The 69,596-nt window shown below is 51.4% G+C and overlaps 3 protein-coding genes across 10 annotated transcripts in view; all 3 read right to left on the bottom strand.

Moving 5' to 3' along the window:
• Positions 1 to 6,702, bottom strand: part of CBX6 (chromobox 6) — a 25,279-nt gene extending 18,577 nt beyond the window's left edge. Inside the window, exon 1 of the mRNA XM_074578689.1 lies at positions 6,571 to 6,702. The gene's annotated coding sequence lies outside the window, so the exon portion shown is untranslated. The remainder of the gene's footprint in view (positions 1 to 6,570) is intronic.
• Positions 1 to 16,735, bottom strand: part of CBX7 (chromobox 7) — a 21,215-nt gene extending 4,480 nt beyond the window's left edge. For 2 of the 5 annotated variants that reach the window (XM_074578774.1, XM_074578766.1), the window contains exons 1-5: positions 16,467 to 16,726; positions 15,030 to 15,073; positions 10,899 to 10,964; positions 10,300 to 10,366; positions 9,365 to 9,704 (exon numbers count right to left, since the gene is read on the bottom strand). In XM_074578774.1, the coding sequence (XP_074434875.1) occupies positions 9,365 to 9,704; positions 10,300 to 10,366; positions 10,899 to 10,964; positions 15,030 to 15,073; positions 16,467 to 16,535 (586 nt within the window). In that variant the 5' untranslated portion in view covers positions 16,536 to 16,726. Of the gene's footprint in view, positions 1 to 157; positions 7,293 to 9,364; positions 9,705 to 10,299; positions 10,367 to 10,898; positions 10,965 to 15,029; positions 15,074 to 16,466 lie in introns of those variants that run through there. The other 3 variants (XM_074578753.1, XM_074578745.1, XR_012585959.1) reach the window with 3 other exon arrangements.
• A 24,401-nt stretch (positions 16,736 to 41,136) lies between these two features.
• PDGFB (platelet derived growth factor subunit B) lies at positions 41,137 to 62,609 on the bottom strand. Of its 4 annotated transcripts, XM_074578666.1 has the most exons (9): positions 62,526 to 62,609; positions 60,434 to 60,630; positions 56,183 to 57,067; positions 49,529 to 49,625; positions 46,203 to 46,286; positions 45,503 to 45,708; positions 43,606 to 43,747; positions 43,032 to 43,197; positions 41,607 to 41,793 (listed from the first exon to the last, which is right to left on the bottom strand). In XM_074578666.1, the coding sequence occupies exons 3-8, from the start codon at positions 56,270 to 56,272 to the stop codon at positions 43,061 to 43,063; spliced, it is 756 nt and encodes a 251-aa protein (XP_074434767.1). In that variant the 5' UTR covers positions 56,273 to 57,067; positions 60,434 to 60,630; positions 62,526 to 62,609; the 3' UTR covers positions 41,607 to 41,793; positions 43,032 to 43,060. The 4 variants fall into 4 exon arrangements, with proteins under 4 accessions (XP_074434748.1, XP_074434767.1, XP_074434776.1 ...); XM_074578675.1 differs by lacking the exon at positions 60,434 to 60,630 and having other exon boundaries at positions 62,526 to 62,604; XM_074578647.1 differs by lacking the exons at positions 60,434 to 60,630; positions 62,526 to 62,609 and having other exon boundaries at positions 41,137 to 41,793; positions 43,028 to 43,197; positions 56,183 to 57,190.
• Between the last annotated feature and the right edge of the window lie 6,987 nt (positions 62,610 to 69,596).

Raw genomic sequence — 69,596 nt, 5'->3', positions numbered from 1 at the left:
CCTTCTTTACTGGCCTTTCTCGCGCAAGCACACACATCTTCCATTCTTTTTCTAGCCACGCCACATGTTTATACCAACAGAAGTGACTGGCAGAAAATAACTCTGCTGTAGAATTAAAGCAAGAGGAGGTAAATGACCACACAAACAGACCATTAGGTAAATGTCAGTTCTCATATTTAATATTTTAATAATTTTGTTTGCAACATTTACCACATAAATCATCTAAATAAATAGATGCTGTACAGTCTCTTATCCATATCAGTACAAAAATAAAACCACACTTTGTGTCAAATTATACTTGAGCCTGCCCTCCCTTTGCTATTACAGTCTCCTTTTCACAGCACATACTCGCTCAGAAAAGGCATTATACTCCGATTGGTTTGTTTGGAATTGGTTTACTCCCTGTTCACCACCACCCCACCCCACCCCCCCCCAGATACATTCAATTAGTCTGTACAAAAGCTAGAAGCTCATTCTGTGCAAAAGGAAGCTTTCTGTGTGCAAAGACTCAGATACTCTAGCGTGCTGACAGGAACAACAGCAACAACTGAAGAGACAAGGACAAAAATAGTCGGGGACCCTCCCCTCTAACTGACCCCATCCCCCATCTTCCCCCCCCCCTCAGCAGAAGGGAAGTGTATCAAATTAGATGAGTCAGTGTGCAAGAGAATCCAAATGATGTGCGTACGCTGAGAGAAAAGGTTGGTGCTGAAAACCCAGCGAGAGAACTGGGGTTCCCCCAGCTGTAGAGCTGGCTAGGTGAGGGAAGAAAGATTCTCTCATCTTGACCTGCTCAAACGGCTGTTGAGATACGCAGAACAAAAGCTTCATCTAAATGATTTTAGTTTTTTTGTTGCTGTTGTGTTGGAGATGAGGTGAGGAAACAGCCTCTGGAAAAATCCAGCAGCTATTGAAGACAGCTCCTGGTTCGCCCTCCCTTCCTCTCCCCACTCCCTGCAGAAGGACAGATATCTCCCCGTTCCTCAGCTAAGCTAATAAGGTGCAATTTTTTCAGACAGGAAACTCTATAAAGATGTCTCCAGAGCTGGAAGAAGTGGTCGTAGTTCCAGACTAGGACCACTCAAACTGAAACACAACTTCATTTTTCCCTTTCCTCAGACAAAAGGAGGTGGGGAGGGAAGAAACCAACCTGCACCCTGAAGGCAAGCGAGGGACTCCGCAGGTCTCCTCTCCTCTCTTAGGGAGCCCTCCTTTGGAACATGCTCCCCCTGCAGCCCTGGGAGGGAGGCAAAGGGCCGGGTGGCAGCTCTGGAAAAATGATAAGGAGCAGCCAGCGGCCTGAAACAGATACATCTTTTGCTTTTCAAATGCCACTTTTAGACAGACGATAAGGAGTAGTTAGCACTCCTAGTGCTTTGCATTTCCAAAGTGCTTCAAAACATACTTCAGATTTAAAAGCAAAAAAAAGCTGCTTAACATTTTGACAGATTTGCAAAAAGCTTCTTTGTGCTGACACTACATTTTCTGGTTAAAAAATAATAATAATAAAAAAAGGCTTTCCATCTCCTCCTCCAAAATCCCCCTCCCAGTCAAAACTCTGCTACCCCAGTAACGAGATAAGCTGTGATAAGAGGTTCTGCACAGTCTTATGAGCTATCCCTTTCCACATCCGACTGGCGCTCTCAGACGTCATCCACACTGCGCTTCAGACAAGAACCCCCAGCATCCTTGCAGAGCAGCCCACACCAGATGGAAACAATCTCGGCAGCAAAGCTTCTGCCCCATCCCAACTTGGTAGCAATCCATCTCTCCCCATCAGCCATTACGTGATCCCGCTGAGCTCTGCTCCTCTCTACAACTCCCAATTAAATAGGGATCATCTCCCACCTGCTCCCTGCTAAGCCACTGTGCTTTAAGAAATTAAGGGTGCAAGGGAAAGAGAGCTGGAAGAGAAAAAGGGGTCATCACTCCATGAAGTGCTTGTTACAGGGAAGGATTTGAAGGGTTTGAATTCAATTTTAAGTGATTGCTTCTCTCTCCTTCCAACTGTCCTGGGGCTGTTTTGTAGGCCTTCCCATCTTGACCAGCTGCTTGGGTGGAATCCATGTGGTTCGACACCCAGAAGGTTCATGCTTTCTCTGCAAGCACAGTAAGTTCAGCAGGCAGAGGACAACATGGTCTCTTGATCATAAGCTGCTGTCTCAAAACAAGTTTACCATGCCCTTGGAGAGAACTGTTTTACACAAGCACGGCAAAAGCACGTTCCCTTTATCGTATGTGCCAATGCTATACATTCCCATGTAGAAGTTACCTTATGCGAGCTGTTAACGTACACATCTCCCTTGCTTTCCCAAGTGGTAAAAGACAGGTACATAAATGCAGCACTGACCATCTCTTCTCTGCGGGGCCCATTCAGAACTCTGAGGGACATCCACCTACTGATGCAAGGGATCAGCTCCATTACAAGTTCTTTGCATTTTTAACATGCTTTTTCTCTCAACTCTCTGCCAGCTCACCCAGAGGCCTGTCCTCAACCGCCTAGCAAGAGCAAGTCTGAGGCAACTCCTTCCCTCCCTTCTCTTCCCGGACAAGCAGCTGTCGCTACTATTTTCCTAGAAAGGCCCACTGCCCTCTTCTTCCGAGGCTGCAGGTAAGCAAGGGAGGAACAGAAGATGGGTAGATACCAATTAGCTTTAGAAAAGGAGGTTTTTGAACTTTCTCTGCTTCAGAAAGCACGTACTTAAAGCTTGAGAGGAGAGGAAGGGGTGGAGAGGCGATAGTAGATTTAGCTTCGCTCAAGTACATGGATGTGGCTGACAGCCCTCGCTGCTGTCTTCCGCACCCCAGCCTCTGTTGTGGCTACCACCAAGGGTCTTGCATGAGCTACCCTGCCTATTTTTTGACCTGTGCAAGGCCTCCCTTCTCTATTCCAGTGAAACCATCAAACAGCACTAGCTGGTGTACAGCAGGAAACAGTACTGGGGCCAAGGGCCCCCTGTGAGGTGAACAAACAATTTTATACATTCAGTCACAAAACACCAGAAGAACAATTCTGGACAGTTTCACAACACTAACAACAAAAAAGAGCCATTCATTTCTCAATAAGCTTCTTTCTGTCTGAGGCTCCAACATAAGCAAGGGTCAATTCACTAACAAATTTGGGCTTATTTTGGCAAATGAAACTGCTTTTGGGTGTTCTCACAATAATATCCTGGCCTTGCTTGAAAAAGAAAAAAAAACAAAACAAAACCCCACCTTGGTCTGACTTCACAAGCAGAAGGGACCCCAAGCAAATGCAAGACAATAAGGAGCATGCAGGAGCTACCAGGCTACTTAATGCCACTATTTATGAGTTAAAACTTTCTGTTCCAAGGTGTCACTTATATAACAGAGCAATAGCATCTAGTTTAGAACCATCCAGGAACAGAGGCAGTCTTTTCCCCCCCTTTTTTTTTTTTTAAACCACAGTGTTAACAATAAAGGTTTTCCAATCTCATGAAGCCCCTCAGCCCTGTCATACATACAACCAGTTCACTGTGAGAAGATCTATGGAATAAGAACTTCTGTCCTCCAAATGTGGCTGGGAAGTTCTCACATCAAAACAGTTCTAAGAATGACTGTTAGAACTGTTCTTCTTCGAGAAGTTTGTTTCTTGCATACAGTTCAGTAATTTCAACTGGCTGAAGTTTGTTTTTCTTGTTTACAGCCATGGAGCCAAAGGAGGTATGAGAGAGTTAGCCCATTTCTATTCTCGGCTTGTGCTTCAAATAGAATTATTAAACTCAGCTTCAGCTGGATGCTATTCTGGCTCTTCTAATCAAACAGAATGCTTAACGAAGCTCCGAGCACAGCATCTGATTTTCATGATTTGTTAGCCCAAGAGGTCCCAATGCAATTTTCAGATTTTGGGTTGAACTGGCAGATGGACAGTATTGGGAAGAAGAGACAAGTAAACCCAGACAACCTCTCTTGCCATCACAAGTAAAACCCCCATACATCTCTACACCTGTGGAAGTGGAATAAAGCTAATTTTAAAGTCCCTGAAGGCCAGCTCTACCAAGGAAGTTTACAATGATATGACACCAGACAATATGGAACAGAGCAACATTTTAAAAAGACCAAGAGAAAAATCTTCTCAAAAAGATCTTTAAGATAAGCAAGAATACATGAATGTCAAAAAAAAAAAAAGTCCACACTAACAGAGTAACTGCTTGGTTTCCTACCACAAACTCCTCCTCACACACACAAACCAAACCCATGCATATGCAACTTGTTGCATCTTAACCTGATAAGGGTTAACTCTTCACTGGACTCTACACAAAGCAGCATGGTTGCCAGGTACTTTGTTCAACCCTAAGTGTAGTGAGATGATTAGTCACCAGCAGAAAACAAGCTAGCCTGACCCAAAAAATTATTAAGATACGAAGCTGTGGGTAGATCCTCTCAGAAAGACCACCACAGGTCTTTGAAAACTCCATTGCAAGAGGAAGAAAAGATGCTTAAAGAGAAATGCCAAAACAAAACATTGAGAAGTCTCAGCTGGTGAGTGGACAGAAAAGCAGAAATACAGTTTATTAGGACAAGCTCTTTCCTGCTGCAGGATTGGTATTGCTTCCAATGTCAGCCAAAGACAGGAACCTTAGTAAATAGGAAGCTTTTTTGGTGTGTTTGTACACTGATATGAAGACAGGACAAAGGTGGCAGGAGCTGCATTTAGAATAAAGAAGCCAGATCCTATAAATGCCATGAAGATTTAGCAGGATGAGCTAGAATTCAGGACTTTTAAGAAAATAAACTAAAATATTAAGCTTCTGCAACCATAACCTGCTACAACCCTCAAGAATGGACTCAGCCATGTGGCATGTCCATGGGTCACAAGAAAAGAGAGATGCAGGTATTCAGCACATTTGGCAGGTGTCAGGAAGAGGGTGTGTGTGGGGGTGACGATGGCAACGCCATCTGACCCCACATCCTGCAAAAGAGGGCGATCCTGTTTATACGGTACACCTCCAGATTCAGAAGCCTCGCTCTGGACACCTACGTTCAAAAAACATCCTGAGCCTGTACGCTTACCTCATCAATTTGCCCTTGCTAGCTATTGCAAGCTTCTTTCCCACTCACTCTTCCTCCCACCACATAATTTCCTCCCCCTAGTTTCCACTTCTCACCCTCTCAGATTTCTCCATAATAAAGACTCCCATGTCACTTCTTTTGAAAGACAAAAGGTTAGTCCAGAAATTCAAGATCTTCCCAGTGATCCTGAAACTGCTATGATGCAGTGGAAGACAGGCCTGCTCAAACAGCTCTGAGATGGAAGGGGAAATCCTAAGTCTACATGGAGCTGCCATATCCTGTCTTAGGTAAAATCTGCTTTTAATAAAAACCATAGGGGCAGTCCAAGTACTTTGCAAAAAGTAGATGTTTGGAGGACCAGAAGCCCCAGAGCTCCCAAATTCCACAGGTCAGCAGCCAAGCCTTTCAAAGGAACATATTTAGGATTTCCACAGGTGTCTTTACCTCATAGCTTAGAAGGCTTGTAGCTTCATTGAGAATAAGTACAGCAGGTAGGAGATGCATCAGGTGGGGTAGGGAGAGGAAACAAAGGATTTAAGGATAGTAATCATGACAGTAGCCAAAGTTACCCTGCAGCACTCTGTCCTGCAGTTCCGACCTTAGACTCTAGCTTACCTTTCTTGCTTTCCATAGGAAAAGGTCTATATTTAAAGTTTTACATTATTTAAATAAAATTTGCTTTTAAAAAATGGAAGAGAACATGCATGTGCAAGAACAGATACTATGCTAAACTACCAACTCAAAATACAGCAATTCTTCAAAAACCTCAAAGTGTCACAGGCAGTCCAGCACAAGGCATTTTTAAGTGCAAGATCAGACAGGGTCTATTGAAATGCAGACCACTTTCCTTGGCAAAGATTTTTAAGCCTTCCAAGGGGAAGTTCCCATCAGTAAAGTAGTACAGGATCACAGATACTGTGAGGAGACTGGCATCACGGAAGAATATTACTCAGGCAGTACAATCCAAGAATTCTCATTGCTAAGAATTAAGAATTTTTTTCCCCTCCTCAAATCTAATGCATGCCTTCCCCACATGTTGTTTACCTTGGATCTCTCGATGGGATCCAAGAACAGAATTTGCTGCTAATCAAGGTCCATTCCTAGCTCAGTTCTGTCCAATTCCTGTGTCCTGGGCCTGTGCCAGCATCTTGGATATCTTTGCAGTGACAGGCAATGCTTCAGTTGTTCTATCAGCCCCTCCTCCCAGGGGAGAGGAGTCAGTTTTCAACCAACTTATTACCACAGATTCAGGGCAGCATTTGTTATTAATACTGAATTTGGCAAAGGGTAAGAACACCCCACTTTCCGTAGTGCATTCCTCACACAGCCGAGCCGAGCCTAGCCTGGAAATCCCGTTTAGCATATACAGAATGGTATGTCTCAACTGCTCTGGGTTTGAGCTTTTAATGAGGGCAAATTGAATTTACGTCATCAATGTAGATTTCAGAGATGCATTTCAGTCTTTCTGCATGATCAACAATCAAAGGGAGAAACCTCTGCTGTCTATACGGACCCGTGCTGCAAAGACTGACTTACCACAGGCAGGCAAAAACGGTTCTGAAGTCCTGACAGCAGGCCACAGGGAAAACAGCACTGGAGAGAAAGTCTTAACAGGCTGGAGTTATCTACACAGGTAGGCTCAATCACCTCTCACTGCTGCAGGAAGAGAGGGAGGAGGAAGGTGGGAAGAGCAATGCACAGAGAAGTATCTTTATCCAAGGGATATCAATTGCAGAACAAGGCAGCAGGCTAGAGATACAGCTCTCTCTCCACCTCCACATGCCCTCTCCCCACAAATGCAGCTGCTGCCACTTAACAGGATAAAAGGGGAATTGTTCAGCTTGCTGCTTTCACATCTAGGAGGGGAGTCTTTGCCAGGGAAAGGGCTGTCAGTTTTTCAGATGGACAAAGCAATGACAAACACACGCCCCCTACACTGCCCTTTTTTGCGTATCTGAAAGGGGAAAACAGCAGAGAAGAAAAAAAAAAAGGTGTCTGTAAACATTTTAAGAGGAGACATTTTGGATTTTTTTTTCTCAAGGGATAAAATAACCCTTCCCTAGCCCCACCCTAAAAGCACTAGTTTTGGGGAGCACTGAAAACAGAGATTCAGAACTGCGCACTCCGGTCTCGGAAGAAGCCCTCAGCCACTTGTGCTTCTCTGAAAGTGACGGTAATGGAGTTTGCCGTGATGTCCGTCACTGTCACTTCACTGGGGGGCACAGTGGGAATCCAAGGGAGGCTGCCATCCACATCTGCTGCAGAAGGAGAGGCAGATAAAAGCATGTTAGTGAGAGAGAGAGGTTGAAGGAGAAGAAAGGAGGAAGAAGCAAGGGAAGGGAAGTATGGAAAAGGGTCCTGCTTTCTGACAAACAGTGGGTGAAATCAGCCGGTACTGAGTCTGCACATACAAGGCAAGAAAGACCATGGGCAAGTCCTCCCCTCAAGAGGCTAAGGAAAAATGGAGGATCACTGCAGAATATAATGGGAAAAGGAAAAAGTAGCAAAGGTGTCCAGACACACACTGGCATTGGAGCAGGCTACACAGTGGTCAAAGGACCCTGTAACAACACCCGGCTCATCTAATTATCCACAATTCCCTGATACCTCTTACCCCATCTCAGCGCCTAATTTGGTTCTGTATCAGCAAAGCACACTCATCCAGCTGTGAACTCAGCTGCTTGTAAATGCTCTACCCTGCTGAAAAGTCAAAAATCAAACTCTTACACACGCTTTTCAGACACTCCTACGGGAGTCAAAGGGATCCAAAATGGAGAGTCTTCCTTGTACTGCACCTGCGACACAGCCTGGGTGCAATTCTCTCAAAAATCCATCAATAATGCTTCATTGAGAGGCTGCTCTCCCTTTCTCATATCCTTTCTTTGCTCACCAATGGCTCCATACAAGAAAAATCAAGGGTCCCTGCACTTTCTCACTGTAAGAATAATTATCAGTCCCTCTGCCACCCAAAGCCTCACTTCCCCCCCAATCCCCAGAGACAGCCACAAAAATACACAGAGAAAGGAAAACATACCCTCTCACTGTCACTATACCTGTATTATATATCTTGTCCCAACCTGGGCAAGGAACAATACACCCTTAAGAGTGTATTTCCTGTCCTCTTTCTCAAATACCTGGGGTGCCTACTTTCACCTCAGAAGGAGTCCAATCCCCTCTAACAATAACTGCAATTCCATGCAGGCAGCATGTCAAGGGGAGAACAAAAACATTTTCACATTTCTGTAGTGCCATTCACTCTTCTGATCCTCAAGCACTTTAGAGCCTAATGTTTTTAGGGGGAGGACAGCCCCATACGTGCCCATTACCAGGATGCAACACTGGGTTCCTTCGCTATCCCCATTGCTGCCTCCCTGGATTTTGGCTGCTATTCAAGTCCCTCTCAAAAAGGAGGGGATAGCGTTGACTCCCAGAACACAGCCCTCTCCCCCAAATCTTGCCTAATCCAGCCTGGCTAACAGCTTACTCCTAGCAAGGAGTAATAGGATTCCCTTAGCTACTACAATCAGCACAAGCCCTGGTTTTCCACTCCTCAGGAAAGCTACGCCTTCAGAAGCTCTAATAATGCAGGGATAGAGTTTCCCTGGTAACTCAGAGCAACACGCACATCCCACAGCCCTCCTGCACAAGATGCTGGTATCCTTCCCCAAAATACCAAATGTGCTTGGACATCTCCCATGCCTACACTCATCCTGCCTACTCAGTGCAATCAGGCAGGAGTTACCATCCTCACTTCGTGTCTCTCATCCCCCTCTCACATAGCTCTGTAGCACGAGACTTTAGAGGATGTGGGGTGTGGAGAGAAAAGGGAAGGAGGGGGCAGAAGAATGCACTATGGTTTCCTAGCGGCATTCTTGTATGGTCCTCAGAGCAGCACTATGAGAGAAGTGCTGGTGTCCAAGCTTGTCCACTGCCAGCCAAGCTCCTTTTAGCAGAGCAGCAGGCTGAACACGTGTGGATATGCGGACAGAGGCAGAGTTCACCACTATCAGACCTGCATGTCACCTCTGCTGGGAGGAAACGGTAAGAAGGGAGTAACTCGCAATATCTTCCACATGTTTTCTAACACTGGAAGGGACATCACTTATATAAGACTACGAGAGGCAACAGCACCAAAAAAGCAGATTAATCTGTGCTATTCATCCAAACAAGAAAGGAACTTGCAGACAAGACAGCCACGATGTGAGCCAGGAGGGCGGCTCTGAGGACCTGATCTAAATCACAATGCTAGAATGAGGCAAGCAATGAGGAAGCATGCAGTGCATCCTTCGCATGCTCCACAACTTCACAGCCAAGAGGTGTCTGACCTTACCTTCTTTGCTGGTGTGCTGCACGGCCTCCCAGTCCTCGTGGTCCTGCCTGGCCTCCAGACCCACTGCATCATTCAGGAAGAATTCATGCCTGCAGTTTCGGCTTTCCAGGCTTGTCATGCGGGGGAACTTCTTCCTCGACAGTCGCAGGTACTTCTGGTTTTTGCGTTGCTTCCGGAGAGAGAATGGCAGGACTGCTCCCCCAGTCTTCTCCGAGAACTCTGCCTGCCCTGGCTTGGCCCCTGGCAGGCTACTGTCTCCTCCTCCAAACCTCCGCGCAAGAGAGAAACAGAGCTTCTCCTTTCCCTTGTGGGCACTCCTCAAGTCCATGCCATACAGCCGCTGCCAAGACACCAATGCAGTAAGGGTCAGCGCATAAATCTGATAATACAGTCAAGGCTCCCACCTGGAAGCCAGGAAGCTGTTCTTTGTTCAGTCCCTGAATATCTAGATGAGCTAGGATGAGATGTTCTGCTTCTACAACACTGTTTCCCTCACCTCTTCAACTGCCATCTAAGCTCTTCCTAATACGTGCTTCCTAGGATTGGCAACTTTGCTCGGCCACAGTCAGAGCGCTGGAACTCCACTTCCAACCAGTGGCTGCCTTTTACATGATGGAAAGTCCAAGCCCAACATGAAATTAAAACAGCAGGCAAACCAGCTAACCTGCAACCACCCAAACCCAAAGTTCAGAGAGCAAGAGCTGTTGTTGGTTTGGGTTTTTTTGTTTTGTTTTGCTTTTTTAAAGACAAGTTAGCTGGCTCTTCAGGTAACAGGTTAAAACTATCTGCCTACCCGCTGTTTTCATGTTGATGTGTTAGCTTGTTGCTTCCGATTTTGTCCATGCAACAGCAACGGACAGTTTCCACCTCCCTGTGAGCAGAGGAGCAGCACAGCAGCTAATGAGTTAGAAATACACAGAAGAGCAAGAGGCTACCTGCAGTAGGAGGCGCTTTGGTTTGGGGCCTCTTTTCCTGTACCCTGATGCACGGTCTCTCTCTTCCCTGTGAAAGAGGAACACAAATCAAACTGAGTACTAAATACCATGGCACAAAACCTAGTGGGGACTTCTATCTTTCGCAGCACGGCTCCCTCATTTCCTTCATTAAAACCCAATGGCAATCAGTGTGGGCTTGGAAAACATCCCAGAATTGCTTCTTGTAAGAGTGAAAGCCTTGCAATAAGGGAATATGGGAATTTCTCTGACTCAGCTGATCAAGGATGGGTTAGAGAAACTTATCACCTTGCATCACTCCAGTCCAGCCCTGGACCTGACTAAAACCTGAGACTGATTGCTCTTTGGCTCAATGCTGCTTCTTCTTGGCCTCATTTCCTGAACAGTGCCAACCAAAGCTGCTTTAACCCTCTCTTGTCTTCCTCAGCCAACACCAGGGTACAGAGATCAAGCAGGATTCATTGCTACACATCTCATCTTTGATTGAAGTAGGGACAACAGGACAACTTTATGCACACTATGAAATAAAGACACTAGTTCCTTTTCCTGTGTCCAAGGAGAGAAAGAACATGCGCCCTTACTTTTCTTCATAAGCTACTACCAGGCGAGGGTCCAAGATGTGATCCTCTGGCTCCCATGTGCTGTATCTGAAGAAAAACATAAGGAATATAAAGTAAACAATACTTTAATGAAACATTCTCTCTGCAGGCCCGCTACCAGTAAGCTGAGGCCCTGGATACTGTCTTCACAAGGGTCAGTGGGGCCTGCCACAACGTTGCGAGAGCTCTGAGGAATCCCAGCCATTCCCTCCCCAACTTCCTGCAGACACCATCTCCCCTTCCCAAAACAGGCAGGGCCAAGCGTCAAGCAGCTCTTTACAGGAAAACAGGGAAGGCTTTTCTCCCCAGGGCCCCCTCCATGCTGTTTGCAAAGCCTGTGCAGACACTTACAAACTGATTTTAAGTCAATGCCTAAACAGGTCTCATCTGCAGCACTCCCTCAAACCCAACAAACCCCATGCAACAATGAGACGTGATCTGATACAGCTTTCAGAAAAATAGGTCTCTCTTAATTTAGAGTGCTCAAAGAGTAAGTATGCTTTCTCACCTGCATTATTAATTACCTCTAATCACTGGAGCTGAAAGTACTCATTTAAGAAGAGTTTAATTTTTCTCCACTGATGCCATTCAACTAAACATGTTTAGACCTGGGCCCTGAGGCAAGTTAATGGCAACTTTCCAACTATTCCTCCTTTTGCTCGACTCCCCCTGCAGGTTATTTCTATCTAGCAGAGGTCATCAGTATTTCTGTACCAGTGCAGGAGGAACCCATCTGCATTGTGGTCAGGGCTACCTCAACAACTCAAAATAAGCCTGATGCTCTGAAGGTAGCCTATGAACAGTGTCACTCACTGCCCCATCTCCCTCCTCGATTGCCAGACAGCTATGATAGGAGTCAGATGGATGCTCAGGAATGGGCTGAACCCACTCAGCAAACAATGCCAAATCCGGTTCCCAAAGTGCACAGCAGCACTTAATACCAGGGAGAAAACTTCCACTGTGGAAGGTGAAATATTCACAAGGTAGTCCTTTTGGCATGTTTGCTTCTAAGAGGTCATGTCTGCCCAGAAAAGGTGGGTGGCATGTCTCTACCATACAAACTCAAAGGCAAGAGAGCAAGTCTGAAAACCCTGATGCCTCAGAACATTAATTTTCCTGGAATGCAAGGTCCAGGGCCTGGAGGCAGAGCTGCTCCCAGACCCTGGGGAGAAGGACCAGAGAGAAGCCACGTGCTGGTGGCAAAGCTGCATTTTTATCGGTGCCTTTAAGCAGTGGGAAAGCATTTTAGGCTGTTTACATTTCTGGATGAAGCAAGGGCTGCACATGAGGGCACGTGATACATGCATATATGTACACAGGGGAGGTGGTTTGGGAACGCTTTTCCCTTTCATCTCTCCATTAGACAGAAGAAAGGTATTGAAATACATGAGCATTCCTGGAGAATGGTTCTAGAAATGAAAGTACAATTCTTTTACAAAAGGGAGAAACAAAAATATAAAATTCAGATATCCCAAGGTGCACTGTACATCAGAGAGTTAAGAACAGACATGTCTTCGTAACCAGCTGATCCCTCCCACCCTCCCTCCTTTGCTTAAGCCTCCTGCAGCAACCTGACTGTGAGCTGTCAAAGCCAAGATGCTGTTTGAAGAGAGGAAGGTTTCCTCCCAGCTGCAGGGATTCTGGCACTCGTTCTACAAATTTAAGAAAAATAATAACACAAGGTGAGGGAAAAGAGACATTTGATTGCTTTTCATGGGCAGGAGAATAAAGGGGATTTGCTTTTAAAAAATCCTGGTGGGTGTTGCCTTTTTCTCTGCAGCTTAGTTTCTGGCTTCGCTGCAGTGGCAAAACACTGCATATAAAAAAAAACATGGTTCAGTTTGCAATGCGCACGCATGCGCGCACACACACAGAGCTATATATATGGGTACACACAGCCCAGGCTGCAGCAGAACTGCAGAGAGCAGGCACTCTGGAAAACATAGATCATATGATCTTCCTTCCCCCTCCTTCTACTCCTCCTCTTCCCCCTCCCCTCTTAACTCCAACACAAGTTGTAAACAAGCTTGTAGCTAGAATCAGATTGTAACTCCTCCATTCCCTGACTCCAGCAGTACAATCCAGAAATCAGACGTGCCGCATTAATAAGAATTTTTAATTAAAAAGAAAAAAAAAGTGAAATACCAATTACGTGGGAAAGCAACAAACTACTGACCCATCCTTATTCCCTTCCGCGAAGCCTCTGATGGGAATGATGGGATAACTGGTGCAGAGATTACAAAGAGCAATGTGACAATGTTGGGGAAGGGAATGAAGAGAAATATGAAATGGGATGAGGATATGCAATATGTTGGAAGCAAACAGCTTGTAGTGCTGCATGCCATCACAGGCATATGTATGTTTAGAAACAAGGAACAGAGACTGCTAGCAGGATGAAAGTGTCTTCAATGCTCAAAGCATCTTGGTTTTATGCAACTCAAACAACCGAGTGAACAGTTAAAATGGAAGGGGAAGGAAAAAAAAAAAAAAAGAAAGAAAATCAGTACCTTTCAGATTTGGGGCTTGGGGGAAGAGGGAAGGTGTTTGGACATGTCACAGCACCAAAAGAAGGGAACCCTAACATACCCTTGCTCCCTGGGCAGAGGGCTATGCTTTTAATTCCCAAAGGAGAGTTTCTGGCTCCCCCAGAGTTCCAAGGCGCAGGGCAAGGAAAGGCAGCAGTAAGAATAAGGGCTGCTCTGTCCAAGGAAACATTACACCATGCCTCAGCCCACCTTCTTGGCAAGTGTCTTTACAAGAGAAGGACCTCAATGCATTTGTTGAAAGGAGAATGGGATAAACATCAGTATTCTGGCCAAAAGGGGATGGTGCCTCACAGGCTACAAATACATTTCCCAACCTCTACCAGCTATTAAATTAGGCTTGGCTACTTAGGAGGCTGAAACGGTCCAAGAACTGACCCACAGTACATGGCAACTGGTACGCAACAAGTGTGCAAGGTGACACTTTGACAGCAGAACTTATAGTCAAGAACAAAGTCACCCTCTCCCACTACCACCAGAGAGGGGAAGCTGCTTATATTCACACACGCCCTATAAGCACAAGGATTACGCACAAGGATTAGGCACACAGGAACACATTTCAACTTCTTGGACACTGGGTACAATCTGTCATAACCATTTTAGCAGGCCCCACTTTCCAACTGCAGGGATGAAACCAGTAAAGCAGCCCGCCTTTGCTTAGCAACATGCAGTGCAACTGCACATGTAAGGTAGTCATACCCACACACACTGTGTATGTACACACGCAGAGTTACAAACAGGAAAGCAAAGACAGGTCCCCATATGGGTTGGCCAGCTAGCTGGACTGCTAGCTAACATAGTAATATTCTCCAGTTACCTAATCCTTTTAATCTCAAAGCATTCTACTGACTGTTTAGGCACAGAGCAATCACTCTTCTTCAGAGGCAGATGCATTTTAATAAAAGAAGTATCTGTACGCAGTGCACAGCAATACTGCAATAAAAAAAATATTTTCCCCTTTTTGCAACATAGTGACCAAAGCAAAAGCAGAAAAGGCGCTCAAAATAATAGAAGGTTTAGGACAAGGAAACAAAGGCATGGCGGTAATTTTCAAGGGACAAAGATCACCTGCATTTGGCTACAATCAATACATCTGAAACATTGCCCCTTTCCGTTTGTGAATTGCAGAGGGAAAGCAGTAAAACAACAAGACAAGACCATCAACTTGTTTCCTATTTTAAAAGGCTGCATATAGCCCTAAAAATAATGTGGGGCCACCTTCATGCTGACTCAGAAAAGCAGGAGCATTTCCAAGTTCAGAAGAATCAGGGTTCCCTGCTGAACTCATAATGAATTTTAAAACATTTGTATCTAGAAAGCATCTCAATGGAATATTTCAGTGGTGGCAAAACCCAGTGAGAACAGATTGGTACACGGTTTGTATCCCTCAACTGCCTGTCTCGAAATAGATTTGGTTTTGGTTTGTGGCTCTTTGTTTTTGTTTATCGTTGTTTGAATGAGGCAGAAAAGGTTACCCATTAAGAATGAGATGCTCGGTTGCAGAGATACAATGTAAGCTATTACTGAATATTAAAGAAAAAGAGTAAGAGACAAGTAAAACAGAACTTACTTTGGGGGCCATCCTTTCCACTTCACCAGGTATTCTACTTTACCCTAAGGGCGGAAAAAGGAAGAAGAAAACAGGTGAACTCCACAACCAAATATGGGCTACAGTAAGAGATGCAACCAATCAACAGACTGAATTCTGCAACTGAAAAGCTCATTTCCCATCACCTTATTTTCAAAACAAAGCCACTTCCTTATTCAACTACACTTGCTATACTTTTTTCCCCAGAAAAGAGGCACGCAGGGGTATTTAAGAGTGCTTGAAATACCATCAGCTTGGGATCATATCTTTGCAGAAGCCTAGCAGGCAGAAGCCCAAAAGCCAACTGGAGAGCAAGACTACAACCACTCCTGCATTTACAGGCAATCCTACAAGAAGTCAGCATGCATAAACACGAGAGGGAGATGTATGCCAGGAGCAAGTGTCAGAAGAATTTATTTTTTTTTTAAGCAGAGACAAGAAATACAGTATTTCAGAACCCATGAATTGCCTCTTCGGCATGTTCCCTTCCAGTTGCTACACGCTTTACTCAAACACATCACAGTCCATCACAGCCACTCAACCTTTTGACCCAAGCAGACAGCAGCTCACAGCTGAAGTTCAGTTATCCATTTATTTGTTCACTCTAAGGACAAGATTTAAAAAGAACAAAAAAAGCAAAAAAGAAGAGTAGTGATTGAAAATCATGTTCGAGGGCTCCACGAGGAATGTGCATAACTATCAAAATATTTAGCATGATACTGAGGGACTTGTTAAGCACTTCCCAAAGCACGGCAGAGGCCTTTGTGTGTGCAGGATGACCACCCCTCGAAGTGCCACTCTTGCAGCTGGGGACACCTTCGCAGGACAGCACAGCAAAGCACTGGGGTACATGAGCCGGGGGGAACAGTTTCCTTTTCCTCATGGGGGGCTCATCAGCTTCCCAATGTGCGAAGACGCTGCCCTGTAAGGAACTTTCCCCCCCCCCCGCCCCGTGAGGACATCTACACGGTGCGTGTTTACAGCTTCACCCTCCCTGTGGGGAGGCAGAGCGTTTTCACCCGTGGGGAAACTAAGTCACCGATCCGGCTGCCAAACCTTCCCAAACCCTCCGGTTTGCTGCCACTGATTTTTGCAGAAACTGAATACCACCACCCCCCCGCCCCCGCCGTGCAATGACACCCCCCCTTGCAGTGACACACAGACACAGAACCTCACCCACGGAGACACCCCCCCCGGCAAGCACCCACACACCCACCCCGCGATCAACTCCCGCCAACACGCGCGTCCCTCCCCCGCGGGCCCCAGGCAGGTGCCGCCGCCGCTGCTGCCGCCGCCCCCTCCCCACCGCCAGACCGTTACTCCGCGCTTGCGGGAGGGACGGGGTGTGTGTGTGTGTGTGTGTGTGTGTGTGTGTGTTATCCCGCTGCCCCCCTCCCCTTTTTTTCCGCCGCAGCCCACCTTCCGCACGCGCTTCTTGCGGATGCTCTCCACCGCGAACACCTGCTCCCCGATGGCCGACAGCTCCATGCAGCGGCCGGGACGAGCACCAGCGGCCCCCGCGACCGGTGGTGGAGGGAGTGAGGGGTGCTGGGGATTGAGGAGGGGGGGACCCGGCCGGTCGCAAGGCGGAGGGAGGGTGGCCGAGCGGGGCTGCCTCCCGCGGCGGCGGCCGTTGCCCGCTGGCGGCCGTTACCCGCCGCTCCCCCTCACACGCCCCCCTCGCGCGCGGCCGCACCCCCTCCCCTCCCCTCCCCTCCTCCTCCTCTCCCCCCCCACCCCCCCCCGGCCCCTCTTTAGAACCTGCGCAATGTTTTCCCCGGCGCGCGGGGGGGGGCGGGGCGCCGGTTGGGCGGGAACCGCCTGAGGGGACGCCGCCGCCTTCTCCTCAGCCACCGCTTCCCCCCGCCACCGCCTCCCCTGGCTTCCCGCCTCCCTTCTCCGGGAGCCCGGCTGCCACTGGCGCCCCGCTTTCCTCACGGAAAGGGCCCGTCGGTGTCCAAAATCGGGGAGAGCCGTGAAGGAAGCGCCGCCCGCCACCGGCGCGGCCTCCAGCCGCCGCAAAGCCGGCGGTGTTTAATGAGTGTTTTCCACAGGAATGGCCCGCGGCGATCGCGTGTCAGCGGCGGCGGCGTGTGGGGAAACCACCGGGTGACCAAAGTGTGGAGGCAGGAGGGGCACGGCCCGGTGCAGAAGGAATCCGGTGTGGCTCGTCTTGTCCGGGCACCGGCTCCGAGTGCCTCCTCACGGAGTTCTGAGGGGCTTTATGGGCATTGCACACACGGGCTGCCCAGAGAGGCTGTGGAGTCTCCTTCCCTAGAGGTATCCAAAACCCACCGGGATGCGTTCCTGTCCAGCCTGCTCTAGGTGAACCTGCTTCGGCAGGGGGGTTGGACTAGATGATCTCTAAAGGTCCCTTCCAACCCCTACCTGTGTTTATTTTTTAAAGTCTCCTAGGATGTTTTATCGTCGGAGCAGGGACTTATTTCTACAAGTGTAGTTGCTACCTTTCCTCCCACAACTGTGCTCCATTGCTCCTCCACTGTGACTGCACGTCGCTGGATGCTCTTTGTATGCAAAGTCTGAGAAAAGGATGAACCTTACTGTACAAACAGCAAATGTTACACAAAAGGAAGCCTACAGTGAGAGCGAGTTAAACATATATATTAGTCATTTAGTTTGAAAGTGTTAATTTTCACACAACATACCCAATCCATAAGTGTGGATGCAGTAACTGGTGGGGTGCTTATTCTTGCCACAGCCATTTAAGAGCTCAAAGTTCACTGTCGGGAATTGTGATCGTTGGGCTAACCATTAAATAGACTTAGCAGTTTATAACACAGTTTTGGCTTTGTAACATCACAGCCGTTGAATATTCATGGTTTTGGTACTATATTGCAAAATAATAATAATAAAAAGCTTTGATCTTCTTTTTAGTCCTTCCTTTCTCACTTTAAGCTTCTGTGATTTGGAGGGAATGCAGAAAAACATTTAACATAAAATTTACTTTGTGTGTCAAAATTGAGAACTTCAGAAAAACTAGAGGCAAAAGAAGACCAGAGCATTTCTCTGAATTGCAACGACCTGTTTTTAATCCCTTTCCTTGCACTTGAATCCAACTACTGTGGTGCTGGACTGGAAAATGGAAGAAACCGTGTTCCAATGACCACTTTAGGATTACAAAGAAGTTAAAGAGTTACAACAAATTATCAGACAAATCCGTTATTGATAAACCATTGCACTTCTTAGTATAGGGTATTTGCAACTTGTTATTCAATGTGTGTCTTTTTAAAGGAGATGATAGATAGATAGATAGATAGATAGATAGATAGATAGATTTCAAAATTAAAGAGACTTTGTTAATGAATACAAAGCAAACCAACCTGCATTTTGATTGCAAGCTATAATACTCTTCTTAGAAATAGAGGTATACAACAAGAACCCACGCGCTCGATATCGGCAGTATAATTTCTGTGGGATTATTCCCTTCTTTCTTTCTGCTTTCCCATTTTCTCACACCAGCAACTGACCCAGGTGAAGTTTAAGCAATATTTGCATCGGTTATGTCACAGCTTTCGAAAAATGCATTCCCTTGCCTGGAAGTGGTGCAAGGTGACATCAGCATGCAGCAAAGTTCCAGGCAAAGCCCACAACATAACCAAGAAATGTGTTCCTTGTTTGCTGGGGGGGTTTCCCGTGCAAATCCTCCATCCTTCGCGGAGGCTCCGTTCTCAGGTGCGGCTGGTGGCACTGACTGCAGAGAAACCCGTGTGCCAGGAGTGCTACGAGGAAAACGCTCCCCCGGTTCTTTGAGTGTCTTCTCCTGGAGGCATCTAAAAAATGGGTAGACTTGGTGCTTAGCGACATGGTTTAGTGGTGGTTTTTGTCAGTGTTAGGTTCATGGTTGGACAAGATGATCTGAAAGGTCCCTTCCGAACAAGACAATTCTATGATTTGAGTGCCGTGGATCCCAGAACACACTGCTTGTGCCTCATTTTACTTTTCAGAAAATGCTACTAAGTGTCTCACAATACTCTGGTCAGTTGGTTGTTGGTTGTTTGCTTGGGGTTTTTTTTGTGTTTTTTGGGTTTTTTTTTTTTTTTTTTTTTTTGCAGGGGGTTTGTTTATTTGGTGGTGGTGGGGGGGGGGGTTGCAACATTTTGGACAAAAGTGTTACTTTTTAAAGCTGTTACACCCCAGTTTACTTTTCATTCTACTAGTGTAATTTCGGTAGCGTTTTTTTTGCATTGACAACCAAAAACTGAAGAGCAAGAACGTCTGCCTTCCCCCCTCGCCATCCCAAATTGCGAATTACCGTTAAGTGAATGTTACTAAGCCAATTTACAGGGACTAGAAATAATTAAGACAAACAATTTAAGCAATCAAGTTTTTCAGATCTTAAAGCCTGTTTTAGCAGTGCTTTGAAAGCAATTCTGTGATAAAAGACCTTTTCTAAACTATATCAAGAACTAGATTACAGCAATCTTTATTGAAGTTGTTCTCGTTACAACTAATTGTACAGTCACACTAATATATAGCAGTGAACTCAATGTCCACAAAACCAAAGCAAATATTGAACCTTCCTTAGTACAAATTCGGAGACCCAGATCCAGGAGCCTTTAATCAAAATTCCAATTAGCTTCAAAGAGTTTTACTGGAGTCAAAATTGCAAGCAGAACCTAGTACAGAAAAATTACCATTTTAATTACTACAAGTCTGATTAAGTGATTCAGCTTCCAGTTGATACAAGCACTTACATTAACACTAAAAAATTTATTAATGGTCATTTATAGTCTACCAAGCCTAATCCTGCCAAGGATTTTATTTTTTTTTTATTATTATTTTTTTCCCAGAAGACTGCAGCAAAGATCAGCACAGCTTCAAAACAACCCAGCACAACCCCTGAAGAAATGCTGCTTGATGAAGCTTCAAGAAATGACCTTGCAGCAGAAGGAAGCCTTGTCAGCCGACAAGCACGGTGCTGCCATGATTCCGTAACATCACGGGAGCCGGAAGCCATGAAGAACCGTACTACCGATGCCGTTTGTGATGTGTCACTGCCTCGGTGCATGAACCGGCCTCTGTCTCTCTCTGCGGTGCTGTATGTTTAATTAGCAGTAGATGGCACTCATCATGCTGCTGTGCAAGCGCAGGTCCTTTTTATACATCCCAGGCAGGATGCACTGAATATCTGTGCGGTTAAGCCCAGAAAAACAATCCTGTTGGTATGCCCATATTGATTAGTGCTCTTAATATTAGTTTCTTAAAACCCGTGGAAAGAATGCAGCTGTCCTCTGCTGCCAGTTGGCAGCTCCTCAGTTCATCCAGAGCCCTTGTGATAGCAGCCAGTGAACAATGGGTTTAAAGCCACGCTTTTTCTGTGTGTTCCTCACCTGGCTCTGATCCGCTCCCAGCACAGGGATTTCCCGACAGTGGATGGATGGCCAGCAAGGCACAGCCCCAGCTCAAAGTAGTGCTCTGCTTCCAGGGGTTACACAACAAACACACACACACACAAGGAAAACAAACATGGAAGTCCCCTTGCCTTGGCCACAGGACATAGTCCTAGGGGACAGAAGAAAGATCATCTGGCCCAAGCTTAGGTCCCTCTGAGAACTCTGGTTGGGGTCTCCATGAAGAAAAATACCTCCTGTGGGTTCAGTGTCATTTCACTTCCCCTCTTAGCCCCTTTTTGACCAGCGTGGGGTTTCTCCACCCCTTACAAGGCATACATGACAGTTGCCTACTGCAGCCTTTCATCCTCTTTAGATCAGAGCACCCAGCATTTCTCTTTCATTGTGGCCATGCCTTGGGCACAGGTCTGTCTGAGGCACCTGGACAACCATCTAAATGGGATGGCAAGCACTGAATCCCAGACTGTGATCCTCTAAACACCGCACAGCTGGCACTTGTCCCTTAGTGTCATCTCAATGTCATGGCAGCTCAGTTTTCCTCTGCACCTCAGCTCACACCCAGGTGTGACTGGGAACCACCTGGTAGGTGTTTCTTCCCAGTCTTCCTTGAAGAGCTCAGCTACTTCACAGACCAGTATCAGTGCAGAAAGTGGCAGCTACACTTTTTCTTTGAAAATGCCGCTGGGAGAGGACCTGTTGTTTTCTTACCTGTTAAACGTTAGCTCAACAGTTATAGCACACACCCAGCAGTGCTGATGATCAAGGTCCGGTCCCTCCTCTGTCTTCAGGGCCATGAAATCCCATCTTCTGGGAAACTGCCTCAAACACCAGACTGTTATCTATCTCAGGAGGAAGGGGAGCACACATTCACCACTGAAGTTGTTTTGCTTGGTGCAAGACAAATTCAGAGTTCACTGGGCCAGGGAACAGGTGTGACACATCTCACCTTCATGGTCATTTTCCTGGGCAAGAGGAGATCTGTGTCCCAATCCCGATCCTTGACTGTGTGTACATGTTATCCATTGCCTGACTCATGCGAAATGCCTAAGCGGGTCCTAATGAAGGTGCTGAAATGCCCATCTCTGCTTTCCAAGATAAACACTTAGCTAGAGAATGGTCTTCCTTCTCTCTGGGCCACTTTGACTGCCGAGTACTTCTGTGTCACAGCATGAGCGAAGTACGCTGGTTTGGTACACAAAGTACACAATTCAGATAAATTCCTCTATGGGAAGCTGTGGTAGGATTTTCAGTGCTCTGAAGTTTAGACTTGAAGTGTGGGTGGGCAAGGGATAATAAATGCTTTTGTGGTTTGTTTTTTTAAAAAATATTTTTGTGGTTTCAATGAAATTGAGCTTTGTTTTTTCAATTAATTTGAGTTTTGTTGTTTTAGTGAAAGCCTGCCCATCTGTGGACACATGATATGTCTTTGAAAAGCCTTGGCTCCCACATGCTCTATAGAAACTTCAGCTGTTCATTGCTTAAAACTCCCAAAGACTCCCACTCTCATGTATGATCCTCTCATGGTACCTCCTGCCTGTAGAGCATCCAGCCCTAAAAATGTTTGGGTTTTTTTTTCACAGAGGACTATTTGCATGAGACAGTGCACGGCCCCTGTTCCTTCTACTGTGAGAAGGGGTCAGAGAGGCAGTGCTCGCTTTCTTCATGCCTGAAGCACTCTGAAAATTTTGAAAGACTTAAAAACCAGATATGAGGCCAGAGTCTGTTTCACACTTAGCTGAGGGTCCAGCATCTGTGCAGTCTGTGGCATGATTGGCACTTGTGTTCAGATCTTCTGCTTTGATGCCAGAAGCGGGCACCCAACCTTCATGGCAGGACACATGTGGGTTACGCCCTTGGGATGCAGAAGCTAGGAGGTGCTCTTCATCCGTATTACAGATATACCGCATCAAACCACGCCATGCCATGCCATGCGGGGTAGGGCAGACTAGGCTTGTGGAAAGAGTGCGTTACAGTCTCTCCAGGACGTGGAGAACACCTAGTTCAGACCTCCCACTTCCTGGGAGAGGGCTCTGACTGCACAGATACCATTTACACGCATGCTGGGCTCTGTAAGAGCACTTTTACAGGAGGTGCCTGCTCTGGTGGGTGCCTGACCTGAGATCATGACAGAGAAGGTAAATGGAGGAGGAGGAATGCACAGCTCTAACTCCTAAGCTCCAGGGAGAGACTGAGCTCTCACACATTTTCTGCCTGCTGCCTCCTTGTCCTGGGCGATGGTTTGCCCTTTGGGATGCCTCCTTATACCAGCAGAGGCCATAAACCTGAATGCAGTACTGGGAGGAACCTCAGTCTCTTGCTTTCTGGGTCTGAGAAGGCAGCTGTGACCGGCACGAAGCTTGCACTTTGTATGGCGCATTTGTTCTCCTTCTCTTTGATGATTTCCTATGTAAAGACCGAGCACCAGCTGTTTTTTTCCTGAGGGAATGTCATTCAGGCCCTTTAGAGCCATTCCTGATCCTCATGCCTGACAACTGTCCTTGCCAATCAAATGGAGCCCAACTTCTGCCTCCTAAAAGATGGGAGTTCATGGCTTGTCACTCAGGAGGGTGACACAGGCAACAAGGCGGCAAGTCCCAGGAGGAGTGTGCAGGTTCCAACACTCTGCACCGTGTCACCTCTCTGCCCTGTCCCCTGGAAGCTGTGTTTCCAGAAACGATGCAGAGAAAGGAGTTAGTTACCCTAATTTTTTGCTCAACTACCGTTGACTTGTCTTGTGTATTTGGGCTTGGCAAAAGGCTGCTCTGTGTCTTGTCCGCAGAACAGGACTAGGATTATCTGCTGCCTAAAGCCTGGGTTGCCAGGCTGGAATAATTAATTTTTGAAGCACTGGGAGAGGGATGAAAGGCATTAGAGAAGAATGAAGTGCCCCGAGGAACCCTTTGCCTGATTTCCCTGCACGCAACAGCATGAATGTGGACTCTGAACGGCACTTGTTCATTAGGTGGCACTACAGGCCCAGGATTTCATGGGCCAACGCAGTCTCCAGAGGGCTCCTCTGGGTCTGAGCAGAGGTTTGTAGGCTCAGATGCTTCATTGCCTTATTTGCGTGCTTTTTTTTTTTTTTTTTCCTGGGGAAACACGCTGTCCTGACAAATCCTGGAAGAACACAGAAGTGGTATTGCAAAAGCAAAGCAGTAGCAATCAAGACTTCCGATATGGCTGCCCGGGTCTGCAGTCTCCAGGAACTGCATGGTGGGGAGGGGGGTTGGAGCTGCTTGGGGTAAAACCCGTGCAGAGGAGCTGCAGTCCACCTCCTGCCCCAGCTGCACCAAGGCAGGGAAAGGGCAGCGCCATGGGGCTGCTGCTTTCCCCTCAACCGGGACACAGCAGAGCTGGTCCTCTCAAAAATCTCATCCTTCCTCCAACAGCCTGCAAAGAGGCCTCAAAGGCTGCTGATGATCTGGACAGACATAATCTTTGAGGAGAGGGCACAATGCCACTGCGGCTCTGCTTCCTGCCTCTGCTGTGGGGCTGGCAGCAATGCCCGGCACCTGCCCCGGGGCCCAGAGCTTTTGGGTAGAAGGTACCCAATACATCTCAGGTTGTGCCCTTTCCACTGAAATATCTGGAGCTGAACTGGGGTAGTAAGGTGCCTGTGTTCTTCTATAGCCACCCAGACACCTTTTTCCTCACCTTGATGTCCTTGGAATTTCCTTGGGTAAATGTTTATACATTTTTTCAAAGCCAGGGAGCGCACGGGCAAGATCTGGGAGCACTTCCCTCTAACAATTTGGTTGGAGGTGTTTTCACTCCCTCCCCCAGTGCTGCCAGTTATTGCAGCCCTGGCTCAGTCCTCGCGAAAGGCCGGCTCTACCAAGGCACACCTGACTTGGCTGGCAACTGCCATGGCTATTCCCGTCCCAGAGCCCCTCTAGAGCCAGGCCTGGGCTCTTCCATCCCAGCCGGCAGTCCAGTCACTCTCCAGCCCCGGGTCAGTAACCTGCAGCCTACTCAGTGCCCCTCTGTCTGAAACTGAAAGATAAATGCCCTTGAAATCTGCAGTAACCATGATAATTTTATTTTGAACAGGAAAACGGACTGTTTTTTCCCCTTATCTAATTGATTAGGAATGTCAAATATTCTTTTCTGTACACCGTGCATGCCTCTTATTTATGTAGGAAGCAGCTGGTCTAGGGATTGAGCCAAACACTTTTTTTAACTAGAAAAAATTAAGCTTTCTTTTGGGGCTGGGGTGGGGGGATGGGGGGGTGTCACTGTATTTCATCGCCAGTTGACAGATAGAATCCATCTCTCTGCTTTTCCCTCTGCGCCCTGACATGTCTCTGGGAAAGGCTCACCACGTCCCCGCTTCAAAGAAAACTGCAGGTGTCTGGGAGAACTGGGGCGCCGAGGGAGCGCCGGGACACAGTCAGGCCGACGGGATATTCGCAGCTCAGCAGCCACGTCTGGGTGCCCAAATGACATCAGAAAAAAAAAACCTTGGCTTTTGTCTGTGTGGATTTCTGGCCACTTCTATTTCTGCACATTGCTGAGCAGTACTAGATGCAGCAGTTACTATCTAGAGGATGATATTAGCTTTGCGTCCGCGTGACTCTAAGTAATTCCTTTCTGTAATGGGCTTAAAATGGAGCGTATGTTCCCATTTTTCTCAGTAGGCAGTTACGCTTCCCATCCGAAATCATACAGCCTTAGACTGCATTTCAGAAAGTTTTCTTAGAAGAGCCTGAAATTGCAGCATAGTTAGATTTGTTGCTGAGGAAATCTGATTGACGGATACAGCACCGTCTACTTGCAAAACCCGAGAGAAAGACGATTCTTGGTAGAATTTGGTCAAAAGGGTAATTGAACCCCCTAAAAGATGCAGGAGTCTGTAGAGTCACTGGTCGTCATAACACCTAGAAGTTCATGCAGAGAAGGTTGCCAATCAATAGAACTATTTTATAGCATAACCACGTAAATAATTTAAACATGAGGAAAAATAGACAATCAACATTATAGATGTCACCGTAAAGCTGTCACTATGGATGTGCCTCATCCCAAAGCACTCTGCTGCAGCTCCATATGACCATGGCCAGTGGTTTTGGGAGTAGGCAGTTTGTTAAAAGGGGATGTACAAGAGAAACGGTAATGGAAACACTAAGTAAGGCCGCATATTGCATGAGGAATGTAAAAATGTATCTCCGGTAACACCTTTGTTCACAGAAGGTGAGGGCAGCGATGGGTCATACTTGGTGGATCATTGAACTAGCAATCTTTCATTCAGTGTAGGGTTGGCATCATCTGTAGGAGGTTTATACCTGAGTGGAGAGACCTGGGAAATACCAACTAAATGGGGTAGTGTCTTACGTCTCATTTTAAAAATACTCACATGACTTTTAATCGCTAAGCCGTGGCTGAGGTCACCACTATTGCTTCCCCCTTTCTGTGATACAGATCAGCTTGGAGGGTTTTCGTCACATATCCCAGATGTGTACCTGCCTCCGTAACCAAAATGGGATCTTGCTGGACTTTGCCATTGTAGTTAGCAGAGGAGCCACAAATGGGGTGCAAGTGGGGGAGAAAATAGAGCTAGAGATGGACTTTCCCAGTTGAAAGAGCACATATTCCCTGTGACGGGTTGCTGTGGGAAGTGATCGTTCTGATAGTCACCTTGAACATACCTCAGCCTGGTGAGTTGACAGGACACTGACACAGCTTTCAACGTGCGAGATGTTCCACGACCAGCAAAGCCCACCACTTATCTGCACAGGCCTCCAAGCCTGAGTCCTGAAGACCATTAAAAATGGTTTGAAGAGCGTGTTCACGGCAATATTGAGACAACCTGGCCTATCCTGACATGAGTATTCCCCTTTCTTTATCCTAGTTGTGCGGCGTTTCCAAGAGCCATTTCAAAGCTGAACTTGTGGTTGTCATTAGGGCTGTGACCAGAACAACATTCTGTCCCTCAGAGCTGAATATTCAGCAGGAACTCAGCTGCTGAATGCTGCTTGATGGGCTCATAGGGACAAGGCAGCTGAAAAGGCTTGACTTCACCTGGTCTGGCAGGAGGTGCTGGGATTTGTTTAATCAGCTAGCCAAACAACCTCCAGCACCCGCTCCCTTAGCAGAGGAGGCCGAGAAACAAACATTTTGCCGGATAAAAGTTTCCACCAAGTTCTCACCGGCGGGAAGGAGATCTGCTGGGCAGTGCCACCCTCCATCCCTGAGACCTGTTCCCAGGGGATGACCCGGACATAGAGGCAAACATGGTCAACCTGGTTGCTCCCACCAGGTGTGAGGACCCATAGACACAGTAATCTGGGCCAAATCTTTGGGTTTGGCTATCCCAGGTTTTTACTTGTGTTATCAGGAGCTGGTGAATTGCCAAAGGTTTGGCAGCTGATAAAAACAAGTGCCTTGCCAGATCCAGGGAAAACCCCACGCTCAGAAGCAAGTTGCTCGCCCCAGCAACTCTTTCCTACATGTTTCAAGGTCCCCGAGGGACATATTCTTTGACAACGCTGTTGGAGGACGAGGCATGCTCTGCATGTCAAGCAAGCCAGATTTTGCTGAGGCAGTGGTTCCCATGATCAAATTTTAACACTAACTGTAGTCGTTACATAAATCAAGACAGGAGCTGTGTTCCTGGACTTGCTGCTGCTTGTCATACACTGGCACATTGTTCTCCTGAGGTGGGATTCACTGTGCTTGGTGTTTGCCAGCTAAAAATTAAGCACCTTAAATTGAGCTGACTGAAAATGAAGCAGTCGAACACTAGCAAGAGACAAACCCTTGTCTCTTTCTCTAGACAAAGGAGAGCGTTGAGCACTGCCACAGCGTGAGTCATCCCAACCTTCAAAAAATTAAGCCAGGGAATTAAGTTACTTGCTGGACTTGCCCTTTTCACTCTGTTGACTGTCGAGGGAGCTGAGACAGATGGCTGAGACTTCAGAGCCAATGTTTAGGTGTCTGCTGCGAGGTGAATCCCACTGTTGGCCAAGAAGGTTTCTCTGCCTCGGTGAGTGACCGGAGTTACCACCACACATGGATGGGTTTGGGTACGCATGGAGGGCACTGCGAGCACAGGGGAAGAACAAACACTTCTGCGGGGCTGGGTGCTGCATCCCAGCTCTGCCCCAGTTTCCTTCCTAATGACCTCCCACTAATCCATCTCCAAAACCTCTTTGACATGGCTAAAGTTTGCTCAGAAACCAGCTTTCATTGACCAAGAGGTTACCCTGACAGATGAGTGACTGACCGTGTACAGCCTGTAGCAGGGGGACAGGCTTGTCTTCTGGGTGGGAGAAGAACAGACCAAAACAGTGCCAAGAAGACGTCACCTTCACAAAGCATTTATTATTACCCAGAACACGAATCCATCACCCGGAGGCAGGATCTGGCGTTTGAGCCCAGACAATGCAGGTAGGTGGGACCTTGGATCTGGCTTTTCTGGATTGCCTCAGGAATGTCAGCGCACAAGGTCAATCCCTGAAACAAACGAGTTTGCTCAATTTAGGGCGTCAGTGGACACGTACGTCAAATGCCTACCTACATCTGCCATCTGCTCCTCCACTGCAGAGTCTGTCCCTCTTTTCTGGTGCCAGGACAAGGCCGGCCAGCTGTGCACGCTGTTGGCTGAGCACTGAACCTTGTCGGTAACGGAGGTGTGCCGTGTCTGTGAGCACCCAAGAACTGCTGGGTCCATTTTGCCCAGCAGCCTGTGTCCTCACATAAGAAAGTAAAAATCTGGGGAGACACATAGACAGCTGAAGTAATGCCATTTTATGTCCAAAGGCCCCATTTTGATTTGTAAAAGGGCAGCTCCTTTCTTTCTTGCACCTGCTATTGAATCACAAATCCCAATAATCCTCAAAGAGATGCGGACCTGATCAGCTCTGTGAAGACGGCTGATTGACACTGCCAACGAACAAGAGGCGTGGTGTCTCAGATGCTAGATTTCTCAGGAAAGAAGTTAGAATAAACAAAAGCAGTTTTACTTGGATTCCTCCGCAACGCAGACATTTAAATACAGTCGGTTGGGTGCCAGTGACACTGTCACCGGGAAGAGAAATCACGAAGAAAAGACAGCTGAGCACGAGCCACATGGGAACCGAAGACCCAAGGTGCAAGTAACAGGGGTTCCCCTCATCCCAGCCTGGAAGCCTGGCCAGAAATGTCATGAAACCGTTCATCCCACGCGTGATGTATATTGTTTTGTTATTCTGTGGGGTTTTTTTAATCTGGCAATAAGTTGACGTATATGATATCACCGCCGTGATTAGCTTGCATGGATGTCTTCACAGCTTGGGTTTGGCTACATGGCAGTGGCTTGGGATGGCTACCTGGCTTACCTCGAGGAGATATTATCCTGCAAAGGCTAAGCCTGGATCACTCCGGTGGGTGGGAGAGGCTGGGAGAAGCACCAAAGAGCCCCCCGCTCCCCACAGGAAAGCCGGGGGACGGCAGGTGGCCCTCGCTCCTCTGTGGCCCTGGGAACGGGCGATCCACGGCAGCGGGGATGAGCAGCAGCCCCGAAATGCCGACGGTGCCGTGACAGGAGCCATCCGCGCTGACCGACCCCCGAGCGGCGGGGGAGAAAAACAAAAACCGGCCCAGGAGGGCCTTGTTGCGAGAAGGAAATATTATTTAACGTGCATTGTGTTGGGAAAGGAAAACAAGGGTCCTGGCGCTGGGCCAGGTCGATTGGCCTCTTTTTTTTTTTTTTTTTTCTCTTTTCTTTTCTTCTGGGCAATTGTTCTAGTGAGGCCAATTTTTTTTTTTTTTTTTGGGGGGGGGGTTTGCTTTGTTTTGTTTTCTTTGGTGTTTTTTGGAGTTGACAATGCACGGGGTAATTTCTCGGCGCTCTTCCTGTGTTTTGGCACAGGGGCTGCCCGAACGCTCGGCCGTGTTTCCTGTGGCAGAGACGCCACCGCCGACGCCACCGCCACGGCCATGGCCATGGCCACCGCCACCAGCCTGTGGGTTGCATCATTGGGTGAGCGAGGGCTTCTCGCCTTCCCTGGAGCCCAGGGAGCGGGGGAGAGGGGGCAGGAGGGAGAGGCAGGAGAGCGGGCAGCGGGGGTGAGTCAGTGTGGAAAGGCAGCGCGCATTGCTACGGGGTGACTCACCAGCCCTTAGGAAGAAAAAAAAAATCATAAAAAAAAATTCCAGCCAAATTCTTTCGGGGAAGGTAAACAAGGTCACGCAGCGCGGCGAGATCCTGTTTACCTGAGACAGGACGTCTTTGCTGAGCCCGCGCTGGAAGCAGGGGGACGTGTTGACATGACTCAGGGCGGCTGATGTGGGGAGACAGGGCTGGTGCCACCACTCGGCTTGAGGGTCCCGGCTTCACCACGGCGAGGAGGGGGACAACCCCCACCATGGGGCTGGATGGTCCCCTCTGTAGAGGCTCGTCCCGCTGCCCTGCAGCTCTGCCAGTGGGGAGAGCAGGGGATGAGGGACCGCTGGGCGATGGCAGGGCTGTGCCAGCACTCGATGCCCACCTCCAGCCCCCCCCGGTGGCTCCAACCTGCTGCCACCCTCCTGCCCGTACCCTGTCACGACCAGGGGGCATTTTGCCCCCCCGGCCCCACGAGGAAGGCCTGGTGGCCACACGGTTAATCAGAGCCCATTCCAGACGCTGACTGAGTGTTTTTTCCTGATAACAAGACGTGTGTGAGTGTGTGTCGCTCGGGTGAATATCCTGTTCTTGCAACGGGCCGGAGATGTGGGGGGCAGCCCGGGGGGGGGAGCAGACGACAGGGCAGCGTGCCGGGATTTCACATTCCTGGCATTCCTGCCTTGGCCGGTAACTGCAAAACAGCCCAGCGGGGGGGACAGGGCACCCACGGGTGGCCACTCCGGCCACCTGCGCACCCATGCTTCGCCTCCATCGCCGTCTCCCCAGTGAGCTCAGCCACAGCATCAGGGCGAGGGGTCAGCTTGGACCAGCCCCCCGTGGCCACCAGGTCCCTAGATGAAAGCAACCCGGCCCCTTGGCGTCTCCACTTTCCCTGGCTGTCGTGGCCTTTTTTCCGGCACCTGTCCAACATTTTGACCTTCCCAGTTGTATCCCTGGAGCGTCTTCTCTGGCACTGCCCCCACGCTCCGGCTCTGCAGCAGGACGCGCTGGCGTGAACCCACACTGGGGGGCTCGGGGGCACCTGCTGCAGGATGAAAGGCTGCGGAGCCTTGCCAAGTCCACATGTCCTGCCCTCGAACACCACGGCCAACCGGCAAAGACACACTGCAAGGACTTCGCGCTCAGGTCTCACAGTCCAGGGTTTCACTGGATGAGGAAGCCCCGCTCTCTTCCCCACGGGGGGGTTGTGCACGGGGAGGACAGGGATATATGGGAGTAGAAGTTACCCTGGTCTGCGCAGTTGAATTTAGCTCTCAGTAAGCACGTTTCTCCAGCCCCTTCCTTTTCCACAATCTCCAACCCATCAGCCAGACTGAGCTTCTCACTGGGTCCAGGGAAGCGAAGGATGATTGGCACTTCCCCTGCTCCTGAGCTGCCGTCGGGAACCATCACGGTGATGGAGGATCCCAGGGGACACCCTCCTTCTGTTGGCATGCTTCAGCTCTCAGGGATGGAGGAAAGCACCCACAGCCCTGCTTTACCCCCCCAAAAAAGCACAGAGCCCAAGGGTTCCCCTCAGCCAGCTGCCTGGACCCGCTCCCAGCCCTTCCACCCTTGCAGCCATGAGATGGGATCTCTAGTCCAATTTCAATTGCTGCAGCAAGAAGAGCTCTTTTCTTTCTTTCTCCCCCCGCCCCCACCTTTTTTTCATCGACACGACAAACCAAACAGGGCCAACACTGACCCTTGGCCAGCACTTTGTCATGATGTTTTTTTTCTCACGGTCAAACCAAGATCCTTGGGTTCTTGCATAACCAGGTACTCGGGAAAAGAAAGATTTCTTTCTTTCTTTCAAACACACCCCTGTTCTGCCTTCTCCAGCTTCCCTCTTTCCCCTTTCACAACCTGCCGGCGTTTGGTAACTTTCTCAATGAAACGGGCGCACGTCGCAGCCCCGTGGACAGCTAAAAAGAAGGAGAAGGAGACTCCCCGGCTCCCATCACCAGCTGCAGACACATGTGCTGGTGGAAGGGGAAGGGATGGGGAGGAAAGAGGATGGTGCCTCTGGTCACATGCAGAACCCCGTTTTTGAGGAATTGAAAGCATGTTATATCTGCAAGATTTCAAAAAAAACACCAAACCAAACCCAAACCCAGGAGTGCTTCTGCATTTTAGGAAGCAGCCAGTGCAGTTGTGTCCCTGGGGCCTGGGCAGGCCCGGCGATAGCCCCCCCTGCAGCCAGTGGGGAGAAAATTGGGACAGACTGGGTGCTGGTGCATCCCACGACTGGGTGTGCAGCAGGGATCCCAACCTCATCCCAGTGCCCACCGCCTTCGCCCTGGCAGCGCCGGGGCGAGGAACTGGTGAGGTCTGGGGTTTGTTTAGGGTTGGTCTATTTGGGGGGGGTGTGGGTCTTACCGCTAAGCCACTGCTATTTTGTTAGATTTGTGTGTTTCTTTGGTGTATTTCTGGCGGGGGGAATCCCCTGTGCAACAAGGGTCGGGGTATCTGCGGGACTGCAGTCAACACCAGATGAGCTGCCTTCACCCCACGTGGAGACAGGTCCTCCCTGTCTCGGGGCCTGTCTCTGCAGAGAGGAGCTGCCACGCATCAGTCCCAATTTTCTTCACAGCGCAGAGGTCCTTTTAACCCCCCAATGGAAGGGGACTAAGCCACGCTGCAGAAGAGCACTCGGTGCAGGACAAGGCAAAAGGGGCTTCTGCAACTTTGAACTCAGTCCCTAGTGCTGTGCAGGAGCTCCAGGAGGAGCTCCATTTGCTCCTAAGTTCCTTCAATTCACCTCCTTTTCAAACCGCCTTTTACATGTGCAGCCGAGGAGGGCCCTGGTATCGGGGAAAGGTGGGAAGATTTTGAACGACATGTTGACCAGCACCTTATAAACACATGTAATGACCCAGGGTCCATAGAAGAAACAGCATCAAGGTCTGACACGCGCTGGCAAAGCCTGTCCCTGACTGAGATTGCTTGGGAATGGGTGTGTGTGAGTCCCGTGCTGCCCAGAGCAAAGGTCCAAAGATGAGGAGCTTAATCTGAGGAACAAAGCTCCGGTCGCTCAAGGACTTCAGCCCTGATCAGGGCTCCCAAGCAACCCAGGTCCTTGTGAATGGGAAAACCCCAGCAGAGATTTGTTGGACTCCCAGAGGGATTGCAGCCTGAATGACTAAACCTGTTAGGTCACCCAAATGATCTGCTTCCTTTTATGGTCAAAATCAAGTGTCAGAATCACAGGTTTCCTCTTTCCTTAGAACTGGGCTTTCTCGATACCACAAATCCTTCTTGCAATGCTAAAATTAAATGTCTGAAAGCACATGCATAGTGTTGCAATCTTGCTGCTTTGCTTACTGGTCTGTGTAATGCATGAGTTGAGTAACAAACAATAGAGGTTGGAAATAGCCGGGACCGAGATTTCCTCTTTCAATTGCAGAATTGTTTCCTTGACTGGTGCGTGCTTAAGCCAGGTGGCAAAATGCTTGCCCCGACCAAGTTTCCTGGCAAGTGGAAGGGGTCTTTGGGTGAGGGGTGGAAAGGAGTGAAAGAAAAAGCTCCCAAAAAGCAGCCCCTGCCTTTCTCAGGCTTAGCTTCACCCTCCTACTCCTTTACAAGTTCACTCTGTCTCCCAGTAGCTGGTTCTTGCAGCTCCACACAAACGTCTCAGGTCCATTTTCAAACCTGTGGATGGGAACTATTGCCGCCCCATACGAGTGATGGAGACCTGAGATGCAGACACCCATACCCAGAGAGCCTCTGATACTGCCAGCACCTGGCACTGTGACCTCTCCCATCCAGTGACACATACCCCAGGGAGCCAGGTCCTACCAGCCCTGGGGAGCAGCAGAGCTTGTTGGTGTCCCAAATTCAAGAACTCCAGTGACCGCTTCCACCCCTGCCTTCGCCTGCAGCAAGTCACAGATGTACCAGCTCCAGTTGAGTGTAGACATCCCGGTCTCATCAGGCTCTTATTTCCCTCCATTAAAATTCAATAAGGACTCATCACACCTGAGGTTCAGGGCCCACCTGCCTTATCCCGCTCAGCAGGAGGCCTGGTAGGGAAGTTGTCATGTCCTGGTCTCCAAGGGGACCCACCAGCCCATCGAACACAGGTGGGGAGCTTGCAGTGGAGCAGCTTTCCTGGATGCTGTAGACACAGCTGGGTGCTTCTGGTCCTGGTTGTGCAGGTAGAGTCACCTACACGTACATGTTCCTGCTTCTGAAAAACCCAACCGCGCCAGGTCCCCTCCAGACCCTGGTGTTTGTGTCCTGCCTGACTAAAATGGCTGTGTCTGCCGCACTCAACTGTTGTGACCCAAGAACGGGACCGCAGGCTGGGAGGTGTAAGGTGGCTGCCTGTCAAGCTTGTGACGCTTTGGTTTTGTGGCCACGAGCACCCCAAATGCCAGGGACGCTGCCAGCAGCGATGACATCCTTCTCCGGCTGCACCCAGAGCGCAGGTGAAGCAGGGCAGTGGGCACCGCAGCACCCTGCCAGCTCCCAGCGTTTGCGGCCCCAGGGCCTCTGCTTCCCGGATGGGTGTTCACATGCATCCAGATTCCTTAGAGATTTGGTTGCGTGGTTTTTTTTTAATCCAGGTTCATAAATATTCATGTTTTCCAGCTGGCAAAAATCCTCTGTTGCTGGCTGGCCTTCATCAGGGGCTGGTGGTGGATTGGCCCCTGCTCTCCCTCCCCATGGCAGTGGGGAAGCCTCCGGGCTCCCAGGGCTTCTCCTACACCCATCCACCCAACGCGGCCCTCTCTCCAAAAGGAGAAGCAGCTCCTTAACCCAAACCACTCCAACCAGATAACCTCTTTCTTGGGAAAAAACCACACAGGATGAACTTGCAATCAAATATCCGACTTTCTAATGGCTGGGTTAGAGCAGGGAGGGAAGGGAAGAAACGGGGTTTGGCTCTGGGTTTGGGGACTGCACCTGGCTCTGCATCTGTGTTCAGAGCGGGAAACTGGGGCAAGTTTTCTATCCCACACGGTAGCAGCATCTGGTTGCTCCTTCCTGGCCATGAGCTTTGAAACCATCTACAAAACCTGAGTAAATAAATAAGTACAATAGGTCGCAGCATACCCAGTGGGACTATCCATGGAAAAGGGAAAATATGTATCATGGGGAAAAACCGCAAATCCTGTTCAGCTGCTCCTTTCTGTTTCATTTAATGCACTTGAAGGCGGCCGGGGTGGGAAAATGCTTTATTCGATTACTGGGCTGTTCACACCAGCCTCAGCGGGGCCGGGAGAGCCTCGTCCCAGCCAAACCTGAACGCAAAGAGGGTCCATTTCAATCCTTTTACAACAGTCACGCCACAGTTCATCTGCAGCGGCCCCAGGAAAATGACAGGATGACAAAGCCGGTGGGATGCTCTGACAAGCAGAGCCTCCCCCATCCCTCCCTGGGGACAAACCTGCCCCACTGGCCACCCACTGGCCACCCACCTGGCCGCAGCAGGTGCTGGCCCTGCCCTTTGCAGACCAAGAGCCTCCTCTGGGTTTGTGCATCCTGCTGGGAGGGAGCTGCCCCTCGCCCAGCCTGGGATGCCCCAAAGCGGGGTCCCCCGCAAGCGAAACGTGCGCTCCCCCTTCGCTCCGCCGGCCAGTGCTGCCTCAAACTTTCCAGGGCAAGGCTACGCTGCCATCCTGGTGTTTTGTCCACGGCCACCGGGTTTATGGGACACCAGGGAGACCCCCCTTTTCCTCCCCTCGCCCTCCCCGCACAAGCATTTTGTTTTTCTTCTTGATTAGCGGAAAAAATTCCTGAACCTGTCAGAGGGAAGGAAGGTCTTTTCTCTCTCTCTCTCTCTCTCTCTCTTTTTCTCTCTCCTCAGTCCATTAGTGAACTACAAACAATTTCCATCATCACGGTGAAACGCTTTTTCCACCTAAATAACACCTCTGCGGGCTTTAAAGGTGCAGGACCCTTTGCAGAGCCCCGCCCTGTCCCGAGAGATGCCCTCCCGGGGCCACACCGGCGCGGGAGGGGGGTGGTTGGTCCCCGTCCTGCTTTCCTGGGACAGGCGCAGCCAGCCCAGGGCTTGGGGCACTGCGGGCACCTCGCAGAAACGCAGGCACCTCCTGAGGCTTTTCCTCACAGACATCAAGCCAGCGTGTGTCGGGTCATGGCAAACCTCCCTGCCCTCCTTTCTAGGGGCAGACAGTGTCCCAGATGCCAGCTCTCCTGAGTGCCCCGCCAACCCGCTGACATCCATGGAGCCTGCTGGCATCCCCAGCCGAGGTCAAATCCCCAGATTTCACCCTGGGGAGTGGTGAAATCCCCTCCATGGACGTGCCCATCCCCGGGACCTCTTCCGCACCCGGCTGCGCACGCCTGGCTGAGCTCTGTTGTCCCCTGTGCAGCCCTGCCTGCGCTGGGGGACCCCGGCCCTGTCCCGATGGAGGGGAGAGAGAGTATCCCGCCTGCCATGGGCGCTGCCGAGTGCCCCCTTACAGCCCCCTGCCCAATTTGGGCAGCCAAAGCGCTCGTGTGGGTGGGTGGTGTGGTTCACATATGACCCCATGCGTGTATGCTGGGCCATCCATGTGCTGGACCTTCATGGAGTGAAGCCTGACGTTGCTGGGGGAGAAGATCCCCTCTGGGACATCCAGAGCCCTCCGGCCGGCCGCGAGCTGAGACCAGGCACACAGGTCTGAATAAGGGCTTCTCTCTCAGAACGCACCTTGGTTCATTCATCAAACCTTTTCCTGCGCTGATGCCATCTGCTTTTGTCTCCGACGCCATCGCTCGCAGCCGGCTCTGGGCTGCAGGGACCAGCAGTAGCTAACACCTTCCCCTCTGCTCCTCCCCAGGTCTGTGTCGGGATTCATCCTGAAAAATAGTTTGTCCTCGTGTGGAAAACACCAGAGCAGAGCTCCTGGAGGACAGAGCTTGCCTTCACTGACTGCATCGGCCAGCGGTGGCCAGGGCCAAAGGTTGGGGCATTTGGGAACTTGGGACTTTCCAAAGCTGCTGGGGCAAGACCTGCAGTGGAGCTGCTTGCCCAGCATCTCTGCACCATCCGTCCGTTATTTTTGCAGCATGCGCGAAAAAAAAATAAATCACAGCAAACATTTTGAAACGTGCGTCATTGACTGTCAAGCCACAAACCTCCCCGCTGCCCGGGTCCCCGCTGTGTTTGGGTTTCTGCTTAATCGCTTCCAAACAGCTTCTTTTATTGAGTTAGTAATTACAAGGGGGTCATTTCCCTCGAGGTTACTTTCCTCCGGGCTTCCCCATGGCCTTTGCTGCGAACCCAAGGGCTGTTTGGTATCTGCCCGGCTGGGGGAGGAAAAATGGTAGGTGAGCCCTGCCATAATTGTATATTTTGGTCTCTTCGCCCCCCTGGCTCCTCTGCCCAGAGCCCCACAGACCCACCACTGCGAGTGGGGCTCGCACCTTAACCCAGTGCCTGCACTGCCTGCAGGGAGGCCCCAAGGTCTGGGGTTCCCTCCACTTCCTGCCTTCTTCTTGCTCATTTTTTTTGGGGGGGGGTGTCTGTTGGTCCTTTAGCCCTGTGATGAAAGCCGAAAACAGCCGAGGCTGCCTGGCTTCCTCCCAATGTCTTTTAAGATGGGAGATTCCCAAGGCTGCAAGAAGTTCCGTTGGTCACGGGCAGATCATGGCTCGGGGAGGGGCAGCGTCGTTTGGTCACGGTTTACATGAAGGCGAGCGGGGAACAGCTGCACGCTCGGGCAAGGGCATTTTGGGTTTGGGGTTTTTTTTTTCTTAAATAGCTTTTAATCCTTCATATTTTCCTCCCTCTTTGTACACGGCTTTTCCCTTGGCACAGCCAGCTTCTCCGCCCCCAGGGCCCACCAGGCACTGGTGCATGGACAGCAAGATGGGGCCACCCTCTGACACATTCCCATCCCAACCCCGGGGTCCCACGGGATGGCAACGGCTCCCACCAAGCCCTCTCCCAGGCACATCCGGAGCGTGGGCAGGGAGGGCAGCGGGACAGGGTGGCCACCGTGGCGGGGACGGCTTACGCCAGGGAAGCACAAGCCAAGCACGGGGAGGGAAATACCTGTGTGGGCTTCGTGCCACGTGGCTGGGCTGAAGAAGGCTCTTCCTTCAAGCCATGGCCAGGTGGGGGGGAGACTTTAAGCAGTTCGTATTCCTGAGTGACAATAAAAGAAGCAGTCAAGGGTCTTCCTGGGCCTGGTGAGGAAACACTTGCAAATTCATTTTTTGCTTCGTTTGGCCACACAATGGCTTTAGCACTGCAAATCACAGAATGGTTTGGGTTTGAAGGGACCTTAAAGATCATCTAGTTCCAGCCCCCCTGCCATGGGCAGGGACACCTCCCACTGGGCCAGGTTGCTCGAAGCCCCATCCAGCCTGGCCTTGAACACTTCCAGGGATGGGGCATCCACAACTTCTCTGGAAGATCCTCAATGATAAAAACCCCCAAGCCTGGCTTTAAAACATGGAGGTTTGCTTTTTACACTTGAATGTCCCATCGAGCTCCCGCTCCTGTGTGCCTGATACTTTTGGGAGCCGTGCTCTCGCAGGAGGACCCACCGCCGAAGCTTCTCTTGCCGCCTCCAAGGCTGGATGCGTTTCCTCCAACAAAAGCTGAACCTCCTGTGGAATGACACATCCCGAGGCCGGGCCTTTAGGTGAAGCAGCAGCCGAAGCAATTAAAGCAGGGAGAGTTGCCAAGGCTCCCTGGGCTCCTCCGAGATCACCTGTAGCAACCAAGTGAGCCAAGCTGGAGGAGATGCTTTCTGGCGGCGTGCTGCAGCCCTCCCGGGGCTTGTTTTGGGATTTCTTTCCCGAGCTTGGCTTTGCAGGGTGGATGTAAAGCAGCTGCTCCAGCTGCCTGCGCCCCACGCTGACCCGTGCTGAATGGGTGCCAAGGCGCGGCGAGCAAACGGCGTCCGGGCCAGCTGCCGAGGTGTCAGCTCCAGGCTCCCGGGCCCGCAGCTTCTTTCGGCACCTATTCATTTCCAGCTGTTAAAAGCAGAGGTGCATGCTTGCGGATGGGGTTTCATGCCTTTCCTCCCACCCCCAGCCCCAGTTTGCCAGCCCCCTGGGATGCCAAGTCTTTCATCCCACCCCAACCCGGTCCAGGCTGATGCACCCATGCTTCCTGTACCCCTCTTTGCACCCCTCGCTCCCCAAAATCCCTCCTGACAGGCCCTCAAGCTCAAAAAAGCCTCACGCCAAAAACCTTTCTTGTCACCGGGTTATCCTAAGGAAGTCAGAGCAGGGATGTGATTATTATCCTTGCTGTGATTTTGCCTGTGCTTTCCATCCTCGAGGGCGGATGGAGCTCACCCCTACTCCAGCTCCCTTCAGAGGATCAGGGAAAACATGTCCTCACCCCAAAATGAACCGTGCTGGAGCAAGGAGCACACCTGGGAGTGCCAGGCTTGTCCACCAAGGACAGCTAGGAGCACACCCGGAGACCAAGCTCCTCAGGCTCACCATTGCAGCACAAGCCCCCGCTTGGCTCTACGCTGCACTAGGGGTGCTGTGTGTGTGCGGGGGGGGCCCGAAATTGAGGTACGGGGCAGCGGCTGCCTTGGCTCCCCCCGGCCTCGTGCCCGAGTGCCCCTTGCCAGGAGGAAAGGGAAATGCAACGGCCTTTCCGATCGAGGGAAGGACCGCCGCTGTCTAGACGATGTGACTAACGAGGGAAGGGGCCGACTGTTTGTACAGCTTTGGGGAGTGTAAACACCGCCGACTGTCCCAAGCCCTTTCAAAGCAGAGGAATCCGGAGATCGGATGAAAGCACAGGGAAATTCTGGCCGGGTGTCGGAACAGAGCAGCTACGGAGAAGGGGAGCTCTTTGAGACGAAATCCCCAACACCTGAGTCATTTCAACCCAGCCCGAGCGCTGGGCGACGGGCGGGAAGGCGGAGCGTGGCACCACCGGCCGCGGGCAGGGCTGCGCGTGGGCTCCCAGGATTTACCCAGCTTTGGTTGCTTCTCTCTGCAATCTCAGAATTAAGCATCCTGAAAACGAAACTGGAGGCCCTAGGAAGCCCGCTCTGCCCCACGGTGAGCTGGTTTGGCCTCTGCATTTTGTTCAGCTCACAAAAGAAAGAGAAAATGCTGTTTGAGAGGTGGTTTCTTTTTTTTTTCCTTTTTTTTTTTTTACAACTTTAAATACAGTACTGAGTATAAATTAATCTTACATTTAAAAAAAAAAGGCAAAAAAAAAATTAAAATAAAATAAAACCTCAACATCTTTACAAACCAAAGGAAACAGATTTTGGAACAGGAAAACAAAGTGTCTTAAGACTTGAGGGCTTGGGGACGGAGGGAGGGAGCGACGTGCTGCCTCGGCGGTGGTAGGAGAAGTGCTCTGGGCTTGCAGGAGGCGAGGGCTGGGTCCCTCCACAACTTGTGGCAGCTCTCAGGTCACAGCTTCACCTCCTTCCCCCAGCTCCCGCTGGGGGCTTTGCCCCAAAACAGGGATGCGTGTGTGTGCGAGGGGGGAAGCGGCTGGAGGCAGGAGGGGAAGGGGAGGGCTGCCGCGCCAGCTCTGCTCAGGCACTTTCTTCATGTGTAACTCTGGAGTGCCCAGCACGGCATGATCCGAGGCCAGGACCCCAAGGTGACACTGGAAATTCCCATCATACGTAACATTTCTGCTAATGGTGAGTGAGTATTAGGTGTGCAGAAATAGCCCCCACACAGAGTCCTCCTCCCCCCTCCGGAGCAGGCAGTGGCCTGGGAGGAACTCAACAACTGACCATCCATTTGCCCTCCGAGTCCTCCTCGCTTAGAAGAGCTCATTTCTGTCTCAGATGGCTGCTGCCAACTGCAAAGACCATCCTCATTTCCTTCTCTATATCTACACAGACCAACTTCCAAGCTAGGTGTGCTGGGAACACCTAACGGGCAAAAATCCAGAAGGAATTTGAGAGGGAAAATGTGAGGAAAACGATGGGAGATGCGGGGACATCAGCAGGGGGAGAGCGGTAAAAAGATGGTGCGCAGGACACCCGTGAAGGGGTTAAAAACCTCAGGGGAATGGCATGATTCTGCTTTGAGGACCACAGAGCAGGCAAGGACAGCTCATGGAGATTAAGTCATGCTTCTAAGTTTGGCCGTTGTTGGTCTTGTTGTGGTGCCGCTTCGCCTCCTGCAAGGAAGTTGTGCTGGGGGGTTGGTGGAGAGTGAGAGAAAAGGGCAACAAGACAGCGAGAGATCAGATGATGTCTCTGCCCGTCCCGTCTCGGACCTCGCAGGCACGTTGCACTAACAGTGTGCTTTTCTGCCGGCCCAACGAAGCCGATGCGTGCACGTGCCGCCGAGCTTCCTGCCACCGGGGAATGAAATCCATTTAAGAACATATATATATATATATATTTATATATGTATGTATAAATACACATACACACACACGCACGCACGCACACGTATATATATATATATATATACACACAGATACACGCGCACACATACAGAGCAAAATTAAAAAATAATTTGAGTCCAAGCCTGGAAAGTTGAATTCTCCACCAGCATGTGCAAAAATGGCTCCCCTTGGCAGGGGCCGGGGGCGTGGAGACGATTCTGCCGCTGTCTGCTCCTTCCCCACGATCCAAACACCTTCCAGTCAGCACCAGGAGCAGGAGGGGAAAGGGAGGGGGGGGAATGCATTTGGCTTCTTTGTTGTTTGTGGTTTGTTTTTTTTTTTCTGTTCTGTTTCCCCGAGATGTTGTAAATCTTAGTGGTTTTGGTTTTTCTTTTTTAAAATAAAATATACGCCCACATGTTAAAAATACATATCTGTCCAGGTAGGGCGATAAAAGTCCTTAGTGCATTTTCCATCATCGGTCGCTGCTAGCAATCTGAGATATGCCTGTTTTCAAAAGGTAGGTCCAGTGCAAGTGTTGATCTCAGGCAGGCCCCCAGCCTTACCAGAAACAGGAGGCAAAGAGAGAATATTCCCCTTCCACCCTCTGTCCATTTGTTTTTCTTCTTCTCTTCGAAGAAATTGGACCCACTTTCCTTTTCACATTTTCCATCCTGTCCTCTGGAGCAGGGAAGGCATTGTCCTGTCCTCGTTGCGTATTGTGGCTGTCGGGGTTCATGGTTTTATTTGTACTTTGTTCTTTTCTCATATATATATATATATATAGGTCATGTTTGTCATCCTTTTTTCTTGTGTGTAAAACTTTACAATTATGCTAATAAATGAAAGAAGGGAGAGGCTTTGGTGGGAGAAGGTCCACTGATGGAAAGGGAAGCACCAATTGCCGTCTGAATCAGACGTCGAGGCAGACGGACAAAGAGGAAAAGTTATCAATCCAAGGACCCCATGGGGGCAATACAGCAAATACATTAAATAAACCTGGAAGTGAAACAAAAACAGACACGGCATTAGAATATGTAACCCTCTGTCCCTGCAACTCCCCTCCTCTCCCATTTTCTCCTCTGGAAATGTTTGTGTTGAAGTGCCAGATCAGAAGCCCAAGAGAGCTTTTGACCTTCTCTATTTTTTCCCCTGGACAGCTTGAGCCAGAGCTGAGATTTGCATGGGTTTGCGTAATTTCTACCCTGGGAACCTCGGGCTGGCCAGGAGGATCAGGATAATCAGAGCCCTCGTAGTGCTAAGCGTGGGAATACCAATCCCCAGACACCGCCTGGTGCCCCTCATCCCCATCTCCTGAAACGCCACAGGGTGGAAGCCCATCATCCCCTCTCCTGAGGCGAGGGCAAGGGAATGTGAAGTGAGCGGCCCAGGCTCATTCAAAGGGCTGCGGCACAGCTGGAGCTGCTGAGTCCTGAGCCAGGGCTTTCCCTGTTAGTCTGTGCCACCTCTCGCTAGATTCAGCTCCTCGGGTCCATGCCCTGGCTACTCTTTCTTTTCTGCAGCTTTCCCTCTCATGGGGAACCAGGGTTTATTCTCCTCTCCCTTGTACCAGTGAAATTCTTCTGATGACGAGGGAATTACTCCTGTTTACACAAGTCAGGGAGAGAAGAATCAGACCCTGGACTGACAAAGTCCAGATCTCTTGCCAGAGATTCCAGTTCTCCTTTCCCCTGGTATGACCCCTCTTATGCATGCAGGCTTCGCGCTAGGAGAGAGATGAACCAAAAGTGTTGCTTTTTCTTTTCAGTCTTTCTGCCAACTCAACTAATGAAATAAAAGGAAAAGGGATCCCCAGAGCAACATTAATTCTCTGCTTTCAATGGAGAATCAATAGAGAAAGGAGAACAGAAGTTGCTCCACAGAAGAGATGAATTACATGGACCCCAAGGGGATTTAGGTGTAGAGAGAAGTCAGGCGCGCTCTCTGCCTGTAAGGGAGGCAGAGAAAGGAGAGGGCAGGGCCAGAGAGCGAGTATGGTTGCAGCATGATCCTTCCACCTCTGCGAAGAGCCATAAAGCCATAAATAGGATGCATGCGTTGGGTCCCAGCCTAGTCCTTCCCCCTCCTTCAACCCGGGCTTTATCACACCCAGGCCCTGCAGAAGCCCCACACTGAATGAGTGGTTAGTGCTGTGGGAAGCGTCCAAGGTGCTCAGGCAGAACTGTGTCCTGGGAGAGCATTTCTCCCAACGGGAAAAGCAGCTTGCTGTTACCTGCCTTGTGCTCTCTCTCCCCTGCCAGCACTTCTATGCTACGAGGATTTCTTTCAGCACTTTCTTATCGTTGACATGCTTGTACTTCTTATGTTTCCTCTTCTGCACCGGCGGTCGGCGTACTCGCTGCCTCTGTGAGACAGCGGCTGTGGTGAACGATGGCGACAAGCCTGCCAAAACAGAGGGGAGAGTGTCTGTACAGCGAGGGGCAGCCGGGTCACGTTGAAATACCTTTCTCCACACGCTATCAACAAAGAGCTCTGCAACAGGAGGGCCACAAGGCTTCCTTCTCCTGTTCTTCTGTCCCTTGTCCTCTGTTCTTCACCGTCTCTGCCCTCTCCCTTTTCCCACGATGCCCTTCCTCTCACCTCTCACCTTCCCCTCCTTCATTTCCCTCTGTTTCAGCCCCTTGCTGGCAGGCAGACATCCTGGGAAATGTCCCTCAGCTGGTATAAACCAGTGAAGGCCCATGGGATTCACTGGAGCTAAGCAGATTAAAAACAGTGGAGGGCTCTTTCCTCTCTCCCCAGCCTCTCTTCTCACGCCTCCCTCCGCTCCACTAATGCCAAGATCCTTACGTTTCTGTTCACGTGGCCCTGGCCGGCTGTTCCTGGGGGGCTGACGGGACACTGCTTCACACCGACACTGCACGTGGTCCTCCAAAGGCACAACGACTTTTTTGAATTTTGGCTTCCTCTGGACAAATTCGATCTTGTTCACCTATTGGGAAGAGAGAGGCAAGCAAAAGATGAATACAGCTGCAGCTCCCACTCAGTAAAAATAATCAGTGTCAGTACCCTTCAGTACTGGCTTTCTTCCTAAAGGGTCAGAAGGCAGTTTATAGAGCACAGTTCAAATTCAGGGGTGGTGTGTACGGGAGCTAATTCTGCGCACACCAGCAGAGCAGACCTAGACCGGGCAAGTTTGGATGTGACTGGTTATTTCCCCCACTCCTAACTACTGCCGCTGCTTAAGCAGGATGGCTGGTTGATCACGGACAGAAACATGGGATGCGCAGAACACGCTAGCCTGTTTCTGACAGCTGTGATGGCAGAGACCTAGGGGCAACCAGAATTAATTCCCACAGGATCCTACAGGAAGGGCAAAAGGAGAAAAACTCAGGCCCGATGCAAGCAAACGCAGCTTCACCAGCTCTGCTGAGGCCTGTCTGAATTTGTCTCAAGCTCTTTAATAACTCACAGGGCTGAAGCCCTCAGCTCTGTGTTTCACGGGATAGGTGGTGCTCTGGAAATTCCCTTGGACTCTCCACCACTGCTGAGTCAGAGGGAAGACTCACTGCTCCACATCCCACCACAGGGCACGAGCTTTCTAGGGGGTCCTCCCACTCCAGGAGCAGCCCAGCCTGACCCCACTCAGCTTATCTTAGAAGACCGCAGTCCCTGAAGTGCTCCGCAAGCTATAAATACTTGCTCTGCCGCGCGTCTGGAATTGAATTCCTCCAAACCCACTGCCCCCAGCAGCATCCCTCAGCCAGCGCCGAAGCAGCCAGGCTGTTTATCTTTCCTTGAAAGCCCACTCCACACGCTTCAGACCACACGCTGCTCGCTAGACAAACACTTCCAGCCAAACAATAGAGAGACCTCTGTCCTCAAAGAAACCATTTCCAGGTCACTTTTTCAGGCTGGCTTTTGACCTCTCACTTGTTTTTTCCACAAAAACAACTCCTGCTCCCCCCCACAATTTTCCCTCATTCCGCCTGGCTTTTCTGAGAAAGGAATTTCCTGATGAAAAGGGCTGTGTGAATACAACCTCTCCCAGCCAACCTCTGCCGCCTGCCTGGGGGAGTCTCTTACGGCTCAGGCAGCGGATTAGTACGGGATAAGCATTATTTTTAAACGAGCTGTCTGGGAGGAAGCTGTGAGGAGACCACTGGTAGCTGTGGGGAGGGCAGGATCAGAGCAAGGGGTTAGCCGTCAGGTGTCTGGTTGCTGCTGGAGCGGGTCAGGAGGTAACCGTGGGGCTGAGAAAGAGGAGAAGCTGCTCCAGTGCACATTCTTGGGAAGAAGCTGCAGCAGGAGGGGCGGGGATGGAGACTGCCACTGCAAGCCCTTCACTTTTTGCATCAAAAACAGTTCCCGCGATGAAAGCGTCCTGTTTCTTCTGCTCTAACACAGCAGACCAGGCCACCTCCGGCCACAGAAAGAGCGGCAGCGGGGAGCTGCAGCTGGGGCCGGTGCCCTGTGGCTCTGCTGTGGTGACAGTCCCCAGATGCTGGACAGCACCAGCCCTCCCAGCAGCTGGCAGGGATGTCACCCCGCGCCAGGGGCTGCAGCGCTCCATGGCTAACGCAGAAGACGTGACTGCAGAGGGGGTGTGAGGGAACAGGCCGCTGTGCGAGCCTTGCACCCGAGAACCACTGTGGTTTTGGTTTTGGGGGGTTTTGGGGTTTGGGGGGTTTTTGGGGGATGGAGGTGGGCTGTATGAGGAGGCAGCGGTGGGAATTGTCTCCCTTACCTGGATGTGCCGGACGCGAATTTGGGTGGGTCGACACTGCACGTTGCGATTGTTGCAACACCCGGAGCAGCGCTGCACCTCCACGCAGGGCGGCCACACCACAAAGTTGGCGTTGGTGCTGTCCACCATGTTGCGGGAGATTTCAAAGACCACCGCCCGCGTCTTGCACTCTGCGAGGACAGCTGGCTCTGCTGCTGCCAGAGCATCTATGGAGGGCCAAGAGAAGAATGGGAGATGAAAGGGGCTTTGCAGCTGTTACCAACCCACTGCAGCCACCTCTACTGGAAGAGAAAGACCCCACACGGCTCTCCCACACACACTCATGTTCTTTCTCCTTCTCCCACCCCTCCAGCTCCCTCCCTGGACAGAACCGTGCCTTGTGGAGGAGCCCCCAGTAAAAAGATGCTTCTCACTGGAGGGGCAGTCCTAGGTAGGAGATGACACTTCTTAAGAGCAAATCAGCACCAGCAGGATTTAAAGAGCAGCTTGCAGAGCTCCAGACTCCCTCTCCTGCCCTCCTGAAGCGTAACACCCAGCTCCTACATGAGGCCCAGAGCCTCCTTCTCATCTGTCTACACATCCACGCACACTATAACCACTGCCCCCCCACCAACATATATCTCAGGCATGCATCTGCACCCACCCACAGCTTCTCAGGTGAGTACCCCAACAATCACAAGGTGCAACACCCCTGACTCACCTAGGCTTCGTCGCTCTCGAGACAGGGCCACGGGGTTTTGACCAGGCTGAGTTGCATTCAGGTCCAGGCTCGAGCTATCCTCCTCTGAAAAGGGAAAGACATGACCTAATAGCACCAGGTAGAGGCAGGAGAAGATGGGAGGCGCTTGTGCTCTGCTCATCAGGCAAAGTGCAGAGATGTGGGATAAGCCACAGCCCCAGTACGTCGTGCTAGGTGTAAATCCACCAGCAAGGTCACAGCTGTGCTGGGGCATGGAGACTCTAGGTTTGCTCTTGGCTCAGATTAGGCAGCTCAAAGCAGCAAGCCTATAGGGAAAGAGGGGTCCCAGTCAGGTCTGGGACAGGAAAACTCCAGCTCAAGAAGGACAAGGCCTACGGCAGGGCTTTCTGGTGTCAGAGAGGAGTAGCAGAGGGATTCAGATCAGCTGGCTAAGATCAGGATACAGCAAGGAGGATCAAAGACCAGATGGAAGCAGAAGAAAGTTTGGTATATAACACCCAGGTGCCTTGCTGGGATGGCTTGGGACTGGGAGAGTCGGGGTGTGAGGGGGCAGGTGAAAGGGACGATGAGTGGGAAGTGGGGTGCTTGCTTTCTCTCTCTCAACTCACCACAGCCACTTTAGGTTAGAGTCAGTTTTACAACAGAAGAACAGACAAATGAGGTTGAAATGGCTTTTCCCCTATCCTACTCTAAGGTATCCTACTCTAAGCTGCAGGATTTGGAGGTAGTTCAGTCAGCGATGGAAGAGGAAGGCAGATAGCATTCAGGCCAGCCCTCAGCAGTTCCCTCCCACCCCACTGCTTTTTCCCATAGGAAGTGCTGAATAGAGAAATGCCCATAATCCCCATGGAGCACTCCAACACGCAGCCCCTCCTGAGCTCTGGACAATGGCCGCGCTCGGAGATAGCTCCCACCCAGACACAGCTCTTTCCTTCTCTGACCCGCTTTAGCAGCTGAAGGAAGCTGAATGGACGTCAGCATCAAGGGAGCAATTTTCTTAAAGGGAAATTTGGGGCCAGTGGAAGATCTCTGTTTATCAGATGTGCGGTGGAGCAGACTTCCCACACCTATCATGTCCCATCCCTCTTCCTCAGTCCTGCCGTAGTGCAGCCCTCATAAGGGGAAGCAGGGACATTGCTCTCCACTCAGCTCTGAAGCAATTGCTGAAGGATTTGGGATGGGTGCACCGAGGCTATATTCACAAGGTAGGAATCATGTGCCTGTGCAGTCAACAACTATGTGTGAGGTGGACAGGCAGACACCCTTTAAAGTGGCTAGAGAGGTGTGATCAATTCTAGGACACCATTCATCTCACCCTGAGACAGACAACTAAAATGAGATCTGGTGGATTATGCTCTAGAAGAGCATGTAGTTCTTCAGGGGCTACAGAGGGTGTCTGGATGACTGGCTTAGATGGTCATGCACGCTATGCAGGCAGCCACAGTTAAGGGAGATGACCCCCCCTCTACACACCTCTGTGGTTGCGTCTACGTTAGTGTCTAAGGTCAGGAGAGCAGTATCTCAGCTCATCTGCCTCCTGGAGCTGCTTAATCCTGGCTCCCTGTGCAGTCAGTGGAGGGCAGCAGCTGTGACATGTACAGGTGCACGGACAGCACAAGGGAATAGTTCCAGCCAATCTGGGATTATTTTGCTAATACACTTATTTGCTAATAAGTGTATTCTATACAAGGCAAGCAAATGGTTATGCCCCTTGGTCACTATCTGGGAGCAGATAAGAGCCACAAGGTGCAATGAGACAGCTTCACAGCACCGTTTTCTGTTTCCCTGACCAGCTTTTCCCATCTGGGACCTGAAGTGAAACCAGTGACTCGAAGCTCTGCAGCCTTCTCTCATTCCCCTGGGCTTTTCAAGCCAACGTGAGAAGCCCATTTCTTAACCGTGAGGGTGGTTAGTAACTGCAATAGAGATGTAGCTGTTCCTTAGACACGGGGACATGACAGACTGCACGCATCTTCTCAGCCACTCCTTCCCCATCCCTCCATCCTGCACTGCCTGGCATTTTATCAAACGAGGGTGGGGGCTACCTTTTGCGCAGAGGTTGAGTTGATGAGAGGAGAGAGAGGAGGGAAAAAATAGCAACAACTGTTGACTCGAAACAAATCTCCTATTGAAAACCGGGTCCCTCCCTCCCCCAGGTTGTCCTTCTACACCCTGGGTCAGCACTGAAGAGGGTTGGGGCGGGGGGACCAGCCTGGGACAATCCAGCATAGCTAATTTTGGAAGTTGCCCCATTGTGTGGTTCCTGAACGAGGAGGAGGGAACTGGTGAGGGCAGGGAGCGGCCGTGGAGGTGGTGGGGAGCCTCGTCGCCTCTTTCTAAGGCAAACAATAGCTAAACGCAGCTGGTGCCCTCCCCCTCACTTTCCCCCCCTGCCCCTCCAGGGCCGTTTTGAAAGGCAGCGGGAATGCTTTTGAGACTGCGCCAGTGGTTGGACTGGCATAGGAAACAAAAGCAGGAAATTCTGTTCCCCCGTAGATAGTGTCTCGGCAAGGATTACAAAGCTCCAAACAGACAAAACACGAGAGAGAAGGCGAGCTGGGGGGGCCGGGGGACGACGGGCGGGAGCAGGGTTAGAATAGAAAGGAATTTGCTCTGAAGAGACCGTTTATAAATAAATTCCTGGGCCAGCCCAGCCGCCGTGGCGCGTGCTCCAATTCCCACACGTGCCGACCCCTCCACGCTTCGCCGCTCCTGCCGCTGGCTGCGCTCAGCCCTGGCCAAGTGACCCCGAGGCACTGCAGCCCCCGGAGCTCTTATCTACGGGCAGGAGGTGAAGGGACGCTACCCTGACTTAGCCCCTGTCCCGTATCTCACCCATGGACACGTGCTCTGCTGCTCCCGTCCTAAGAGCTTCTTGGAACTCATGGCCTTTTGTGGATGCTAAACCTGACAACCCGCTCAACCCTTTCCTCCTCTGTCACCCTATTTCCACCTCCCATTTCTCCACCTCCTAAACTGATCCTTGGCCAATTCAAGACCTGCTGCCTGTGCATCTCTCAGGGTGAAAAGTGCTGACCTCAGTTCCTGGCACTCACCTTGCCCATCTCCTATCATTTTTGGAAGCCAGTGTCCCTCGATAGAACAGTCAGTTAGCAGGAGATCTAAAAAGGCATCTAGTTGCTTAACTCCTACAGGTTTCAGAGGGGTGAGGTGTGTAAATAGCCAGGTCTTGGCTCCTGAATGGTTCATATATATGTATAGCAAGGTCTGTTGATAGTGTGCCTGCTGGAAAACAGAATATCGCCTCCCTCCCCGCAAAAGAGTTAAGTAAAAATAGAGGAGTGTTTGGTGAAGAGGAGATTTACCTACGGAGTCTATCCGCAGGGCACGCTGGAGGTCGCTGATGGAGCGCACTGAGCTGCCACCCAAAATCTCATAAATGTCTTCGGGTATGGGGTCCCCCTGCCAGATGACAAAAAGAAAAGAAGGGGAAAAACAAGCATTAGAGGGGTCATCTGCAAATACTGCGCCACAGAGCGGGAGCGGGGGGAATCAAAGGAGCACAGACGAGGCATGACAGAACCAGCGAAATGCAAAAGACATGCCCTCATGAAGGCACAAGCCTGAAACCTGAGAAAAAGCGAGAGAGCCCCTCTTGCTGCCTGTCACAAAGCGGATGGGAGACTGAAAAAGCCCCAAAATGCCTGGGCTTTCCAGCAGAGCCCTGAACGCTATGCAAGCAGCCAGCAAGGCTTCCTTCTCCGGTGCTGTATGACTTCTCCAGGTGGCCTCTCATTCCTGCTGCCTGCAGTAAAGGCATTTTAACAGACTTCCCTTACGCTATCAGATAAAACCTTCCCAATATTTCCCTCTGTTATGAAACTCCCTCACGGGCTTTGTGAGATATCGTGTGTATGTGCGTGTGCGTGCGCGTGTGTTTTCAAACCACAGTGGCCCAATAATATCCATCATTTGCATACTCGTTAAAAAAAAAAAAGGTGGGGGTTGGAGAGGAAGATTGACCTTTGCAGCTGAGCTCGCTGCTGGTGAAACCACAAACGCTGCAGGGAGGACATGAAAGGCTGTTCGAGATGGTGGGCTGAGGAGCCGATTTGGATGAAGAAACACATGGGAGTTTGGATGCCATTGCAGGCTAGCGCAAAAAAAAAATTAAGCAAGCAGGTTTATAGACATCAGATGATGGCCAAAATCAGGGTTTGTGCGGGCAGGTGCAACGCCATCAATCTCTTGGGAATTTTACTCTGGCACCAGGCTTGAATGGGCCCCAGTGACAGCACTTAACGAGACTACAAAGGAGCAGTGTGGGAAAGCAAGCACTGATTAAAACATACTTCCGAAAGACTAGAAAAAGAGACGGAGGAAAGTACTGGCCAAAGTGTTTGCTTAGCTCCTACCTTTCTTCATTCAGGGCTACTCATGCGGAAAAGCTGCTCTTTCAGCCGGGTGCTGGATGCCTTCTGAGCCACAGCCCTACACATGCCCCTGTAACTGAGAGGAGAACTTGGCTCCTGTGCTTGTGAAATGCAGGGATTTTCGTGTGGGTTTTTACGGACAGTTGGTGGCATGTGTGTGATCCTCCTCATGTACAGCTATTTCTTCCCTGCCTGCGTTCAGTGTAGAACATTTCCCTTCTGCTTGGAGTCGAGGAAAACCACCAGGCAGGTGGTTAAATGCTGGCTTTTAAACCGTGAGGGCTTTAGCCCAAACCTATGGCCACGTTTGCATGGCAGCTTGAGCCTGGCGCTCTCCCACACGTGCCTGTCCCTTGGCCACCTGCCCTTCGCCTCTACCATCAGGGCAATAGGAGCGCTCCCTCCTCAGCCCTGTGAGCCCACCCTCTAATGCTATAACTTAAACTAGGACACGGTGGCTTGAAGGCTGCTGCAGCCCAAGTCATGGGGCAGAAATCTCCTGGGACAGCCGCAGAGCAGACAACGCTAGTGCCTTAAACCTCCTCAGCCAGATCCACCAGAGCGCTCGAGTCAGATCGAGCCTCTCTGCCCCACTCCGTCCCTGTCACTGTCACATCTCACCACAGATCTGGCTGTCCGCCTGCAGCAAAAAGCAGATTTTAGATCCCCAGGCATTACTTCTTCAGTCTCCGAGGGAGAGGGAAGCAGCGTCAGTGATTGAATGCACAGCGAGAGCGAGACTTGTGTAATTCAGGGATCACTGAATAGCTGCAAAATGAAGATGCCTTCTGACAACTCCTGCCGCGTGAGGAAGAGTGGGACCAACAGCCCAGTGCCGGAGAGGCTCTGCAGCACTCCCTGCCTTGCGCCACACACGGCGTTTACTGGAGAAGGGATCATTTGCAATTCCCAGTACTTGCAGCCAGAGCTCAGCGCTGGGCGGTGAAATTGCAGGCTTTTTAATGTTTGCACCTGTCAGCCAAACGCATTTGTGTACGAATGCTGCTGTGCACGGATGCCCCTGGTCCTTCCTGACACTTAATACATGTAGGAAATGGAACTTTATTTTAAACTCTGGCACTCGCTAGGGGAGAGCGTGGGCAGGTGTTACGAGACTCAGTGACTTTGGAGGCGAGCTGGGAGGTGTCACCTTGCTAACTGAGCAGGGGAAACAGATACGAATCAGGGATTGCAAATGCAGGCCCTCAGGAGCCGGATTGCTGGGGACTGCCTGTAGGAATAAACTCCACTCCCTGCTCCCAGCAGCCGTTTTAGGTGCCAATTTTTTTGTGTTGCAGATACTATCAGCATGGCTACGACGTATCACCAGCCCACATGGCTTATAATCCTGTCCTCCTCCCCGGGGGTTGTGAGGCAGCTCTGCCAGCGACAATTGCAAGCCTGTGAAGCTCCTTACTTTCCTCTTGTGCCACAGAACCGTGTCCAAGGCTGGCCTAAGAGCAGCTACCTGAGCTGCACGGTTTGTCCTTGCTCCATCTGGGGTCTGTGTTTGGGAACAGCCATGCCCCTGGTCCCCCATCCCAGCCCTATGCCTGGGAAGCTCTGAGGTCAGGGCACCGCACGCACTTGGGCTCAGTGCACTCGGTGGGAATGGGACACAGGGAAGCAGAGGTCCACCAGCCACCTCCACCTGATCCCATGGGGTCAGAAGGTGGAGGAACAATGCAGGTGCTGGGATCCCCAACAGACCAGCCCCAGCAGCCGGTGCTTTTCCTGCTTAGCAGCTCCTCTGGAATTATTTGTCTAGCACAGGTTAACAATCTCCTTTTTTAACTGCACGGCAGATCAAAGACGACTTTTGTCTCAATGGACTCCTGGCTGGCTGTCAAGTGCCCCAAGGCCTGGCCTTGTATTCCTGCGAGGCCCTGAATTCCTAGAAGAAAGTAAGTTTGTTCTTCCCTCCCTCCCTCCCTCCCTCCCTCCCTCCCTCTGCCCCCAGTGCCTGGCTCTCCCCCCGAATCGCAGGGGCACACCCCACTCTGCCAGTCCCCTGGCAGGGACATCCCCTCCCCTTCTCCCGGCTGCTGACACTTGGGGGGTAAAACCCACGGCGCACCTGAGACAAGGCAGCAGAGCACCTGGGTGGCTGCGATGACATCGCCGGGGCCTCTCAGCATGTCCCCTTTGCCTCCCTCCTCCCAGGTGTCAGCAGCGCTGTTTGGCAGCTGCAAACCTATGCCATCCCTGCTCCCAACACACATGTTCTCCCCAAATCAGCATTCTCCCCAACCCCACCACCCCCTGCCTCTGCAGCTTTCTGCCAACGTATGCTTTTGAGCAGCAGGGATGCTGAAAGGACCCCTTGCAATCAGCCACTGCAGAGGTGGCACAGGGAATATGCAGGGCTGTGCTCCAGTCCTCCCTCCAGCTATTCACAGGCAAGAGTCTTGCCCGAAGGCGCGTCTCATTTGGTAGCACAGCAGATACAGAGGAGGAGGGAGAAGAGATTGTGCAACTGGCAGGGAAAGCAGACCCTCAGGGCTCAAAGGAACCAGCCAAGGACACTCCCAAGGTGAGGACTCCTCCAGTCCTCTTTTTTTGGGTGGTGTGTCTCCACGCCCACGTGTGACTACACACAGAATGGTAGCAGCAGCACTGGCCCAGGGCAGGGAAGCACCCAGCTATCTGCTCCTCTGCCCAGGAGAGGAGGACTTTCCCGAGCACCTCCACGCAGACCACAGCAGGGGATCTTCGCAGCAGGGTCTCGAGTGATCAGCCAGGCAAAAAATCCCAGACAAACAGCATTTTTTAATTCCCTCTGAAGCGGATGTGAGGACCCCAAGGGGAGACTCCACGGCATTCCTTGGCAGAGGGCAAGACCAGCAGCACCTGCCACTGGCCTGATAATCCCAGAGGCTCTTGCTCCCCAGGCACAGGACTCCCACCCTTCCAGCAGAACTCCCAGGTACAGGGGGACCCCGACACCCACCTGCCAGAGGACCACGCCTGCCTCTCCCCACAGCAGGCATAACCCTCCTCACACCAGCCCCTTTCACGTGGGACGGCAACTTACGTTTTCCTCCCTTAAAAGAATCCAACTTAATGTTTGATCTAGCCCACGTTCCTAAAATACAGCCAGACCTACCCACGCTTTTTCCCATTTCAAGGGGGACTCCACTGCCCCACCCTGCTCCTCCACACTCCCCCCCCACCTCCCCTGTGAGGGCTGGAGGCAGTTCCACCCCCTGGGGCCGGTCGGGTACCGGCAGCACTGGAAACAGCGCAGGAACCACTGTCATTCTCTCCTGCCGCTGCGCATCAGCTGATGGTGAGAGGGAGGCAGGGACGACTCGCCTGGCTCCTTCCACGAGCTCACCCCAGACGTGTCATCCATCCCAGCTTCCACTGCTATGTCCTTGTCACAGCCTTATGCTAGGAAGACTTGGGAAGAGCCCCGGAGCCTTGCACCAAGAAGACACTATGGGGAGCTGGGATGAGGTTATAAGCAGGCGCCAGGCCGCACCCCATTCCTCGGGAATTCCAGAAAGCCCTGCCAGTGGGGCTTCACCCCACCACAACCACGCCAGGCTCAGCCCATCTCTGTAAATGTTGCAAGGCAACTATTACAGCCCGTGGGGCAAATGCAAATCGGGTTAGCATCCTCGCTTCCCAACTGGCAAATACCTTCCCACTGAGGCTCGAAGGTACTCCCTCCTGCTGGAAGAGCTCCAGGGCCCTCCAGCTCCAGATGGGTGTGATCGAAGAGGGAGAGGGACTCGGGAGGTTCCATCTCCCGGCTCAGGCCTCTGTTCCCCGTGCACTTTCTCCGGCAGGGCTGGGGAGGAGGTGCAAGCCCCGTCCAGAGGATGACTATGGTTCAGCAGCCTGGTAGGAGTCGTGTGGTATGTGCCTGGTGCAGAGGTGCAACACACTGCCCTCAAACTAGATGTGGGGAATGACTACAGGCAGAAGCATCTACCCAAGCAGAAACCTTCTTGCTTCTCTGGTCACAAAATGACAAGTATCACGATTCCTCCCAAGAAACCTAGAGCCAGAATTCCCAAACTCTAACCCTACGAGGCTGTCATAGAGCTGTGCAGTCTTTTAACAGGATAACAGCACAGAATAACAGTCCCCTGGGATCAGACACTTCCATCTTCACCCTTCCCCAGCACCAACCATAGCTGATGTTTCATGTTGCACAGGAGAAAGAGATCTGAGCCACCCACAAAGGAAATACCATCCTCTGCCCAAAACAAACATAACCACTGGGCAGCCCACAGCTCTAACTGCTTCCCTTTGCGGCTTGAGCAAGGGCAAAACAGGCCCATAAGGAGGTGATGTGATGTTTCACACCCAACCCCTTCTCTGCCACCCACAAGAGGGGCTGCCCAAAAATGGGGAAGGAAAAAAAAAAGAAATGATGCAAAGGGAGGAAAGTTTTGGTGGAGGGATATTTCCTGCCCCTGACAACCTCCACACTGCAGATACTTGGGTAGAGCTGAAGTGGGAACCGAGCACCAAGTGTAAATGGGAGGGACTTTCTGATCCCCTCAATCTGCACACGATCAGACCACAAAATGCGGTGGGAGAGGTCAAAGGCTCCTTGTCCTTGACCACGGCTTGGGGTGAGGCTTTGATTTCCAAGCAGGGAAACCGAAGAGGGTTGGGGTGTACGTTCATCAGCCAAATCCCACCACCTGGCCCCCACCCTGTGCCCTGCTCCCTCCTGAGCGGAGCGTGCAGGGGGGCTGCAGGATGAGATGCTTGTGTGACCATGCAAGCACAGCAGAGACACTCATCCCCTGCCTCTTCCCATGGCCCCAGCTGGAAACACACCTTCCCCAATAACCGTGTCACCCCGGTGCGGTGTCTCTAGCCACGCTGTCCCCTTCCTCGCCCCTTTCAAAGTGTGTGTGTGTGTCCCCTTGCCCTTTCTCCATCAGCCCCTTGGCGATGCCAGCTTGGGTTTCACGCCGGAGGTGGCAACCAAGCGGGCCTCGGTCTCCGATGCCAAAATAACCAGAGGGGGTGAGAGGCTCGGCAGAGGGGTGACAGCCGCTGGGTGAAGCTGCCAGCAGGGCAGGAGGCTGCGGGGTCCTCGGGGGCGCTCCCCATCAGCACCCCCTGCCCCGCCATTGAGCGGAGGGGGGGGGTCTTCAGCCCCATCTCCCCTTCCCCACCGGCCCGGCGATGACTCCAGCCTGGGACATACACGGGGGTGGGCTGATTTCCAGGGAAAGCCTCCCCGGCGGGGCCCGTCCTGAGGGGAGGCGACCGCCCCTGAGGGAAGGTGGGGGGGCAGCCCCTGCCGCCAGGGCGGGTAAACGGCCCCAACGGTCGCCCCTCCTGAGGGCCGGGGGGCGGCCGGCCCTGCCCGCCATTAGCGCGCCCCTGCCCAGCCCTTCCCCTCAGAACGGGGCAGGAGAAGCCGCCGCCCGCCCCCGCCGTGCAGCTCCGCTTCCCCCACGCACCGGCCACCCCCGGGCTTCGCCCCGCCGCACCTGCGGGGCGGGAGGAGCCGGAGCCGCCGCCGCCGCCGGTCTCCCCCCCGCCACACGCCTCCCCGCCGCCCCGGGGCTCGCAGCTCGGCAGCACCGCCCGCTGCCGGCGTCGGCAACTCACCTCCAGGCGGGCCAGGGGCAGGGAGAGGATGAACGCGAAGACCACGCCGAAATTCATCCCGACTTCAGGCCCCGCCGGCTGCGGGCACATGGACGGCGAGCCCCCGGGAGGGAGAGCGCTTCCCGCAGAGAGCCCCGCGGCCGCCCGGCCTCAGGCATGGAGGGCGCCGCGCCTTCCCATTCCCCCTCCGAGCCCGGCTGCGGGTGGGAGAGCGGCGGGAGCCCCTTGGGAGAAGAGGAGGAGGAGGAGGTGGCGGTGGTGAGGGGAGAGAGGGGTAACGCTGGGTGACTCGCCTGCTTCTGCGCTATCTCATAAGCCCGGTGGTAAAAATAATGCAGTCCCTCAAAATTAGAGGCATCCAGAGCCTGCGCCCCCCCCTTCTCGCCGCAAGGGATGCTTCGGTGTTGCCTTTTGCTAGGTGGTCCACATGCTGGTTTTCCCTCTTGGTTGTCTTCCTTGTTGAAAGATATATACGTTAAAGGTTTTTACATGCAGGTAACGGTGATTGAATGTCCTCAGAATGAGATGCACAAAATGATAATTAAAAACTTTTCCAAAGTTTGGTACGAAATCCAAAAGGTAAAATCTCCTTCCCTCAGGTGTCCTTTTCTTAAAATGCTCCTTTTCTTCCTTACGCCCGCTTGGTAGTTTGGTTTTTTTAGCGAAAAGTTGCTACCGTAGGCTGAATTTCTTCCCCTTGCATTAGGCTGTGGCTTGGGTGCCTTTCTCGTTCGACGTGTCGGCGCTGCACTGGGACGTTGAGGTTTGCTTTGGGTTTGGAGACAGGTGAGAGCAAATGTTTTCGCTGTGGGTTGCGTGTGCGTGTGTGTGAGTGCGCCGAGCCTTGACAAGCCTCAGAGCGGAGTCACGGCTGCCTCCCGCGCTCTGTTGCGACAAGAAAGGGAGAGGAAAAAAAAAAAAAAGAAAAAAAGCAGAAAAGGTAAAACTGAAGGGGAGGCGAGCGAGCCGATGGGTCTTTATTTTAGTCTGCGAGCTGCAAGAGAGACTAAACTGGCACTTGGGGCTGCTCCTTTTATAAAGGAGAGGAGATGGGTGGAGCATAACTTGCCATCCTCCTCTTGGCTGGGTATCAAGGCGAAAAATCTAGTGAGGGAGTAGCAGTCCATTGCTGACAAAATAAAAAGTGTGTTAATTTAAATGATAAATTAATTAAAAATGACTAATGCTGTAATAACCTGTATAATGTGGCTTTAATATCACATGAGGAACGGAGACAGAAATTCCTTTCTCCTCAGCAAGAGATAAGAAGAGAGGAGTTCCCGGCACGGTAGTTTGTTATTTTTTTGGCCCCAGGTTCTCGCTGTTGCAGTCTGGAGCCCATTTCTCTAAGCTCCACTTGCCTTCTTCCCTGCCCTGCTACATCACTACCTCCGGGGAGAGAAACGGCTTTAATATCTCACACCTCTTTGTGTGCAGGGGGAAAAAAAAAAAAAAAAGCCAGATAAATTTAAACGTTGCTACAAGACAATCTGATGTTGCTCGTGGCACCAGGAGGTATTTTGCTGCATGATTATCTCCACAATGTAATAAACATCTGAAGGGAAATTAAGGAAGCAGATATTTGCTGGGAGGGAGGGGGGGGAGAGGGATGGGGAGGGGAAGGCTGCTAACAGGTGAGTTCAAGGAAGAGTCATATCCTATCGAAAAAACACCCGTACGCACGCCCTTTCATGTACGTACGAGCGATCTCCCGGTGCGGAGTTGCACACTCGCAAAAGCACACTCCAGGCACGACCAGGAGGGCTTTCTGCACCATCTTTGTGCAGGCTCGTATCCACCGATACATTCCTGCACCGTCATGCACCACAGGCGCTCGGCAGGCGTTCGCTCTGAATCCCAAGCATCTTCCCTGCTTTTTCTATGCTACGCACACGCTTCTGTTCGAGCTGCTCGCATGCACTGCTACGTGCAAATTTTGTCTCATTCACACATCCCTGGGCACCCATGTGTTCTCCTTCACTCTCCCCCTCTCTCTTCCTTTCTCACATACATACACCCACCGGCATACCAGTGGCCTCAGCTCACAGCGTCGCACATGCTCCCTTAGACTATCTAGGTGCCTGTGAGCCTCATGCAGCCAACCCGCTCTAAAACGCACGGTCTCGCACCAGCGCTCACGTATGCACCACCCAAAGCGTCTGGGTACGAGGAGCAGCTACCAGAACTGAGCAGTGGTGCTCAGTTCTGGTAGCACCAAATGCTCTTCTCTAGCAGGCATCTGAGAACACCACCCAGCTTGGCTAGGTACACCCCTGAACCTGACTTTGGTCTCAGCGATGTGGGTGTTGGGCAGGAAGCACAGAGACACATAGCTTGCTTAATTAACATAGCTCCTCTTCTCCTCCCATCACAGAGGCAGTAGCTCAAACACAAAATGAAAGGTTCTACGGTAGGGCAGCGTGTCAAGATGCTCTTAGATGGCAAGGGATTAGCGACACTTTGCACTGACCCAGAAGAAGACGGGGCAGATTTCCCCACCAGTGGTGGATTTCGTCAGAGCTGTGCCAGCTCCAAAGGCCGAGCCATATGAAGTGGCATAAGTGCAGAGATAAGGAGTGTCCTGGGAGTCCCTCAAACCGAGTCTGAAGTGGCTCAGTCCCAATTTTGGAGCTCAAATGGGAGGAAGTGGAAACGCAACACATACCTTTGCTCGTTTCCACTGCCAGAGACCTTAACAGGACTTTACCTTAGACACTCCAGCCATGCTAGCCCTGTCCCACCGCAAATTCCACACGACACTCTTAGAATCCCCCTCATTCTCTGTCCTGGCCCGCCAGCAGCGTACCAGCCATTTCATGTGATGACGATTCATCTCCAACCCTCTGGCAGGGTGGAGCTACAGCTCTAATGTCTACCTGGGTGCTGAAACTCCTTCTGAAGTCTGTAGGACGCTCCAAAAAAGGGTTTTAAAATAGTCTGGGTCCACCTCACCTCGCTCCAGAGGTCTCTGGCCAAAGGAACGCCATAGCCCTGGGCTCCTTGGTGGTCAGCAAGGGCAAAGCTGAGGATTGGGGATGGCCAAACCAGCTTCTGGAAGCCCTTTTATCTGTGTAGAGGCAGCTGAGGGCAGCTAGGTTCTGAATGTCCATGACCACGTTATGTTTTTACAGTTCATGAGGGGTAAACGGAGGCTTGGGTACTCTTTGAGCATCTCTGCGCTGGAATAACCTGGCATGGCTCCACTGCCTCCACACCACCTCGTTGGAGCTGTGTAGGGGGTCCTCCACGCCGTAGTGGCTGCCTGGCCATGACAGAACAGCCTGCGTGTGGGAGGGTTGATTAAACTCCTCAGCAGGGAGAGATATCACCGCCGGAGAGGAGAAGGACTCAGCAGTAAGCTAACAGGGACTGCTGCAAATTTCTTGTTCGGTAGCAACCAGAGCTGCTGCAAGGCCTGCTTTTTGGGGGGGTATGTGTGGTGTGGGTTTGGTGGTGATTTTTTTTTCAAATATCCGGCTACATTACATGCAAGATGGGATAGAAATAGAGTTATTTATTTTCATGTGGATGATGCCGGGCAGTTTTTAGAAGCTCGACATCAGAAACAAAAAGCCGATCCCCGTTGAACCTCCAGACAGCAAGGAAGAGGATGTTTGGAATTTGACTAATCATCTACCTATGACCCTGCCTGGAAATAGAGCAAAACGATATTCAAGCTGCTCAGGCTTCAGTTGCTTTTCCTTACCCTTTCTGCTTTTAAGACAGGGACAGATTTTTCCCTAGTGAGGTCTTTAGACACAGGCTGGGCCAGTCTCTTTGGCACTGAGTTCAACAGGAGCACACACACTTAAAATGCTGTGCCTTGAACCAGGCAGATGCTCTTTTAATTCTCTTGCCTTTGTGAAATTAGAATCATAGAATTATAGAATCATAGAATCTTCATGGTTGGAAAGGACCTTTGAGATCATCGAGTCCAACCATACACACACAAAAAAACCCCTACAATCTCTGCCACTAGAGCATGCCCTGAAGTGCCAAATCTACACGTTTCTTAAACACCTCTAGGGATGGTGACTCAACCACCTCCCTGGGCAGGCTGTTCCAGTGACCTGACCTACTCTTTCAGTAAAGTAATTCTTCCTAATATCTAATCTAAACCTCCCCTGCCGCGACTTCAGACCATTTCCTCTGGTCCTGTCATTATTCACTTGGGAGAAGAGGCCAACATTAGCTTTTCATTTATCCCACGAACCCCGAAATCTAATGAGGACAACTCTATCTTCTCCTCACCTGGCCTGTGGGGTGGGTGTGAAGGCCTGCAGGGCTACCGGTGTCCCAGATGTCACAGGACAAGAGTTTGAAACCACCATTGTGTATGTCGGGAAGATATTTTGAGGCTACACGAAGCGGCTGGACCATGAAAATGTCCTATTAGAGCATCACAACTTGACAAGGTCCGGTCACAACTGTGCTAGCTGGCAATGGCCCTGCAGACAAACCACAACAAAAACAGAGATTTCATTAAAGAGCCTGCAGCAGGGTTTCTTATTAAAACACTTTCACCGCCACTACAGCTTTCTAACCTGCGAACAGCTGAACTCATCTCCTCGGTTATTTTCTTATCACTAGGGAGGAGGGCAACACGTGTCCGAGGACAATAGGCAGTTCCCTGCTCCAAGGCTGCTCTCCCCTCGTCTCATGTTGGCGGAAAAAATGATCTACTAGCCACCATCCACAGAGGCACGACGTGAGGGGTGATATCTTCTGGGTTTTTTTAATTTCTTTTTTTTTTAGAGGGGGAGAGAATTGTGAAACAGCAGGAAGAAAAACAGGGCTCACAATGGAAAGCAAGACTCAGTCTGAACAGCTGAGCTGTCTCAGCCTCTCCATGATGAGTCCTGTTTTGAAAAAAACAATCAATGGAAAGAAATTAGGAGGTGTTGACAGCCAGCGTGTAGTCAGCCCGCCCACTCGAGGTATCTCACTTAGGTGTTGCTCCCGCTCTGGTCCCTAAGTTCAGGAGAAGGATGAGCAATCCCTACGCCCACTCCGTGGGGCTGCCGCAGCCGTCAATGGAGGGGAGCAGCCCTGACACTGAAACGATGCACCTAGAGTAAGCTTTATGCCTACTTTATACCAGGAGGCCCGCTCTGTGGGCGCATCGGTTTTACGCCACATCGCCCGGTTGTATGAAGTTGATCCCGACCCGAGCGATCAGAACAGAGTCATTGTACACAGCTTATGCTGCTGTTTACACCGTTTGCCCCAGAGGCTGCCGCCGCGGGAGCTGCCCCCACTTCCTAATGACTGAGTTTGGTCTAACAGAGGAAGAAAGGAGGAAAGGAGAAGAGAGACCAAAGGAAGAAGGCTGAGACAGGCAGGGAGCCTGGTGTTTATATTTGGTGCTGGAGGAAAAGCAGAGCCTCGGGGTGCCCAGGACTTGCATAATTCACCTTCTCGCCCATGGCACTGGCAGGGAAAATGCTTTCCAAGGATGACTAAAGCCCTCACAGAGCAACTGGCTCCAGGGGAAAGGTAAGGTGTCACCTGGCGAGCAAGCGTTCGGTGGGACCTGCCAGGCTTCCTGTGGGAATCCCCCTCTGCCTGTCTCTCCCCAGCAGAGGGATTCCCCCAGCCCCTCACCACCTCCTTCATCTCACCCATTCCTGGCAGAAACCTGGCAGAGAGGAGAGGATGGGGAAGGGGGAAGGAGCACGCAGATGCATGCAGAGGGCAGAGCACAGCCCCTGACAACGGCAGAGCGGGAGAGGGCTCCTGGTGGCCGTGGCTTTCTGCCCCACGCTTTGGGATGAAGGAGAAGGCAAAGGCATTTCATATCTCCGTGGATGTGCAGCTCGAGCAGGATTCAAAGGGAGACGGCAAAGCTGGGGGGACTGATTTCCCAGCGCTTTCCCGTGTGCATACACGTTCCTATGCCAGGTGGGGAGGAGGGGATGCAGCCTTCCCTGCTCACGCTACCATATATTTCTCCCCCCCCCAACCCCCAAGTTTAGGGTAGAAGGGAACAATTTCCTTACTCTGGCAAGCATCCATTATGTCTATGGATCTGCTCCCCACCCCATTCCCCCTCTCTTTCCTGTTTTGATGAAAGGAAAAAATGTTCTGCTTTCCTTCTTTATTTTTCCAGACTGGTGAATAGCACTCGAAAGGAATTTCTCTCCCTCCCCCCTTCCCCTCTCCCAGTATAATAAATATATACGTATGCCTGTGTGTGAATACACCACACATCGCAGGTCATCTGTTGTTTTTCAAGAGGCATATGCTATTTTTGTTTCCAGATTGATTAGGTGGGCAGCGGTCCCCCTTTCCACTGACACCACCCCAAACACCGCTTCCCCTGCCCTCGGCCTCTGCCACTCACCATCTCCCCATCCTTTGCCCCTGGGTCCACAGCGAGCGGCGGTGGTGGTGGCAGCAGCGAGAAGGAAGCTTGCTGAGCTGGAGTAAAAATAGCCCCAGCAGTTACTCAGCTCAGAACGTAACATGACTCATGATGTGAAATGAAGATGAGGGTCGAAAACCAAAAGCAAGCGGCTCTCCCTCCTTCCTTCCCCCCCCTCCTCCACCTGCTATCACTGCTCACATCACAGAGCAAAACCCACTCTAAATACTGCTCGATGGGGGTCAGGGCATCAGCCAAGGTAGAAAACCTGGTGTGTGCCACCGGTGAGAGCCCGTTCTCCTGCCCGCTACGATTTGGTTGCGCCAACACCGGCAGCAGGTGGATTTGGTGATGCTGAGCCCAACCCTCAGCTCATGTTTCCCCCGTAAGCCGTGGGCCCCGGGCAAAACCAGCATCCCACCGACACAGCGGGATCAAACACCCTGCAGCACCCTTGTGGAGGGTGTCCATGGTGTGGAGGACACCCTGCTCCCTGGGGCACGCAGGAGAGCAGCACCCCCGGCATGGCGGGAGGCAGGCCGTCGCTATCTGCTGGCCTGTGTAATAAAGGAGGGAGTTTAAAAATAGACTTTGAGCTGCGATGCCGGAAAGGCAGCGAGACGTATAGAGCGGGTGTGTGTTTATCCTACACGCCCTGCGACTGACGCCCCGCTGGCATGGGGGACCTGCCCCAAGGCAAAGGCACCGCTCGCCGGCCACGGGTGCTCGCCGAGGGGCCCTCGTGCTGGTCCTTACCGCCACCTTGACCACAGATGGCGGTGGGTGCGCAGGGTGGAGGGGAGCCCCCAGCTCTGCCTCGCAGGTACCAGGGCTGCTCAGAGATGCTCACCCACCACCCCAGCTCAAGGATGTTTGGAGCAGTGGGATACGCACCTCTCGGACACGCCAGACCGACCCTATCCGCGACTCCTCCACCCCCTGTATACCCAGACAAAGTGGCATCTCTCAGGACAAAGCCTTTCAATAGATCTCCTGCCCTCTGCCCTCTCCTGAACAATGAGAAATCAAGGAATATTGTCCGAGCTGAATAAAAAGATCTAAATTTAGAGTGTCTGATGTGTTCTTGGTTTCCTGCCATGACTCCCCTCCTCCTCCCCGGCCTCCCTCTTCATTGCTTGTTAGCCTTGTGCACAGAAAGGTTTCTGATGGGGTGAGATCACCACCAAGACCCTGTCTCCCCAGCGATGAGACAGAGGGGAATTCCAAGTTTGACTCTAGTCTCTATTTTTGTAGGGCAGGGAGGAGGAGAGCACACCGGTTTTTGCCTCACCGGCTTAGATGGGCAGAGAGGAGAGGGAAACCGAAGGTCAAGACAGAGGGAACTTTCTCTCCCACTTCACTCTCCTCATGTCCTGGCCCTGATGCCCCCCAAACACTCTGTCCATATGTTTCCTCCTGCTCACAGCATCCTTGCCTCCATCTCTGCCATGGCGAGTCCTTGGAGCAGCACTGCCCCTGTGCTGTTCCAGCCCAGAAGCCCTGGCTTGTAGGACCCTCCTGCCCTCCCAATTTCCCTGAGTGGGTCTGGCAAGAAGCAAGCAGCTCAGAAAGAGCAAACAGAGGCAAAAAAAAGCCCGACCCAACCACAAAAAAAAGCCAAAATGGGGGGAGAGGAGCGGTGTTATCCAGCAATGTACTCCTGATGTTTAAACAAGGGACTCCCTTGGGTTTGTGCCTGATAAGGCTGGGTGTCAGGGGAATCTATTCATTTGTTTTCCTCTTTAAACAAAAAGGCCTTCCCATAACCACAGTGAGGAGGGAGCCAACACCTCTTGAGGAACAGGCTTGTCTTAAGTGCACACGCGGGCAGCCTGTCTGTCTTGCTCCTGGAGAGGAAAAAAGCCTAGACTGTGAGTATTGACCACACCACTCAGTGTCAGTGGAAAGGGGAGCGTGGGCCAGCAGTGTTTTCTATGCGAGGATGGACACCAGGAGCTAAATCAAGCTTGCCAGCATGTCTGCAGGGTGTCTGGAGGTGCAGAAGTCCTTTCCGATAGCGGGATCCAGGCAGACGGGCTGAGGAACTGTCTCAAAAGCAAGGAAAACTTCTCCCACCCTCCTTTGGCTTTGAACAGTGTTTCCCAAGAGCATCCTCCGACCCTCCCCAGCTTGATGGCCAAGTCGGTGAGCAGGTGGAGCAGGGCTTTGAGGCCAGCCAGGCTCTCCCACGCTTCGCTCTCTTTCCCTGGCTGCATGATCTGGCAGGGCAGAGGGATTATGAGTCTATTATTATTATTATTATTATTATTTTTATTTTCCCTTTTGCCAAGAGTTTGGGGGCAGGCTCTTTGGAATGACACTCATGTGTGCCGAGGACAGCATGCCACATGTGCCAGAGCCGCTGGTGGGACAGGAGAGGGGGAAGGAGCAGCACTAGGTGCTCATGGGGAGGGGGAGAGCTGCCACAGCCCCGGATGACATTGTGTGAACAGGCAGAGAAACTGATTGGGGATGGACCCTCTGAGGCAGAGGGGAATGCCCCCGTCCTTCCCTCTCAGCCAGGGTGAACGGCATGTGGGGCTCAAGAAGCGATAGGGAGAGCCAGGAGCCATTTGTTGGTGGAGAGTGAGTTTAATGCCCATTCCCAGCTCAGAGTGATTGGCAGCGCCGGCAGCTGGGGAATGGAAAAGTTCAGGTCTCCCGTTCCACGTGCAGCCGTTGCCAGAAAGCATCAGGCTAATGGATGCAGCAGGGTGGAAAGGGAAAAACCAGCATCAAGGCCACTGGAGATGAGGCCTCCTACCATGGTCTGGCTTGTTACCAGTGTGAGGGCGCAGCAAGAACAGGGCTGGTCCACAAGAGAGGACAAACCAGGACCAGGAGTCACCCCAGCCCAGGTGGTGACCCTGCTGATCCAAGTAAAGTCCTGAGCAGAGACAGAGATAGTGCTAGAGATGAAGGGACATAAAAAGTGGGTCTGAGTCCATCAAGGAAAACCAGTCAGTAAGCCAGGACAGCAGGAGACAGGACCGGCCATGGGTACACCTACAGCAGAGCCGGGTTGAATGGAGCTCCTGAGCCATGAAGATGTCTGGGTGCAAGTCCCAGATGGGGCTGGCCAGGACAGATAAGGCCCAGTAATGCACTCATGGTCCTGACAACCATCAACGTATGATGGTTCTCACACCTTGTAGAGGACTGGGCTCGATGGACGGCTCCTTGTGAAATGCCCTGGCTGCTGTTGGTTGGGTGACACATGGCTGCAGCAGGGATATGGAGCTGGGTCAGGATTGTGGCACAGAACCAGGGTGGGGGGTCACAGTGTGGGGACAGGGGATTTGGAGCCACGTCGGGATCATAACTTGGAAGCAGAGCAGGGACAAGAATCTGCTTCAGAGACACAGATGAAAAAGGGGTCCCAGAGGCAGGCAGACACGGGGAGGGGTGCCAAGCCCCCACTGAGAGAGGCCAGGTAGTGGTAGGTGGCATGGGAAATCCAGCGCTGAGGAGCCTCAGGGACAGAAAAAGGGATGCAGTAGTGCCCTAGGGTCCCTGGTGAAGCAGTGGGGTGCAAAATCTGTGGCCTTCACCCAAGTAGAGGCATGGGGCCAGGTCCCACACAGCCCGAGGACCAGGCTCTATTACACACAGCTCAGGACTGGAGAGACCTTAGCTGACGTCCAGCAAGCATCAGGAGTGGAGCTGCCCCACACAGGGGACAGGCCAAGGGCCAAGCACAACCCCAATGTGGTTCCACAGGCGATCAGCACTACCAAGGTGGTGATAGGGACAGATTCCATTCTCAGCCCAAGACAAGGCAAGGTCCGATCAGGAGCAGCAGGAGACAGCACTGGAGACAAGGCTGCAGCGTAGGTTCAAGGTACATCCTGGAAAGAAAGCTACCACCAGATAAGGTCTGGAGTCCATCTGGGACAACCAGTCAGGAAACCAGGACAGCTGGCGACAAGGACAGGCACAGATACACCTATGACATAGCTCAGGCCAGAAGCAGGTACCTGGCCCTGAGCTTAAATGGAGGCCCTGGGCAGAGAGGTGGTGGTCCCAGGTGAGCCTGGTTGAGGCCATTAAGCCTCACGGATGGACTCAGGGCACTGCCAGGCACTAGCCATCCCCATGGCAGGACGCTCCCAGCTCTTCAGGGCGTGGGGCCTGTAAATCTGTCCCTGGTGAGGCTCACCATCTGGGCAGGATGTTGATTACCTAAACCAGCCAGAGGGAAAAGAGGCTCGAAAGCCAAGACACACCTGAGCAACACGTAGTCAAGCTGAACTATCCTTGCCTGGCCTCATCCTTCTTTCGCTCACTCTCCCTTTCCCTCTGGAATGACAACGCGAGATACTGCCTCCATCCCTGAAATCTATGCCAAGAAACTTTTATTTTTAAATTCACAAACAATGACCTAGCAGCTGCTCCAAGGCTTTTTTTTTTTTTCCTTGCTAACAGAGTGGAAATTATATATATATTTAATTAGCTCATCGGAGCTAAATTTCCCTTCCCACCATTCTTCATTAAAGGCAGATGTAAAATGACCCCCGACTCCAATCTCTATTGAAGGGGGTGTGACCCCTCTCCATCTATCAGAAGTTTCCAGAGAGCCAGTTTCTCCCATCCTGCCTCTTTGCTTTGTCCAATTGTTGGTAGAGAGAGCCAAGAGTTTAAAATGCCATTTTAGCTGCCTCTCCATTATCTTGGGCAGAGGGAGGGTTGAGATACCTCAGAGAATGGAAAAATCCCAATAAAGGAGCGGAGTGTGGGTACAGATATACCCTCACGTCTCACAGGCCCTTGGACCCAATTGGGATCTAAGGATGCTTTCTTGTTGCTAAAAAAAAAAAAAAAAGCTGTTTTTTTTTTTAAGTATCAGCCATCTCAAGTTCTCGCTGGACTTGAAGTCAACCCCAGCCTCAGGTCTTTACCTTCTGCGCCCAAAGACTAGCCCTTCCCCATGCATCGGCCATGTGCCTCGGCCATGTGCCACTCCGTGGCAGCTCTCCTGACCTCAAGCAGGGCGAATATGTCCCGGGAGGTCCCTGCAGCCTTGCACTGCCTGGAGGGGGCTGCCCACACCGCTCACACACACCACACTGCGGACAGCACTGCCAGCGCCGGCAGAGGACCCTGGTCACCGTGCTTGGATTGTCCAACACTGTCCGTGCATTCATCAGCCTGAGGCCTGGCAAGGGGATGGAGGCTTCTGTTCACACCTCTGATGAAAATTTGATTAAAAAATGCAAATTGTTTTGCTTTCTTCATGTTGCCCCTGAAGGTATTCCCTGAAGACATTACTTTTCTTCTTCTGTCCCCGTTTTTGAGGAAAGGTGCTGGGCTGACTGCCCTGGTCCCTAAGGTGCAGAAGCGATGAAGGAGCACACATCCCCTTTTTTTCACCCCTGCCAACCCACCGAGACATTTGTGGGGGCATCTGGAGACAGCATTCATCACACACATGTCCTGTACAACCACCACTCCCTGGTTTGAGAAGGGACATGTGCTCCGAGGTGCAGCAGGACCTCGTCCTTTCCACTGAAGCAGCCAACCTAAGATTCTTGAAATAAGGATTTTGGTACCTTTGCCACATCTCAGTCTTTCTGCCATCCTTCTTCTCATTCTCCTTCCCCCCCATTTATTTATGGCCTGGATCTGGACTTCTCTTAACTAAGCAGGAAAGAAGAGCATGCTGGATGATTCTGGCATGCTTATCTGCCACCGCGATTTGGACTTCACTCCAAGGCATTGATCTAGGTGGTTGGCTCTTGCTTTGAGAGGTGTCCTACAGGGATCAGCAGCCACTGGATGCATATGTTGCGAGTTAGACCCCTCTGGACACCCCAGCCTCCCCGAGTCAATCTGCTTGGCATTGGTCCGAGGCAGGACATGCCAGACTGGCTGGTTTGGACCTGGCAGTGGTTGGCAAGTCTGGGCTTCTCTCCATCACTCCGTGCCTCAAAGTTCGTGAGTTGTTTGATTACTGCCTTAATCTCCTCCAGTGTCTGAGCCACAATAGAAGGTCAAGTCAGACGTAAAGGCCGGCTTCTGCCCCTGCTCCGGAGTGACTGCGAATAGGTCAGACTTATCTCGAGAAAACACAGATCCAAGAATGGCAAGGCCCCTCTTGTCAACCTGTTTGGCCTCTTTCTCCTTCCCCATGGCTCACTCCCGGCGGGAACCCCTGCAGGACTGCCGGGGCGATGGGAATCTCAGCAATGCTGGTCACACAAAGACCTCTCGGGTGACAATAGCTCCTTCCTTCCTTCCCCCGTGCCTCCTTCCACCTCTGCAGTTCTCACACATTCCCAGAGCTGTACCTGGGCCCTTCCAGAAGGTCCTGAGCAAAATCCCCCTCCCGCCCTCCTCCCCAGCCATGCAGGGCAGCCCAGTGGGTGCTTTTGGAGAGGAGGGGTGTCCCCGTGATGCAGCTCCGCTTGGGAACAGATGTATTTACATCTCTGTCTGTGACTGAGGGTGTGGTTTCAAAATTGGCGCGAGTCACTTGGAAAAAAGCTTCTGGAGAAAGCAGCTCTCCTGCCTTCTCCCTTCTCCCTCCAGATTTGCATTCCCTCTTTTTTTTTTTCCTGGTTTATTCGTTTTGCTGGGATCGTTTTCAGCCGGATCAGCCCCAGCTTGCCCCCCTGCCACCTGCTCCCTCTTGCTGATGTAGGAAGCTGTAGAAGGCACGGCCAGGATGAAGGCACCATCCCTTTTGCTGGCAGCAGAAGCTCAGACCAGCGGAAAACAATCCTGAAACCACCCCCTCCCAATCCCTCTCTCTTCATGCTGGGAATATCATAGAATCATAGAATGGTTTGGGTTGGAAGGGACCCTAAAGATCATCTAGTTCCAACCCCCCTGCCACGGGCAGGGACACCTCCCACTGGACCAGGCTGCTCAAAGCCCCATCCAGCCTGGCCTTGAACACTTCAGGGATGGGGCATCCACAGCCTCTCTGGGCAACCTGTTCCAGTGTCTCACCACCCTCACAGTAAAGAATTTCTTCCTAATATCTAATCTAAATCTAATGGTTTCAGTTTGAAACCGTTACCCCTTGTCCTATCATTACACTCCCTGATA

This window comes from Larus michahellis, chromosome 1 (assembly GCF_964199755.1).
Source record: "Larus michahellis chromosome 1, bLarMic1.1, whole genome shotgun sequence".
Lineage (NCBI taxonomy): Eukaryota > Metazoa > Chordata > Aves > Charadriiformes > Laridae > Larus > Larus michahellis.
Note: the sequence above shows the minus strand (reverse complement) of the source record. Positions and strands in the feature narration are given on the sequence as shown.

Excerpts from the sequence above, each read along its gene's own strand:
- PDGFB (XM_074578666.1), bottom strand. The coding sequence starts at position 56,272 with ATGTGCCCGCAGCCGGCGGGGCCTGAAGTCGGGATGAATTTCGGCGTG. Across the intron at positions 49,626-56,182 it reads TGCCCCTGGCCCGCCTGGAG|GGGGACCCCATACCCGAAGA; the intron begins GTGAGTTGCCGA and ends GTCATCTGGCAG. Across the intron at positions 43,748-45,502 it reads TTCGCGTCCGGCACATCCAG|GTGAACAAGATCGAATTTGT; the intron begins GTAAGGGAGACA and ends TCTTCCCAATAG.